The following is a 60,948-nucleotide window of genomic DNA, read 5'->3' on the forward strand; positions in this document are numbered from 1 at the left end:
GAAAGCTATCCCTCTAAGAACAGGAAGCAGACAAGGATGCCCACTGTCACCACTCCTGTTTAACACGATATTGGAAGTCCTAGCCAGAGCAATCACGCAAGAAAAAGAAATAAAAGGGATCCAAATTGGAAAGGAAGAAGTGAAACTGTCACTATTTGCAGATGACATGATTTTATATATAGAAAATCCTAAAGTATCCACCAAAAAACTTTTAGAAGTAATAAACGAATACAGTAAAGCTGCAGGATACAAAATCAACATACAAAAATCAGTTGCATTTCTATACACTAACAACGAAGTAGAAGAAAGAGAAATTAAGAATACAATCCCACTTACAATTGCAACAAAAAGAATAAAATACCTAGGAATAAACTTAACCAAAGAGGTGAAAGACGTGTACACTGAAAACTATAAAACATGGCCGAAAGAAATTGAAGAAGACAAAAAGAAATGCAAAAGATATTCCATGCTCTTGGATTGGAAGAATTAACATAGTTAAGATGTTCATACTTCCTAAAGCAATCTATAGATTCAATGCAATCCCTATCAAAGTTCCAACAACATTTTTCATAGAAATAGAACAAAGAATCCTAAAATTTATATGGAACAAGAAAAGACCTGAAATAGCTAAAGAAATCCTGAGAAAAAAGAGCAAAGCTGGAGATATCACACTCCCTGATTTCAAAATATACTACAAAGCTATAGTAACCAAAACAGCAAGGTACTGGCACAAAAACAGACGCACAGATCAATGGAATAGAATTGGAAGACCAGAAATAAACCCACACATCTATGGACAGCTAATCTTTGACAAAGGAGCCAAGAACATACAATGGAGAAAGGAAAGTCTCTTAAATAAATGGTGTTGGTAAAACTGGACAGCCACATGCAAAAAAATGAAAGTAGACCATTATCTTACACCATACACAAAAATTAACTCAAAACGGATTAAAGACTTGAATGTAAGACCTGAAACCATGAAACTTCTAGAAGAAAACAAAGGCAATACACTCTTTGACATTGGTCTTAGCAACGTATTTTCAAGCACTATGTCTGACAAGGCAAGAGAAACAATAGAAAAAATAAACAGATGGGACTACATCAAACTAAAAAGCTTCTGCACAGCAAAGGAAACCATCAACAAAACGAAAAGACAGCCTAACAATTGGGAGAAGATATTTGCAAACCACACGTCTGATAAGGGGTTAATCTCCAAAATATATAAAGAACTCATACATCTCAACAACAAAAAAAAACTAACAACCCAGTTAAAAAATGGGCAAAAGACCTGAACAGACATTTCTCCAAAGAAGATATACAGATGGCCAACAGGCACATGAAAAGATGTTCAACATCATTAACTATCAGGGAAATGCAAATCAAAACTACAATAAGATATCACCTCACACCCGTCAGTATGGCTATAATTAGCAAGACAGGAAACAACAAGTGTTGGAGAGGATGTGGAGAGAAGGGAATTCTCATACACTGTTGGTGGGAGTGCAAACTGGTGCAGCCACTATGGGAAAGAGTATGGAGATTCCTCAAAAATTAAGGATAGAACTACCATACAATCCAGCAATTCCACTGCTGGGTATTTATCCAAAAAAGGTGAAAACACCAATGCATAAAGATAAACGCACCCCCTGTGTTCATCACAGCGTTATTCACAATAGCCAAGACTTGGAAGCAACCTAAGTGCCCATCAAGGGACAAATGGATAAAGAAGATGTGGTATATATACACAATGGAATACTACTCAGCCGTAAGAAACGATGAAATCCAGCCATTTGTGACAACGTGGATGGACATTGAGGGTATTATGCAAAGTGAAATAAGTCAGAGGGAGAGGGTCAAATACCGTATTATCTCACTCATTAAGTAGTAGATAATAACAACAAACAAACACATAGAGACAGAGATTGGTTTGGTGGTTACCAGAGAGGAAGGGGGGAGGGAGGAGGGCAAAAGAGATAATTAGGGACATGTGTGTGGTGTTGGGTTGTAATTAGTATTGAATGGTAAACATGAGAACATGATGTAATCCATGCAAAAATAGAAGTATAATGATGTACACCTGAAATTTATACAATGTTATAAACCAATGTTACCACAATAAACAAAAAATTTAAGAAAAAATTTTTTAATTAAAAAAAAAAAAGTGTGCTCCCCCTTCAGGGGACTGTCTCACCACAAACCACTTTCTCTTTACACCAAACCAGGCTTCCCCCCATCCAGCCCTCCGCTCCCTCTCCCCTCATCACCTCTGTGGCAGAGACAATGCTGTGTGTTCACCAAACTCTTTCATTTTCTTCCTGGGCTGTGATTCCTCCTGGGTTAATTTCATGTGTCAACTTGACTAGGCCACAGAGGTGCCCAAGCATTTGGTCAAACATTATTCTGGGTATGTCTCTGAGGGTGTTTCTGGGTGACATTAACATTTAAGTCAGTAGACTGAATAAAGCAGATTACCCTCTCCAATGTGGGTGAGCCTCATCCAATTAGTTGAAGGCCTGAATAGAACAAAAAGGCTCACCCTTTCACAAGTATGGAGGAAGTCCTCCTGCTTGGCTGCCTTCAAGCTGGGACATTTGGTTTCTCCCACCTTTCGACTTGAACTGGAACTACACCATCAGCTCTCCTGGGTCTCTAGTTTGCTGACTCAGATTTTGGGACTTACAAGCCTCCATAATTGTGTGAGATAATAAATCTCTTTAAATATGTGTATGTGTATATGTGTGTGTCTGTGTATTTTGTATGCGTGTGTATCTCCCATCAATTCTATTTCTCTGGAGAACCCTGACTAATACATAGGCCAATAGAAAAGCTCCTTTTCCCAGCTCCCCTTTCATCTAGCTTGGGACCATATACCTGGTTTTAGCCAATAGAAAGTAGGTGGAATTGATGTGATAGGAAGTGAGGGACTCAGGAGTGGAGCTACATGTTGCAAGAAGCCTGGGTTCAAGCCATTGCTTGGAAAGCAACTGACTAGTCTGCGTTGGCCATGCATGGTATGAAAGTTTGGGTTTTGTTTTCTACCACAAGATAGCCTGGGCTCCCTGAGACACACACTCTCCCCCTCAGCCCACCCTGCAGTTCCATCCCAACCTCATCTCTGATCGGCTTGCATCCTCCAATCAGACCATCTAGATCTCACTTCTGTATGCAGTGTCCTTCCTTTTTCCCTCACTTTTTCTGGCAGAAGAGGAGGTTTTCTTGGGGGTAATATATATGTACTCACTTTGAGTCTCACTGAACTCCCATACACTGTGGATTCTGTACTCATGGGGTACCATGAATGCTATCTACATGTGAATGAGGTGATGATGAACAGTGATGGACATGCATACTGCATGCATCTCCATTGTCCCAACGAACTTCACTTAAAAAACACAAGTTGAAAGATAAAATTATTAAGAATTTCAAGATGGTGACAGCAGAACACTAAACCAAGTGCAGCAACCTTCTGAGCATAGGGCCCTGTTTGACTGCACAGGTCACATGCCCGTGAAGCTGGGATTGCCTCGAGGACAACTGATACCCTATGCCAAGACAATCACTTCTCTGGGAGTTCTAGTACAGGGACCAAGCCTGATTCTCATGTATTCCCCAGCCTCTCGTGTTTCTATACATAAAAACATAATAAAGTGATTATCAATGAACTCAAGCCATTTGTCTTTGTGCAAAGAAGATTTTCCAGCATTTGCCCAAATTTCTCACCATGAATAGCCTTATGTGAACTGAAATTTCAGGACAAGTTGTCTCACGTCCCTCAGTCAGCTCTGGAGAGCTCTGCATCACTGCCCTCTGCTGGCTCCATTGCAGCAAGTTTAAGTAAAACTTAAAGCCTTGGATCAGTGCTTCTCACATTTTCACTTTAACAACAGCAAATCACTTGGGGATCTTGTTAAAATGCAGATTGTAAATCAGTTGGTCTGGAGTGGGGACTGAGATTCTGCATTTCTAACAAGATCCCAGGAGATGCCGATATTACTGTTCATGCACAACTTTTAGAGCAGCAAGACACAAGATGTCTCCAAGCTTCCTTGCTGTTCTGATTGTTAGCTTCATGGTTCTAGGCCTGTCCATGGGGCTTGGTTCTCTCCTCCACTTCTTGTCCTGCTCTGCTCCTGGATACCACACTCCTTACCTTCTCAAGTTAAAATTTCCTGTGGTCCATCCTAGGTCCCCATGGTCCCCAGGTGCATTGGCTATGCAGCCAGGGACCAGCTTGTCGCAACAGGCAGCACAAGGTGACACATGTAAGGTTTGCAGGGCCCGGAGCGCCTGTGAACTGAGAGAATGCAGCCCTCATATATGGCTCTGTACCAACAGCTTGGATTGGGTCCTGGTGGTGGGGCCAGGTAGGGGCACACAAAAATTGGACCTGGACCCTTGGATCAACAAGTTCATTCATTCCCCGTCCATATTTATCAAGTGCCTGGCCATGCTGGGCACTGAGGTCCTGTGCTGGGAGCTGCTTAATGAGAGCTAACGTTGACTGGGCTCATCTATGTCCAATAGACGCTGTGCCAAACCCTTTACCTGAATGCTCTCCTTTAAGGAAAGCTGCTGGGGTATTGGGAGAAATCTTTCCAAAACTCTTCACTGGAGATTTGGACTTTAAGTGGTTTCCTTGACCATGTTAATTCTACACAACTCTTACTGAGACCAAAGCAGTCTTAGAAAGCTTCCATTTTTCATCCTCACTCCTTGTCCAGGAATAACAGGGTCAACCTCCTCCAGTGCCTTTGGACTATGTTCAAGTGCATTTGTTAAAGTGGCAGGCCCTACACCTGGAGAGGTGTGCTCTCCCCTCACCCCACCTTCTGCTGTTCTCCCACCTCCCCTGTCCCTACCTCCGCAGAAGACTGCATGGTGAGGGAGGGGACAGATTTAGCCCAGAGCCACCTGCACCAGCTGGAAAGTGGTAACCACAGGCCCTTATTCTCTTTCACCAGCTGCTCTGCCCATCCCCCTGAGTTGCGCTGCGCAAGCTGTAGCCCAACCCCTTTGCCCAGTCCCTCCCCCTGACCCCAGCCTCTCAGTCTCTCCTCCTCTCTCCTGCACCACCTTCTCCCTTTCTAAATTTCTGTCACCCTCATTTTCTATTCCTATCATCTTCTCATCTCTTATTTTTTCATTTCACTTCATCTTGCTGATAGTTTCTTTCATCACTTCTGCTTTTTACCCAGCCATTTCTGCCTCCGATGTTCCATTTACCCATGAGGGTCTACACAGCCCCCGATAGGTGGTGCCTTTGTTGGTTTCTTTCCTCCCTTAGTGAACTAGGAAATGTAGTCCCTCCAATAAATGCCTCCCAGCCCAGTGACCTCAGTGCCTGGGAGCCCAGTTTGGGCAGGGGCTCCCTGTGGAACAGACAGCACAACAAACCCATTGCTTCGTTCTCTCAATAGATATTTGTAGTAGGATTCTTGATGGGACTTCTCCTAATGCCTCAAATTTAGAGCTAAGAGAAACAGACTCACATTCTAAAGACAGCTACAAATAAGTCAGGGATAGCACCACCTGTAGGCTTAGTAAGAGGTGACTGAACTGATTTTGCTACCCTAGCCATCATCCCAGGACTTTTCACTCCCACTCTATATGAACAGAAGCCTAGAGAGAGAATAAAGAAAGGGAATCATCAGGATAAAAATTATTGTAGTTGGGGGATACCTGTGGCTTTTCCCTCTCCTCCCCATGAATGAGGCCCCCTTCCCATAATGCCAACTGAAAGAGGCCTCCTCCGAAAGCACCACTTGAGAGATTCAAGGTACACCAAACGAGGAGACAAATGTCTCGCTTCCTGGTCAGGCAGTGGATCCATTGTCCTTCCCGAAGGTAGAAACATGGCATTGGAGTGAGAGGGGAGCAGCCTACATACTCACTGCTTGGCATGGCAATGGTGTAGGAGTTTCCATGGAGGACACTGCAGATGATAGCCAGGCTTCAGTTGTCTTGACACCCTGGCCACCAGGTAGGCAGATCCCAGTAGCAAGAGGTTATATGGTACAGTGGGAGCTGATACAGTGGGAGGAGGGCTGGAAGAGGCCAAGCCAGAGAACATCTCCCACGTCAGCGCTCTTCAGTAGAGAGCTCCCCACCCCACGAACCTTGCAGTGGACCCTAAAGAACTCATTCTTGTGCTCCACAAAAGAGCCAATACTCAGATGTCTGTCAGAGAAGGCATTTGCAGTGGATCAGTATTAGCCAGAGAAACAGATAACCAACAGCAGGCCAGATAACTAAGAAATAGTTTGGCCCTCTCCTCCCTGCGCTAAACCACTTGAGAAGTTGGAACAAGATGACGTAAAATAGGAGGGGGGAAGATTAGAGCATACTTCCCTCCCTATTATAGATTTCTGGACCATGAGACAAGCCTGAGCTGGAGTGACAGGAAGAGGTTAAAGGGGAGTTTTACATTGAACTGTACTGTTAAATTACAAGAAGTGATAAAAATGAAACTGAGGGATTTTCCCAAAACATCCTTAAGAAATGGAAGGCAGATTTGACAGAGTCCTGATGTGAATAGAGGGAAAAAGCATTCTTTCATATTAGCTCCCAGCCAATCAGGGTCAGACTATTAAAAAAACCTAGTTATAGGGGCAGGCCCAGTGGCATAGTGCTTAAGCTCACGCACTCTGCTTCTGCGGTCCAGTGTTCGCAGGTTCGAATCCCAGGTGCGGACAGACTCATCCCACATACGAAATAGAGGAAGGTGAGCACAGATGTTAGCTCAGAGCCAATCTTCCTCACAAAAAAAAAAAAAAACCTGGTTATATCTTTTATGGTTATACGTATTTATGTATTTAAGCAGCTACTATCAGTCAAACACCATTCTAGATTTAGCAGTGAGAAAGACAGACTCAAGACTTGCCTTCATGCAGATTACATTCTAGTCTGGAAGACAGCTCTAAGGAAAATCAGTAATTTAATTTCAATTATGACAATGCTCCAGATGTCAAATATGACAAGTGCTACATAGAAGAGCTAGTGAGGACTGAGTGAATGAGAATCAGGAAGATCAGATCTAGTTTGAGGGTCAGAGAGAACTTCCCTTTGGAACTAGAGACTGAAAGATAAGCAGGCGTTAGATAGGTCAGGGGAGTGTGTGTGGAGAAGCCTTCAAGAAAGAGGAAAGGAGAATGAGGCAGGAATGCTCTGGAAGAAAAAAGCAACCTGGTTTCTGGAGAGGTTTGAATCAAAAAGTATCTAAAGAAAGCTATTGCTACATTTCTAGATGGCAATTAGAGGGCCATCTTGGGTTGTGTCTCTTGAAAAATAAACCAGTTGTCAAAGAATCGAATGTTCCTTAGCATAGTAATTCTGGCTTTAATTTCACAAGAGTCAGGGTCAGGTCAATGAGAAAAATCTTTTTCCTAATATGACTGAGGCCTGCTTATTTCTTAAGAAAATTACTAAAAAATCAGCCGCAAAACTTCACTAGTTGGGTGACTCAATTAGAATGGAGTGGACCCATTGTCTCTCTCATCCTTTAGGTTACAGTGTAGCTTTCACCACTCCGAAATCGGCTTGGATTGAGCAAAGGAGAATTTCAATCAGCATCATGTCAAAGTCAGGATGTTTTTATTTACAAAAGATGAGAAAGGATTGAAAGGGTAGAAACTGTGCCTCCTGTATCAGCTGATTGTACACAAGGTACTCAAACAAAAAAGGTGGAGCGAATTTTACTGAAGGGTTTTGGAGTGACTTGAAGAATCAAGAGAAGAGCTAAAAATACTGACATCTAGGTAGCAAGATTGAAGGGGCAAATTTTTAGGGTTCCCGATGAAGATGAATCAGCTCCAATTGTTTTCCAGACTTGTGACACTATGCTTCTTATGCAAACTCCTATAACCATTGTTTCTTTTAAAGTTCCCTGAGTGTTTGAGATGTACTGGACAATTCAGTAAAGAAATTTATATACATCCCTGGTAGAGTTGGGTGTTTTTTTTCTGAGAAAAAGACAGAAGGCAAGTCAGGGGTCACTCTGAAAAGGGCCAAGAATCCCTCTCAATCTCTTGTGAGGGCTCTAGAAAGGTAAGTCTGGGAAGAATTGGCCCCACCCTCGTATGAATTTCCAAGTAGAGTTAAAGATAGTTATTGGTAGCATCAGTCAGATCCGTAGGCCAGCACCTACAGAGACACTGCCCTAATTCCCATCTCCCATCTGATCCTGCCTTGTACCAGTACCAAGGATATAAAACTGAATTCAGAAAAAGGAGGAAAAGCTTGCCACTTCTGAGATTCAGACTGAGAGAAGACCAGTGTGGCTGGGAAAGCTAGAAAAAAGCACGGCAAGAGATGAGACTGGTGGGGTAGCAGGGGCCATATCATGCAGGGTCTTGGGAATTTTATTCTAAGAACATTGGCAAGCCATCGATGGGCTTTCAGCAGGGAAGGTACATTTGTGTTTTGAAAGATCACTCTCACTGATGTGTGGAAACTTTCAAGGACGTTCCAAGTATTGATAGGAGTGGTTCTATGTGTACTTTCTGTAAGATGAAGAGGCAAGTTAGCAAACTGAAATTTGAAATATTTCTTTGAAAAACTCTGGATATTAACTTGGTTTTATTTTATGAATTTTTTTCTAGATATTGGATAATTAATGTAATGCAATACCAAGTCTTTAGATGTAGATTTATGAGCCTCAGAAATGATCATGGTAAATATATATACTTATATAAATTTATTATGTATTTATATATGATAACAGAATAATAAATATATTTATATATTAAATAATTGTATATTTCTATATAAAGGGAAGAGAAAATAGGTTCAAAGTGTTGTGGCTCAAATGCAGAAAACTCCATTTGAGGATTTGAAACAAAACCTTAAAAGCCAGTATTCTCTCACAGCCGCCTTTTATCATTTCCTTTATGGGAATATTACATATGTACTGAGAAGTGTATGGTAAATTTCTACAATGTAAACGTACCTCTGTAATTAGCATGTAGATCAAGAAACTTATGATTAACTTTTAATAAATGTGAGGGATAAATTCTACTGTGACACTGTTCTAAGAGAAAAGAAGATGAGCTCATATGTTGGTAGATGTCCTCCTCATTCTCCTTGACTGCCAAGCACATGTGCCTGCCAGCACATATACATTCACCTTCTTCCCATACACCTGGTTACAAAGATGACCCCTCTTACATGATCAAACCATTCTCTGGGTGGCAGAGGCTCCTAATTGCTTATTAAATAAATATTTATCTTCCCTTTTTTCTCAAATTAACAAGCCCTGATATGCAGCTAGACATGTTGCTATTCATCTAAAGGCTGCATTTCCCAACTCCTTTACATGTAGCGAAGTTTTAGGCATCACTATACAAGCAGGACTTGTGTGGGATTTCTGGGAATGGATGGGAAGGTATTTTCCATTTCTTCCTTCTTTCTGCTGCCTGGGACAAAAATGGATGGATGGAGCTTCAATAGCCATTTTGGACTGACCCTGAGGACAAAAGTCACAACCTAAGGTTGATAGAGCCACCATATCCTAGAGATATCCCAGATATCCTAAAGATAGCTGAGGAATCACCATACCAAACTAAACTTCTACCTCTTGTCTTCTTTTAGTTGAGACAATAACAAACATGTATCTTGTTTAAGGCACTCTTTTTCAGGTCTCTTAAACTCATCTAATCCTAATCATAACTGATTTACCATGTATAGCCTCAAATGGATTTACCTAATCCCCAACAGGAGCCAACTAAAAGTTATAGCCAGTTCTTGCACATAGGAGTCAGGCTATGGATACAGTCTTCTCTGAGTTCTGTTTCCAAATGATGGCTAGCTACTCTTCTTTTAGTTCTCTGTATTATAGGCCGATCTCACTTGTGAATAGAACTTCTAAATAAGATATTACCAAACTGAATTCATTTACATAATAAGATAGATCATAGGGTTTATCCCAGGAATTCAAAGATGGTTTAACTTTTAAAAATATATTTACATAATTAATCATATTGGCTAACTAAAGGAGGAAAAGCATACAATCACTTCAATAAATGAAGAAAGATGTAAAAAATTTATGACAATTTTTAAATCAACCTAGTATATGAGAATTTCCTTAACCTGATAAAGAGAATTTCATCAAAAAACCCCAATAGTAGATGTTAACAAAAATGGCAGAGTAAAGACCTCCAAAAATTGTCTTATCCATAAAAGCAATGATAAAACTGGAAAAAAAATCATCAGAATCAAATTTTTCAGAATTCTGAAAATTAACCAAAAGCTTACAGCAATTCAGGGAATGCTTATTCAAGAAATATGGCTGGATCCCAGTAAGAGCAGTGGGCTTTGTGGCATTTTAACTTGTCCTATTCCCATCTCACTCTCTCCAGCCTCTCTCTTGCCTTTAAAACCAACATCCCACAATCACGGTAAAAATCAACAGCCTGGCAGCCACTAGAGAGGCAGAAAAGGGTTATAGCTCCTTCAAAATCTTATTCCAAGAGAACTGTCATTATTTGGTCTATCTGGTGGTCTCTTGAAAGACCCCACTTGCAAGGCTGTCTTTATTGGACCTGACTGGGAAATCACACAGTGATGCCTTTTCCCTGGAGGTGTTTATCAAAAACAATTAGATGCAATTGATTAACTTTGCAGCTCTCTGAGGTGGTGGATAACAGTTCTCTTCTTATTATTTTTCTGTTGAATCAATCAAGAAGAGAAGAAAGCTTCCAGGAGTAAGAGATAGGTAGGGACTACAGGTTGGCTGTGGCTCTGCAGGGTTCTGACCCATAAATATCTTTCCATTCCAGTTCCCAGGCAACAGGAGCAGCTCCTTTCTCTGTTGTGCTATTCTCTGGCAGAGGGTAGGAATACAGTACAGAAAGGTCTTTTTAAAACACAAGTTTGACTCTGACATTTCCATGTTTAGAATCTTAAGCATAGGCTCTTTAGAGGGCCTAAAGGCTACTACTGATCCATATGTAACGTGGCTTCTGTGGATTTCTCCTGTCTAATTTCCAGCCTGGCCCCTCCCTTGCACCAAATGCTGCAACTTCACTGAACTACTTGCAGTTCCCCAAACTCACCCAGCGCCTTTGCTCAAGCTTTTGCGCTTCCTGAAATCTTCCCTCCCCCTCCTTGTTTGCCTAACAAACTCCTACTTATTTGTCAAGATTCAAACTAATTGTTACTTCTCCAAAGCCCCAAAACCACTTCTTAGGGATGAGACTCTCTCTCTCCCCCGTACATCACCTCTTTCCGTTCCCTGTGTAATGGAGATAATTATTAGAGAAGACTTGGAAATCATCAGGAGGGAAGCCCATAAAATTTGCATTTCCCCATATTTTCTTCGATCTTGGAAGACAGAAAGAGGGAAGTAGCATGGCCACGTAACAAGTTACTAGCAGAGTTGAAGCTGGAAGTCAAAGATGCTTTCTCCTTTGTTTGGGATTTGCTGATGCCTACTGGACACTCCCTGGGGCTTAACTCATTACCCATTTTATGTTTATAAGGATCTTCTGGAATCTGTCAAACTGAGACCACTTAGGACCTGCTAATATGGCAACATTGGAGGGCTTGTTGGCACCTAGAGAAAGCACTGGAATGAGCATATTTGGTCTCCAGGCTTAAACTTAACACCGGGAACCACAACAAAAGACTCTGGAAGGCTGCATGATATAAGGGAAAGAGCATAAGCTTTGGACCCAGACAGTCTTGAGCTTGAGTCCCAAATCCACCGATTACCAGTTTTAGAACCTCAGGAAAAGTAAACTTTCTAGTCTCAATTTCCTCATGTGAAAAAAATGGATGATCTTTTCATCAGGATTAAATGAGATAACCTCAGTAAAACATCCAGCACAAAGTCTGGCATACAGTAAGTTCTCAATAAGTATCAGTTGCCGCCTTCTGTCTCATACTGCTCCCTGTTCTCTCCTAGGCTCAAAAAGTTTCATTTGACTGAATCAAGACAAGATCTCAGCCTAAGTTTCTCCAAGTGTAAAATAAGAGGAAATTGATTACATGATCTCTGTGCCCAAAATAATACTTTCTTTCTATTCTTGCTTTTATCAGTCTTCCCGTTCAGATCTGTGGACTCAAAACAAAGCCTACCCACCGGTGTGACCTGCACAACAGAGGTTTTGCTCTCAGAGGAAGTGAGAGGAGTTGGGAAATGCAAATCTGGTGACTAAATAGGACTTCCCTGGGTCTGATGATTTCCAAGATGCTGCTGAGATATAATTCCAGTGATGATGTGGAGAGGAGAGACCAACCCTACCTCAAAGAATGGTTGTAATTAGTATGTTCATTCCACAAACACTCATAACACCTACTATATATCGGGCATTGTTAGATTGGGGAAATGTGAATATAAATAGAGCAAAATGAAACTCAGTCAGGGGATAGGTACCCTGACCTAGACCCGAGAGACGTGGTTTCTGCTCATAGCTTTGTAAAAACTGGCCATGTGCCCTCTGGCAAGTCCCTTAGAGGTGTTAACCTCTAAGTCTCGACTTTCTGAAGGTGAGATGAGGGAGTTGGAAAAGTGGCTTCTAAGGTTTCTTGTTGTTTTTTTTCCCTCCAAATTATACCATTCCTCTGAAATTCACCTTTATGTATTCAAGTACTCCCTGGAAATCTCCACCTGGATGAACCATAAATACTTCCACTGAACTTATTCCAAGCCAACAAACTAATCTTATACCCTTGTTCCCAATTTTTTCCCCTAGTTATCTCCACCTCCTATACTTCCTTAGAAAGCGGCATTGCTAACTGCCTGGAGATACACCATAAGTCAAAAGGCCATTGTATACAGGTCTCTCTCCTTCACACCCCACATCCAGTCAGTCACCAAACTCTATCAAATCCACCTATGAAATAAGTCTCCAACCGAACTTCTTCTCTCCCACCTCATTGCCGCTTCCTTAGTGGAGACCATTAGTTCCTCTAATCATCTCCCAGTCTCTAGTTTTACCTAAATCTCTCCCACACTATGGCCCAAGTAATCTTCCTAAAGTAAAAATATGATCAAGTCACTTACCTGCTTAAAATTTTTGGTGGCTCCCATCAACAGGATGAAGGACTTTCCAAGAATGTGTTTTACTATTTGTATGTGAAAAGGAGTTTTGATCAGGTGGGAGGAGGGACATTGCCTCCTGTTGGAAGGCTTAGGTTCACAATGTCAAATGTCCTTAGGAATAAATGAAAGACAAAACAACCAGGACCAGAAGGGAACTAGCAAATATTGAGTGCCCGTGCTATATCCAATACTGTAATTTATATACACTACATTATTTTCACACTCAAAAAATATATGAGATATCTTAGGTGGGGTTTCCTCAAATATAGATTCAGACGGAGACTTGTGGCAGGAAGTTTATTGAGGAGTACTTGTGGAATCAACACCTGTGAGAAGTGAAGGATGTAGGAGTGCGCAGAGGGAGAATTTGAACTCTGGTTGCAGCTAAGTCTATGAGGAGCTCGGGACCTGGGATGCCCCTTAGGGGCTGTTCCAAATTGAGGCAAGGGGACTGGACTTTTATATCCTTTCATTGGCCAACTGATCAGTTGTTAGATGTGAGTGGCCCATAGGGAAGGAACTGGCTGAGGGCAGTTCTCCAAGAGGGACTCAGCTGAGAGCTGTCAGCCACCAATGCTTCCAGCAACTGGAAAATGATTACTTTGCTTCTCTGAGATCTAAGCAGCACATCACAGCATTCGTTACATGAGATAACATGTAGTGCACTACTTTATCATTAAGAAAACTGAGTTTCTCCCACAGTGTGACTTCTCCTGGGTCATACAAGTAAGTGAGTGAAATCCCTGTAGTCCTAATTCATATTTTTCTGACTTCATGCCCCTTTGGCTACATATACCCCTGCAATTAGAAAAAAATTCATTAACATAAGGTCAAACTTGAACCCTCAGATACTTTGGGTGGCAGTATAAGCTGTCATACACCTCAGTCCTTAAAGGAAGAATTAGAGCTGAGCAATAGCAGGGCCAAGTATTTAAGATCCTAGATAGAGATTTCTGCAAGTCTCAGGTCCTGTGGGGCCTCAGTGTGAAATTCAAGACAAAGAGAGCAGGACCTTGCTTATGGCAGACCTGGGATGATTCTTTATATAAGGCTAGCAGGGCCGGCTCCGTGGCTTAGCGGTTAAGTGCGCGCGCTCTGATGCTGGCGGCCCGGGTTTGGATCCCGGGCGCGCCCCGAGGCACCACTTCTCCGTCCAACGCGAGGCCGAGTCCCACGTACAGCAACTAGAAGGATGTGAACCTATGACATACAACTATCTACTGGGGCTTTGGGGGGAAAAACTGAATAAATAAAATCTTTAAAAAAAAAAAAAAAAAAAAAGGCTAGCAGCTGGAAAATCCAGCAAGGCAGCCACCACAGACCTGGGCCAGTGGCCAGATAATGGCCTGGGAGCTAGAGAGCTCAAAGGGCTGACACAGAAGGAGGAGGAAAAAGACAGAGCCTAAAGTCAAAATGAAGGCAGTTCATGAGAAGAGGACAGGAAATACTAAAGAAGTCAAGAGTCATAGATACTTAATGATAAGTAGATTAGGACATGGGGTGCAGAGCCCAGAAAGAATGTGATAGAACAAGCACATAGGGCCACAGCTGTTCTCTGCCCCTGGTCTCTCCTTACATGGTCTTCTTGCCCCGGGACGTTAAGGGCTCTGATAACGGCTTTGCTAGGCAGCGTGTATCCCAGGCCAGTGTGGCAGGAGGTAGTAGAGCTTATATTCAAGTGCTGCCCCTGCTACTTATTTACGGTGTGACCTCAGACAAGTTATTTAGCTCTCTAAGCCTCAGTTTCCTCACCTGTAAATTCAGAATAATAATATTAAGGTCTAGATCTCATGCAGAGTGCACCTGAAAGATAAGCTATGTATGTTGTAGAATTCTCATATTCTTCCACACCCATGTGTTGACCTAACACATCTGTGTGGACCAACCAAATTTAGAACCCAGGCTCTTCAAGTAGATTCTTGCATTTTAAAGAGTTTAGAAATCAACACAATTGCCTGTCTTTCTTCTAGCCCTCTATCCTAGCGTGGAGGTCTCTCCCAGGAGAAATAGTGGATGCTCTGGGATGGAGGGGGAATGTCTGCTGGAGGATCTGGCTGAAGGGAAGGCTGAGAAGGACAACTGGGTCTCAAGGTGCCATCTGACCATGCAGGATTTAATATCCCAGCCACTTGAGGCCCAGACGAGACCAAAGTTCAGCATTTTCATGGCCTTTATCCTGGTTCTGTCATCAGAACTGGGAGTTGTGAGCCATCCTTCTTAAAGACAATGCAACAGAAATAGAGGCCTCCTCTCAATTGACTATTCACTCCTAGAAAATGTCTCAGGATGGGACCTACACATTAGTATTTTAACTCTGTTATCTTGCTTAACAAAGCAAAGTTCAGAAACAGCAAAACTGAAGAAGGAAGCCTCTGTCTCTGGGTACGGTCTACTCTTCTTTTATCCCATAGTCTGCCTTGTAAAACTTAACATTATAAACAATCTTGTGGTCTTCCTTTGCTCTCTTTTTATGGCAAGATAATTAACACAATATTCTTTAAGAAATCCCTGTTCTTAAAACCAGACAACAGCACATAATAATACATTTTATGTATTATGTTAAATTTAAAAAGAACACAAAACTGTGTGCACACCAGTCATTTTAGTTATAAATGTGCTTATGGAATGAGTACCCCACTAAGGCAAGAATAAACTTCACTGCAGCCACTGCTCGGTGAGGAGCTTTGCTTGCACAGTCTCCACCCTGGGCACCAGCATCTTGACTGTAATTATTATTTGGAATTAGCCCAACTATCAGATGTTTACTTATGATGATACCCAGAGGCATTTTTTGACTTGAAATATCATAATATAGCAAAATAACAAATTGAAGTGACCAAAGCCACCCTACAAAATAAGAACACTACAGGTATTTTTATACCGTTACAGTTAAAATAAATAGTAACTACAATATTGTGTGATTTTGATCTTGACTTCAAATCCCTCCACGGGTGGATTTTGCGAAACTAAATCACATGTGGCTAGGGGTTCTGTTCATATTTTCATTCTGTTTCACATTTTCTGTTCTGATTCATATTTAATTTTATTGTTCCTGTTCTGTTTTATACACTATTTTTCTTTATGAAATGCGATAATCTATGCTGAGAATTTTCCATTCCTTTATAACAGGGCTTTAAAATACTTATTGCAGAAGATCTACCTCTCTGTCTTCAATTGCTAAAAGTTCTTAATGGCCCATAAGGTGCTTCGTTTCTAATTTATGCTGCAAAATTACTGTTGCCTCTTGTGGAGAAGCCCAGGAATGATGTTCATTTCTAGGGTGCCTTAAGCATTCTGTTCCAGGTTTCTGAGGATTGTCTCTGTTCTTGACCACAAGGCAGTACTTCCTGTGCATCACCAGCTGCAGCTACACGATGTTCATCATTTAATCACTGATGCTCACCTTCAGGAACCAATGAAAATGGTAGACACCAAAGCAAAATGGCTACCACACACCAGGCACTGCACTGAACACCTTACTTGCATTGATGTCATTTAGTTCTCCCAACAACACTTTGAGATGGTTCCTCGTCTTAACTATGTTACTGATGAGGAAAGAAAGGCTTGGAGAGATTAAATAACTTGCCCAAGGTCCCATGATTTATAAATAACAGACTGGGGACTCCGAGCGCAGGTCTCTCTGGCCACAGAGCCAGACATCTGAACCAGTCTACTCTGGTGCCTTATAAACAGAGATGTGGAGGGGATTTGCAAACTTGAAAGCAGTTGTGACAAGGTTAGAAAACTATGGAAGATTTTCTTTTCTTTCTTCTTTCTGAATATTCTTCAATGCTGTATTACATTTGCAATTTTAAAAAGAGGGGACAGAATCCTAATATTTAAAAATCTGGTTTCCTAAATATCGTGCTCTTAACTGGAAATGTTATCTGATAAAGTCATTCAGGTGGTTGATAATTAAATGTGTTAGTCCTCGTATGATAACATCATTAGAGGATGTTTAGAGTCATGATATTTTAACCCAATGGAATAGTTTTCTCATGGTTAGTGCTGAGGCAGGCAAGTGAATGGACAAGAGAAAGCTATTGGACTTCTTCCATCATGCTTCCTCTGGGGATATTCCCACAATTCATTGCTCTCTCCAGTAATCCTAGCTAGAGCCCTTCATTGAAGCTTTCTAGTCTATAGCTCAGTTTTCCAAACTGCTCAAATATCCTAGCTTATCCCTCTTCCCGGGACTCACTTCAGGTCAGCCCACTTCCGTGGAGTGATAACACAGGATTCCCTGTTCTGGCCTGCATACACAGCCCATGAGCATCTCAGAGGATTATTGAATGACCTCATGGAGCATGCAGCTCCCACTTCCCCAACTGTCTCTGTCTCTCAGAGAAGCCACCATTTGTTAGGGACTGGAACTATTCAGAGAGAAAGGAATGAATCCTGTTCCTCACCAGCCTTTGCAGGAAGAGTGCTTAGTGGACTTGCCAAAGAGCCTTTTAGAACTGCTGAAGAGGAGGCCTTAGTTTGAGCTTTGTATGGAGGGAAGGATAAGGCTGATAGCGGTTATCCAGGGTTTCTAGGGTACTTTGCAAATTATCATCATATTTACCACTCTGTCTAAGAAGGTTGATCGGAGTTACGGGAGGCAGTTTTTGGTGCACAGGAAAGGTCTGCGGCTGGTGACTCAATAGCCACTGTTACTGGTTCCTAAACCCTGTTCCTTCCTAAAAGGAGTGGAATGGCACGGGCATTTCCCTCTTTCTAGCAACTTATGCCGGTAGGAAGCAGATTAACACATTAAATGACTGCCATGTAGGGTAATTTGAGAGATACTAGGAAGCACCCCAACCCTACTAAGAATGCTTCTCAAAGAGCTGTGGAGACTGCAGAGACATGAGAAATTCAGGGCTAGTCCAAAGAAGGCCCCAGAAGGGGAGAGATCTCCACACATTGGCTCTGGAGTCTGGAAGGATGGCAGGAGCATCAGTGGAAGTGACAAGAGTTGGGGGAGGAAATCCTCAGGTTACAGATGCCCATGGATATCTCTCCGCAACCTCCAGACTCCAGTGCTCTGAACTGGATCTGAATCCTGGAGGAGGAACTGATGTGGGAAACCTGGAGAAGGCCTTGGAGTGGGCAATCTCGGTACCACAGACCGTGTAAGGGCCAAAGACACTGCCAGTGGGCAACTTCACAGGCCACACTGGGCCATGTTCCCAGCTCCCCTCCCTGGTCCTGGGTCACTCAGCACATCCATCTGCTCAGGAAGGTGACTGGCTGGCATGAACACTACAAATAAAGATGTTGAGTGGAACCTGGGCCTAGGTCTGGACTAGAGCCACGTCGTAGCCTAGTTTCTCCCCTGTCTCCCCTTAGCCCCTATAACCCCAGCCCATAGTAGAGCTGTCCAGTCTACTGGTCTGCTCAGCTCCCATATCAGACACCTGTCCCCATGGGCTTCCTCATCTCACCCAGCAGGGCTGACCCCTGGGTGTTTTTCCCAGTGCTTTCCCCAGGCTAGTTTTAGACTATGCAACTAGGTCTCCTAGGAGATGTTTCAGAGTTTGGGGGAATTTTGTATTTTCATTTTGTTTTTGTGGGTTTTTTTGTTTTTTTTTTTTTTTTTTTACTTATCCAGATAAATGTGCTCATTATGGGCTCCAAGCAGCCAAGTGGTCTAGCCTGCCCCTCAGTGACCCATCTCCGTGGGGCTGCCTCATGTTATAAGGACCTCTGGTCAGAGGCTGTGATGAAGAGGGTCACTGGTTGGGAAGCCAGGATGCTCAGGGGCAGCCGAGTCCTAGGTAGCTTCAGGCAAGTCACTTTGCCACCCTTAGCCATAAAGTGTCAGGAGAGAGAGTAGCAAGTCTTAGGGGGATGTTACACCCCCCTGTTTAGCCTCATTGTGCAACCCACCTAAGATTGCTTGGGGACAGCTGTTTTCCACATACATATGGTCCTCCTCACTCTCAGGGTGGGGATCCACATAGGTAAGGGGAAGGAAGTGGTGTTTTGTCACAGGTGATAGAGCGGAGGGGCAGAAAACAGTGCTAACCCAGGATTCTTCTGTTGCTCATGTCTTCATCTGTGCCAGAGGGAATGTCCCACAGATAATGGGCTATTGGCCACCATAAGCCTGAAGACTGGCTAAGTTTCTTGCCCAGTGTAATGCAAGTGGTGAGTAGATAGAGCACAGACTCCAGAGTTAGATATTGCAGAATTTGAATCCAATGCTCTCACATTTTGGCTCTGAGCCGTTAGACAAGTTATTTAGCAGCTCTGTTCCTCAATTTGTAAAATTGTGATAATTATGCCTGCTTTTTACTATTATGAAGATTAATGGAATAATGTCCTTGGAAGCCCCAGACATTTAGGGAATTCAGTTAGTGGGATTTCCTCCTTCTTACCCTCTTGAGTGTTCATGGGGATAATGAGTACACTCCAGGGAGAAAGAGGTCTTGACCCAGAGTCAGGTTCCCAAGTTTGGTCTGGGCCCGGCCTTACACCACCACCAGCTCTGCCTCCTTCATAGGGCTGTTGTAAATGTCAAATAAGGCAGCGAAGGTGAAGACTTTTGACAATGGCTTTGTAACTACAAGGCATCATCTTTTGTTGTTGGTCTGTCAAAGTCTGTTCTCTACAGTTTCATAGGTGATGGAAGCAGCTTCGTGTACCAAGTTTAATAACTGTAAACCTCTGGTTAGTTACGTTGCCCTTCAGGTCCTGTATTAGGCTTCCTTAACAAAGCCAGGTCCTATGGCTTCCTTAAAAAATTACCACAAACTTGATGGCTTAACTGTAGGTTTTTGTAGACATTCTTTGAAGTTGAGGAAGTTCTCTCCTATTCCTAGTTGACTGGGAGTTTTTATCATGAATGGGTGTTTAATTTTGTCAAATGCTTTTTCTGCATCTATTGATATGATCACGTTATCCTTCTTCCTTAGCCAGTTGATATGATGGGTTAATTTATTTTAGTCTTCATACCCGGGATAAATCCTGCTTGGTCATAGTGTATAATTATTTTTATACATTGTTGGATTCAAATGAGGATTTTTGTAACTATGTTCATGAGAGATATTGGTCTGTGATTTTCTTTTCTTGTAATGTCTTTGTCTGGTTTCTATATTAGAGTGAGTTAGAATATAGAATAGAATGAGTTAGGAAGAATTCTCTCTACTTCTATCTTTTGAAAGAGATTGTGGAGAATTACTATAATTTCTTCCTTAAATGTTTAGTAGAATTCACCAGTAAGCCCATCTGGAACTGGTGCTTTCTGTTTTGGAAATTTCTTAATTATTGATTCAATTTCTTTAATAAACGTAGGCCTATTCACATTGTCTGTAACATCTTGTGTGAGTTTTGGCAGATTGTATCTTTCAAGGAATTGGTCCATTTCATCTAGGTTATCAAATTTGTAGGCATAGAGTTGTTCAAAGTATTCCTTTATTATACTTTTAATGTCGATGGGGTTGGTAGTGATGGTCCTCTTTCATTTCTGATATCAGTAACTTGTGTCCTTTGTCTTTTTTTCTTATCTGGCCTGGCTAGAAGTTTATCAATTTTGCTGATCTTTTCAAAGAACTAGCTTTTGGTTTTGTTGATTTTTTCTATTGATTTCTTGTTTTCAATTTCACTGCTTTCTGGGCTAATGTTTATTATTTCTCTTTTTCTGCTTATTTCAAATTTAATTTTCTCTTCTTTTTCTAGTTTACTAAAATGGAAGCTTAGATTATTGATTTTATGTCTTTATTCTTTTCTAATATATGCATTCAATGCTATAAATTTCCCTCTAAGCCTTATTTTTGCTGCATCTTGCAAATTTTGATACATTGTGTTTTCATTTTCATTTTGTTTAAAATTTCTCTTAAGATTTCTTTTTTGACCTATGTGTTATTTAGAAGTGTGTTGTTTAATCTCCACATATTTTGGGGTTTTCCAGTTATTTTTCTATTATTGATTTTTAGTTTAATTCTATTGTGGTCTGGGATCAGATATTGTATAATTTCTATCCTTTTAAATTTGTTAAGGTGTGTTTTATGGCCCAGAAGGTGGACTATCTTGGTGAATTTTCCATGTGAGCTTGAGAAGAATGTGTATTCTGCTGTTGTTAGATGAAGTCATCTATAGACGTCCATTATATCCAGTTGATTGGTGGTGCTGTTGAGTTCAATGATGTCCTAACTGATTGTCTGCCTGTTGGGTATGTTTATGCCTAAGAAGGGTATTGAAGTCTCCAACTATAATAGTGGATTAATCTATTTCTACTTGCAGTTCTATCAGTTTTTCCTTATGTATTTGAAGCTGTGTTGTGAGGCACGTACATGTTAAGGATTGTTATGTCTTCTAGGAGAATTTACCCCTTTGTCATTAGGTAACATCTCTCTTTATCTCTGATGAATTTTGTTGCTTTGATTTCTGTTCTGTCTGGAATTAATATAGCTACTTCCACTTTCTTTTGATTAGTGTTAGCACATTTTCTCTTTCTCCATCCGTTTACTTTTAATCTATATATGCCTTTATATTTAAAGTGGGTTTCTTGTAGACAACACATAGTTGGGTCTTGTTTTTTGATCTATTCTGACAATCTCTGTCTTTTAAGTCATTCATTTAGACCATTGACGCTCAAAGTGATTATTGATATCTATCATATTTGTTATTATTTTCTATTTGTTGCCTTTGTTGGATTAATATCTATCATATTTGTTACTATTTTCTATTTGCTGCTCTTGTTCTTTGTTGCTATTATTACCTTCCATTCTTTTTCTGCCTTTTGTGGTTTTAATTGAACATTTTGTATGATTCCATTTTCTCTCCTTTCTTAATATATCAGTTATAACTTTTTTTTTCTTCTTTTAGTGGTTGCCCTAGATTTTGCAATATACATTTGCAACTAATCCAAACACACTTTCCATAACACTACACTACTTAATGGGTAGTGTAAGTACTTTATAATAACAAAATAATCCTAATTCCTCCCTCCTATCTTTGTATCATTGCTGTCATTTACTTCACTTATATATAAGCATACATAAGCATATATATGTACATAAGATATATACATAAGCACACATAATTGAATACAACGTTGCTATTATTATTTTGAACAATGTGTTATCTGTTAGATCAAAACTAAGAGTAAGAAAAATAAATATTTTTATTTTACCATCACTTATTCCTTCTCTGATGTTCCTCCTTTATTTATGTAGATCTCAGTTTCTGACCTATATTTTCCTTCTTTCTACAGAACGTCTTTTAACATTTCTAGCAAAGCAAAACTACTGACAACAAATCCCCTCAATTTTTGTTCATCTGAGAAAGTCTTTATTTCTTCTTCATTTTTGAAGACTAATTTTACAGGAAACCTAATTCTAGGTCAGTGGGATTTTTTCCTTCAACACTTTAAATATTTCACACCGTTCTCTTCTTGCTTGCAGTCAATTTTTTTAAGTTAAAGAATTGTGAAACATCAAAGACATATATTGTAATCTCACTTGCTTGTCAGTGACACTAGTGACTTTTTGCTGAATAAGATGATAGTTTTGAATGCTGGAAAAATATTTCCTCAAATTTTTTATGCTCCTTACAACTTAAAGGCTACAGTCATGACATATTTTTAAGTTTAATGTGCATCATTACTGTTTCTCCACCACTTTCTTACATCTAGATAATCGACAAAACAATATATCAAAGCTCTGATTTATATCAATTGCCAATTTTCATGGTATATATTCTCCCACCCTGGCTGATTTCAAGCTACCAACATGACGTCACTGAATGCAGAGCTGGGAAGAGAAGTGCAGCAGCACATGATCTGGTATTTTATTTCCACCACAGAGATGTAATTGATGTAAATGTCCTCAAGAGCGTAGATAATAGTAAAATGTCATACAATAATTAGGAAGTAACAAGCTTTCAGTTTTCATTCCTTTTTTAAATATAATTTGTTAATTGTACATTTCTATAATTCAAATTTTAATAATGGTAATGTTACCAACCAACCAGCTCACAAGAGTCCTGAAAATTTGACAGCTGGCTCTCACAAGTTGAGAGGCTCCAGCACACCACTGGGCAGTGTTGTGGGGAGGATGGATGAGTGTCAGGTGAGGTAGGGGGGAAAACAGTGAGCATAAAGAGCAAATTCACATATACCACCAACTCTTATTGCCCTGATCCCCTCAGGAAGGCCCATTGGAGAGTGCCTTTGACCTGTTAAAATGGACTTCAAAAACATTAGCCTAGCCTTTCAAAGTCTCCTTGTGAGCGTCAGTAATGGCAACTTTCCAGTGTTTTATTTTTATAACTTAACTCATGGAAAAGCATAGGGTCTTTCTTCTGTCAATTCTAGTCCCTTATCCTCAACAAAAAGTTGAGCCAGCCCTGATGGCCTAGTGGTGAAAGTTCGGCACACTCTGCTTCGGCAGCCCAGGTTCAGTTCCCAGGTGCTGAACCACACCACTCGTCTGTCAGTAGCCATGCTGTGGTGGCAGCTCACATAGAAGAACTAGAAGGACCTACAACTAGAATATACAACTATGTACTAGGGCTTTGGGGAGGTAAAAAATAAAAGAGAGAGGAAGATTGGCAACAGACGTTACCTCGGGGCAAATAAAAAAAAAAAGTTAGACACAAGCTCTAAAATAAAGGTGACCCATCCCAACACAGCACAGGGCTCACTAAATTCTACCACATTGTACCCAGCAGGAAAATTGAGTTTCTGTCAATGATCCACCCTTGCCCACCCCATCTCTCTGTAACTTTGGCACCAGGACCTGACTGCATATCGAGGTGTCCTCTGAAATTATGGAACAAGTCAAAAGTAAGAAGTCTACCAGCTCCTTAAAGTTCAGTCATCCAAGTTCAGCTTTGAACTAACTGACCCAAATGTGGAGGTGGTCTGGCAAAGCTCCATTTTTCTTTGCATTCAAAGAAGAAAAGTTACCAGAGAAAAACTGCTCAGAGAAGCTCAGCACCCCTTTCCTGGAAACAGCTAAGAAGAGGAAGAGGGGGGAGCAAATTCCTGCCCAAAGTCGGGGTTTGACCGAGGTGACTACACAGCTCCCTTCCCGGCTCTAGTAGTCTCAGCACCTGACTCGGACTTCTCGAGAAGACAAAGTGATTTAAAGCCTGAAAAGAGATGAGCAATCCTCGAGACCATAGGCAGAAAAAGTCCCCATGAGACAGGAAGCCTGCTGGTTCCTGATGCTTAAACTAGACAGTAGAGGCAGCACTGCCTAATACAGAGCTTGCTTCTGCTGTGGCATCTGCGACCAGCTGCCAGGCTCCTCGCCAGTCTCCCTTTCCTCTCCTCACTGGCTGATGGATCCCAAGGGGTCCCTCTCCTTGAACCTCCTGCTGTTTCTCTCCCTGGCTTTTGAGCTGAGCTGCGGATCAGGTGAGTGTTTATCTGCTAGAGGGTTTGAGTCCCGCGATCACCTGCCAGGAATCAGCTAGCCCCATGGGTGGAGAGAAGACGCAGGGGCTAGAGGCTGTGGTTCACTTGCCTCTTCCTTAGGGGCTGGCTCTGAGTTTCACCTGCTTCTTTCAAAGAGGAAGGAACATTGTGAGTTCCTGGGCCCCTGGGTTCCGAGGCTCAGCCCCACGAATCCTAGTTTCCAAGGAAACCAGGAGCTCTAAGCCAAAGGCAACAGTCACATTCAAAACCAGCCTCTCACCATGAAAGGCTCAGGTCAAAGTCCTGATTGAGTGATTGCTTTTGCATAAGTATCATTCTGGCAAGGATCCAGACTAAGGGACCGAGCTGGAGGGATGCAGCTCTGGGAGAATATTACTCCTACACCCCTGCCCTGGGAGGGAATCCTCACACACAGAATGAGCAGACAAACCAGAAAGATGGTCCAACAACAAGGAAGGGCTGTAGTGAGAAGAGAGGGTAGAAGTGAAAACCCCAGGCGTTTGGTTGAGAACAGACAGTGGCCACAGTGTGGTCATACTGGTGGCTACTTTCCTGGAAGAGAAGGTTCCAAGGCAGCAAGAGGGGGAGAGGCCAGGATTTCTGGAGCCCAAGGCTGATTACAGTAAGGGGGAAATGCAAATCGGGAACCCTCCATGTCAGGGCTGCTCCAGCATACACACAACAGAGCGTTTGGAGCAGGGCTCTTGTCTTTCTGGTTTGTCTTCCTCCAAAGGTAAGCTGGTGTTCTGTGTTTAGTAGTATCAGGGCTACGAGAAAAGGTATTTGGGAAAGAAAAATCCAAGCAAGTGTACTTTGGGCTCACTGTGGAGTGGGATGAGCATCTCCTTTCTGCTTAAATGCCTTGGGACTTTGGTTAGACTGTGGGAGGCAGCCTGGAGCAGAAGCAGCTTTAGGGAGGGGGGGAAATCCTGAGGCTCTGGTTGTTTTGCACTTGGGGTTTTCAAGACCGCAAATCCATTATGGACTTTTCCAGGAAAAGCCCAGAGATATGCTAGGGATGTTGGAGGGGCTGCATGTGGGATCTATCTTTTGCCAGACTCCCAGATGAAGAGGCCCTTCCTTAGCCCCACTTTTCCTCAGAATCAGGCAGACCGTGGCTCTTGCTTCACGAGGTCTAGGAGAGGAATAATTGAGCTTAGGGCTTAAAAAGCCAAACTGAACCACTTTAAGCCCTCACAGGGAGAGCCAAGCCTTCCTGGATGAACCCCATCTATGACTCTGCCATTTTTGGAATACTTCTTAGTGACTGTCAGGAGTGATGGGGTGGAACAGTGGGCTGGACTTTTCCATCTCTGTGCTTACTTGCCTCCTGGCCAGCCTGGCAGATGGTGTCTCTGGTGCTGCTGACAACTCCTCCACTGAAGGCTCTAGAGGTCACTGGTTGGTGAGAAACAGCCCAGCCCCATAGGGCGTGTTTACCCAATCATCAGCAGCTCCCTTCCTTGCGTAACATCTTCTCTGAAATATGTACAAAATTTTTACAGTGTTTTTATTTTTAAATATGCACTCTTTTGTGAAACCCCAATAAAACCCAGACGGAAATGCTTTGCAAGTGAGACAGGTCAGCCATGACAGATTTAGCCAACCAAGAAGTCAGATTCTTGTAAAATCGTCTCTACTCAGCTCACCTTCCAATTCCGTCAGAGTTGTAAAAGTCAAAAAGTCCACGCGTCCCTTCCCCTAATAAAGTGAATTTTTCATTTCCCCCAATAGTATTTTTTTAATAGACTTTATTTTTAGAGCAGTTTTGGGTTCACAGCAAAACTTAGCGGAAGGTACAGAGATTTCCCCCTACCCCCACACATGCATAGCCTCACCTATTATCAACATCCCCCGCCAGAGTGGTACATTTGTTACAACTGATGAATCTACCCCAATGGAATTTTTTATGCCTCCATACAGGTTCTCCCCACCTCCTTCACACACATGAGGGGAGAGATGAGGAACAAGTGCGTGGGTTCCAGACTTGGCCCAACCATATGTGTTCACTGGTCCATTCTATCCCGTGCTGTAGATCTAGGCACTTCTATTTCTCAAAAGCTTTAATACTGTGATATAATGCCATCACCTTCACAGTCTCCAGTGCTGGACTGGAAATCAGAACATCAGGGCTATTTTGTTTTATCCATAGATTGACTTTGGATAATCCCATTCAGCAACTATCTATTAAGGACTTATGATGTGGCAGGTACTGTGTGAGGTGTGGGGAAAAGAAAATGAACAACAAACCCTCTGGCCAGCACCTGACATGGTGTCTGGTACATGAGAGCCTCTCCACAAATGCTTGTTGAATGAATAATAATAGTATGTACAGCATGCTTGATATATACCAGGCACTGTTTTAAGTGCTTTACGTGTATTATTCATTTAATTCTCACTCCAACCCCATGAAATATGAGTTATTACTGTTAGCATTACAGTTTTATAAAAGAAGAAAGAGAGGCACAGAATAGTTTAGCAATTTCTCTGTGGTCACACAGCCTGACTCCAGAAGCCTCAGAGAATGAAACTGGATAAGCTTATGTTTAGGGAAGGAAAGAATGCTAAAATTTGTATCCAGGTGCCATGGTAAAAATTAGAATGTGCTATCTATAATTAGAAGCAGATGAATTGATTTTAATTTTATGGAAATGAATTCAAGTATAGGAATTTTCAAAAGGTGAGAGAAGTTGATATAATTATAGAGGCAGTAGAATTCATATGGAGGTATCTGATCTGGAATTTGGAAAGTGAATAGAAACTTCTTTCATCATGTAAGTTTTCATTTAATTTTTTTGCTATCTAAATAGTTTATTGAAAATATGTTTATATAAACTATGTCTATAAAACTTCAACAGTAGGAAAAGGTATTGAATGGAGACAAATCTCCCTTCCATACCCCTCGCTGGAGGCAACTACTGTTACCAGTTTCTCGTGTGTCCTTCCAAATATAAATGTCTGGTAGGTTAGATTTTTATAGGACTTGAAGAATGTTCTAGATGAAGGCACAAATACAGAGGTGAAGTGTTGCGAGTACTCAGGGGGAATGGTAAGTGGTCTATTAGACCTGAAACGTAAGGTTCACAGCTAAGGCACTTCCATCTCCTCACCTGGCAAGTGGGGAGAAGGGTCCCCATCATTTCCCTCCATACTCTACCTCTTAGGGATGTTATAAAGGTAAAGCAGAGCACATTCCAACTTTGGAGAGAGGAGAACTTAGACTCCATGTTGTCATTTTTCCACTTCTTCATTCTTTCATCTCATGCAATTTTTTCATTCTCTTGGGCAACAAGGATTTATTGAGTTTCTACTATGTCTCAGGTGGGTGTTGATTACAGCAGTGGGCAAAACAGACACAGTCCCCGAACTCTTGGAAGCTTATAATTGAGGATTATAAGGATGGCAGAAAATGAACCAGAGTTAAAAGCGTGATGAGTGATATAAAGGAGAGATGCAAAGTGCACTAGAAGCACATGGCTGGGAAACCTAATCCACACTAGGGGTCAGAGGCAGAGACCTGAAGGACACAAGGAATTAGCCAGGCACTTAAAGGGCCATAATAGGCTTTCAGGCTGGGGGACGGAAAGTGTAAATACTCTAAGATAGAAAGACCCAGCAGCGTCAAGGAATGGGAATAGGAGGACGGCTGGTGGGACTACCGTTTAAAAAGCAGCCTTATGGGCCGGCCCCATGGCTTAGCAGTTAAGTGCGCGCGCTCCACTACTGGCGGCCCAGATTTGGATCCCGGGCACATACCAAGGCACCGCTTGTCCAGCCATGCTGAGGCCGCGTCCCACATACAGCAACTAGAAGGATGTGCAACTATGACTTACAACTATCTACCGGGGCTTTGGGGAAAAAAAGGAGGAGAATCGGCAATAGATGTTAGCTCAGAGCCGGTCTTCCTCAGCAAAAAGAGGAGGATTAGCATGGATGTTAGCTCAGGGCTGATCCTCCTCACAAAAAAAATAAATAAATTTTAAAAAAAGCAGACTTAGACAAGTTATCTTTTCTTCCTGGGCCTAGATTTGCTATGAGAACTGTGAAGTCTGTAAGTCCTGCCTCTTCTCTACCTGAAAGAAACGTAGCAGATGCGACAAGCGCATGTGAAAGGATCAGGGCTGGGCAAAAAAAAAAACGGGGCTGACGGGAGTGTCATCAGGGAGAATCCCTCTTGTGAAAGGGTTGGCTACATGTTACTGATTTCAAGAAAATATCCATGGGCCCATGTGAATCATTCTACTTTCTAAGTAGAATTACCCCTGAAGGGAAGTGAGTTGGTGTTAACAGCTACAAATTGTTCCTCCAGACTCTTTTAGTAAACAGGGGCTGACTGAATCACATCCCCACTGGAAAACACTCATCAGGTAGTCGGATGTTTCAGGAGCAGGGACTCCACTTGCAGGGTTTTATGAAGCACTTTCAAGTCCCCACTTATTTTTCCACTAGTGCTTAGGTGGCAATGATTTCAAGTCCCCCCTCCGGACCCAGCCACTCACACACGCTCAGTTGTTACATCATTGCTCTTTATGTGGGTTGCGGGCTGTGAGGATCTCTTCTTGACGAAGCTTTAATTCCACTCCTCGTGACTGAGTGTGCATGAACCACTCAGCCTGTCCTGCTCATCTGACCCCACTTTTCTTTTCCTCTTTCTCCTCATATTTTCTTTATTTTATTTTTTCTTTAATTTTTTTTTTTTTTTGGCTACTCCCTACCTCATCCTATATCCCTTCTTCCTCCCACTCCCCACCAATTCCAAGTTCTGAAAGCAGACCTGGTGCAAAGAGTCTCTTGGGTTAGGTGGGGGAGGGGCACTTGGAAGACAAATGGGAGGGTGGAGGATTATGGTCTGAGGATGGGGATAATTTCCATTTCTTTTTTCTCCATATCAAAATTGGTCTAAAAAATCAATAGTATGATAATGATTCTTCATCTGGTTTTGAACCTCAGACCCTTTGAGAGACGACATTTATGTATGTGCTCCCCAAAAAAGTACATATGCTTATCTATACAACTTTTTATACACAGTTTCAGGGGGCTTGTGCACCACATGACATTTCTACTTGCACATATGGCTCTAATTTTCTGTCGTCACTTTATATATAGAAGTTTAAGTTCAAGATTCAAGAGGTTACTCTTTTGGGTACCATACCTACCATATTATCTGGACAGTCAGACATTCATAAATGTGACTGGAAGAAAGTCCAACATGCTTCCCACTTTAGCCTTGTAAAAACACCACCACCAACAACAACAGTGTTCCTCATCTAATCAATTAAGCAACAAGGGAGAGCACTCTGTTTTAAGAGTTGATATGTTAGTGATATTTAAAAGAACAAATGCCTAATTGCCTTTCTCTCTTTTCCTTAATAGTTATGAGTCTCAACCATTTTAATCCTGGTTTTACCCCAAGTAGTCTACTTTTCTTTTGTTCCCAGTCTCTGAATCTCTAGTCTGATGTTAGCTGGACCCTTCACAGGACAGTGTTGGGATTTCAGGGCATTTTGGTATTAAAAATATTTTGACCAGTTGGCCCAATTTTCCAACAACCCATCTTAACCACAAGTTAATTGTGTCTTTTCTAGGTGGCTGTATTACTTAAGCAGACAGTTTTATTTACCCTTCTGACTTTCTTATCGACCAGAACAATCTATGCTCTCTCTGAGTCATAGACTCCTTCTTTTATGAACATTAACTTATGGTTAAGTTCAGTTATTAAGTTCAGTTACACATTGGGCAAAGCTAAATAAGAGAGATTTTAGTTAGATAATATGGCTTTCAGTGTTCATAAATTGGACAGGTATTTATTAAAAGCTTCCTATACGTCAACCACTGTTGAAGGTTCTAGGGACAAAACAGCGAACAAAATGAAATTCTTCTTCTTGAGGAGTTTGCATTCTAGTAGGGGAGACAAAAATAAAATAAACAAATATACAATATAATATCAGACAGTGATAAGTGCAATAGGAAGGGATGCTATTTTAGTTAGGATAGTCAGAGCAGGTCTCTCAGAGGAGATAATTTTTTTGAGCAGGAACCTAAAGTAAAGTGAGGGAATGAGCTATCCAGATATGTAAGGGAAGAGATTTCCAGAGAGAGAGAAAACAGCAACACAAAAGCTCTGAGATAAGAATGTTCTTGACGAGTTAAGGAAGAGCTGGTGCCAGTGTGGCCATAGTGCAGTGAGTGAAGGAAAGAGGGCAGGAAATGGAGTTGGAGAGGTACCAGGGACTGGGTTATTCAGTCTTTGAAGCCATTAAGAGGACTATGGATTTTTACTCTATGGGCACTAGAAAGCCCTGAAAATTAAAAGTAGGAAAGAGACAAAATCTGACCCGGCCCTGCAGCCAAATTGTTCAAGTTCTGCATGCTCCACTTCAGCGGCCTGGGTTCGCGGATTCAGATCCCAGGCGCGGACCTACTCCACTCATCAGACATGCTGTGGTGGTGTCCCACATACAAAAAAAAATAGAGGAAGATTGGCACAGTTGTTAGCTCAGGGCAAATCTTCCTTAGCAAAAAAAAAAAAAATAAATCTGACATAGTTAAGAGATTACTCTGTCCATTGTATGGATGCAGGAAGATACTTGGAAGACAATGGCAGTGTCCAGGCCTGTGATGGTAGAAATGAAGGAGGTTCGAAGTGCTCGAGTGTCAGATATATTTTGAAGACAGAGCCAACAGGATTTGCTGATAGACTGAGTGAGGAGTATGAGAGAAAGAAAGCAGTCAAGGATGATTCCAATGTTTTGCTTTGAGAACTTGGGGGAATTGTAATGTTTGCGGAAGGGGCTATGGAATCAAGAGTTCATTTGCTATGTTTGAGATGCCCTTTAGACCTCCAAATACTGATCTATGTAGGCAGGTTGGAGTACAGTGAAAGGTTTGGGCAGGATATATATCTCTGTAAGCATTCCAGAAATATGTCAAACTATGTAACTGGATGAGTGTGGCTGGGAAAGAGAAGAGGTCTGAATACTGAGTCATGGGAAGACTCAGTCCTGGGAAGAGCAGAAGGTTCCAGTGAAAGAGACTGAGAAGGGACAGTCAATGAAATAAGAGGAAAACCAGGAGAGTATGGTGTTCCAGGGGCCAAATGAAGATGGTGTTTCAAAGAGTGAGTGATGACTATGTAAAGGGCTCTTGAGAAAGCAAGATGAGGATGGAGAATTGACTTGGCATCATGGAATATATGTGACCTTGACAAGTGACCATCAAGTGACCTTGACAAGAGTGGTTCCACTGACTAGTAGGGAAGAATGTCTGTTTGGAGTGGGTACAAGGAAAAATGGGTCAGGAAATGGGGACAGAACGTATAAACACACATAAAGGACTTTATGATAAAGGAAAACAGAGAAATGAGTATGCGTCTGGGGATGGACCTGGGATCGGGGGAGGGATTTTTAAGATGAGGGAAATTGCTTGTTGGTATGTTGTGTGTTGATAGAAATAACCCACAACATACTATGCCAGTAATAAAGCTAATGATGCAAGACGTGGGGACAATTGCAGGAGAAAAGACTTAAAGTAGGTGAGTTCTCCATGAAGGGAGAGGCTAGCCTTAAATGGGAGCATAGATCCAAGTAGGCAGGTTGATTTGGTGGTGGTAACAAATGGAAGGGTTTTTCATGTCTTTTCTACATTTTCAGTGAAATGAGAAGCAAGGTCATCAGCTAAGGTTGTGGGTTTGAGGACAGAGGAGGTGTTAAATTGTCAGCAGTAGGATTTCTTACATTGGTTTGAAAGGTTTTTGGGTTTTTTTTTTTTTTCATTGTTGTTGGCTCAGCTTTTTAGAAAAACAGACCTAAAATAATTTCTCACGCTCGTCATTATTACACCGTCTTACAGTTTTTTGGAGAGCTAGGATTCCATAGTCTGAACACTGGGTTTACCACCTTCTTAACCACATCTCTCAGACTTTTCTCTTTCCTCATCTTCTAAAATGATTCTTCTGAAACCTTAGTCCTCTGGATTCATGAGCTCAGAGACACTTTTGGTTGCTCTCCATCTTCATACTATATTCCCAATGGTGGTGAGAAGTCTGGTAGAGGAATTAACAGACCCAGATTCTAGTCTAGATACTAGTTATGTGACTTTAAGTCATTTAACTTCTCTATGTCTTTGGTGCCTTAACTATAAATCTGAGTTGATGGAATTCCTTCCCAGATCAAAGAGACCCAGTGTCCTAGTTAGTCTACACAGTTCTATCATAAGTAATTTTAAAATTCCATTGAGGGGCCAGCCTGATGGCGTAGTGGTTAAGTTGGCGCACTCTGCTTTGGCAGCCCAGGGATTGTGGGTTTGGATCTAGGGCGCAGACCTACACACCGCTCATCAAGCCATGCTGTGGTGGTGTCCCACTTACAAAATAGTGGAAGATTGACACATATATTAGCTCAGGGCCAATCTTCCTCACCAAAGGAAAAAAGTTTCCATGGGGATTTTTGAAATGTTGAGAATATAGTAGGACCCTCATGACAGACCTTATAAAATACTGAGGATCTGACAACCCCAGGAATAGTCCAAGAGGAAGAGGGAGAGCCTTGAGTCTACCATTCCTGATCCATAGACAGGATGTGATTCTCAAAGGGCTCCATAATAAGGGGTTTTCTTCTCCTTCCTCCTGCAGGTGAGGGCTTGATGAATTGCCCAAAAATCCTCGGGCAATTGGGAAGCAGTGTGCTGCTGCCCCTGACATCTCAAGGGATAAGTAAGAGCATGAACAAGAGCATCCATATCCTTGTCGCAAAGGCAGAATCACAGGGAAGCAGCGTCAAGAAGAAAATAGTGTCTCTTAGTCTGCCGGAGGGAGGCTCTCCACGCTATCTGGAGGATGGTTACAAGTTTCATCTGGACAACCTTAGCTTGTGGATCCTGGAAAGTAGGAAGAAGGATGAGGGCTGGTACTTCATGACCCTGGAGGGAAACATTTCAGTCCAGCACTTCTGCCTGCAGCTGAAGCTCTATGGTAATAATGGTGGCTTCCCCCATCCACACTGGAGGGCCAAGATGGTCCATTGCCTAAGAAATTAGGCCTCTGTCAGAAGCAAAGGGTATTCAGAATTGGAAGCAACCTGAAAGATCATCTAGTCCAGGGGTATTTAAACTGTGCTTCAGGAAGAAATTTTAGAGTTTCACAAAGAGTGAAAGTTTTAGAGAAAGAAGTTTTAGAGTTTCTTTTTTGTCCAAATTGTGCATTGGTGGTAGCTGATGAGGACTAGGGACCCTTACCCCATTTCCCAAAGGAAAGGGGCCCAGCTGCCTGTGGGCTAAAGGGCCTGGAGCCCCAAGAGTCTCAATTTGCAGATAAGATTTTGTTTGAAAAAAGTTTTTTTTTCTGATTTTTAAAAAGTTTGAATACCACTGATCAAGCCCAACCTCTCTTTCATAGATGAGGACACTGAAATCCAGAAAGAAGTGGTTTGCACATGCTTACACACATCTGTGTAGGTGGTTCACTGCACTAGGGGTCCTCAGGAAAGGAGAGCTGAAACTCAGCCCACGCACCACTCACCAAGCCCTGCACCCTGGTGGAAGAGGCACCTTTCTCTCATTTAAACAAAGGTTCTGGTTATAAAGTTGCATAGTTGCAGAACTTAAACTAGAACCTAGGTCCACCTGAATCTAAGGCCAGTGCTCTGTTGAGACACTTGAACTCCCAACCCCTCTGGAATGTACCCAGGGGCTCCCTTGAATTCCCAGGAATCCTGACAGCCATGTGGGACTGTCCTGCTTCTTCACAGAGACTTCCTTATCTCTGAGGATGGAACACGGAGCCCCACCCACCCAGCATTTCTTTGAAATCCTCAGGTATCTACTGGAGAGACAGCAATACCCTCCCCACCCTTCACCTGCCCCTAGCGTTCCCTTTCTCCAAACAGTGTATGCAGAATCCCCACAGCCTTCCACCAGGTACCAGGGAGTCCTGATCACTCCAGCAGTGGCCCTGGGGGCAGGCTGCCATTAGCACAGAGACTACACATCATACATTTTCCAGAACAATTCACTGCCTTGTGATTAAACTCTTACCTTGGAAAATATGGTCTCTGCAACCAAGATATTCTTCTCAAGTCAAAGAAAGAAGCTGCATTTTTGGAGTCAGACTGACCTAGGTTCAGATCTCAGCTTGGCTGCTTAGAAGCTGAGTGACATTATGTAAGATACTCCATCTCTCTGAGACTCAGTTTCCTCATCTATAAAATGGAAATAATTATAACTAGTATTATAATTGTTGAGAAAGTTGTTGAGAAGATTAAAGAATATGATGAATGTGAAATTCCAGAGTTGTGCCTGTCCTATAGCAGTTGCTAAATAAATAAAATTTTCCCCTTTACCTTGTCTATTTCATGACATTAGAGTGAGATAGGTTACTGAGGCCTTCTGGCTATCCCTACCTCAGACACACTAAAGCACTTGCCACACAGACACAGACACACACACACACTACAGATAAAATCCCACCACTAAAACTCATCATTTTAGGTCTAGGAGGTAATACTTTAGCCAATGACAATTAAAACCCATGGAGGATTAGTTAACAACAAACTCCACAGACAGAATACAGGAGGTCAGAAGTACCAGGAAGGGCAAGTGGAGATATTTATAGGAGAAGACTGAAAGGCAAATTTTTCTTCTCTATTTCATCCCAAGGTGGTACTTGGAAAGGAGCATAGGGGGAGAGAGGGATGGTGCAAAGCTTTAGGTTCCCACCAGAAATAAATCACACTGCAGACCCACAGGGAGGGAAAAACACCATTAGGCTGCATTTTCTTCTAACAAAAAGGTTGTCAGAATTCCAGGGGGTTCATTTCAGTGATGGCTTCCTTCCTTTCCCTCCTGACAGAGCAGGTCTCCACTCCAGAAATTAAAGTGTTGAATCGGACACAGGAGAACGGGAACTGCAGCTTGATGCTGGCCTGTGTGGTGGAAAAGGGGGACCATGTGGCTTACAGCTGGAGTAAGGAGACAGTCACTCAGCCACTGAGCCCGGCCAATGGCTCCCACCTCCTGTACCTCACCCTCGGCCCTCAGCATGCCAACAATATCTACATCTGCACCGTAAGCAACCCCATCAGCAACAGCTCCCAGACCTTCATCCCGTGGTCTGGATGCAGGCCAGATCCCCCAGGTGAGTGCCCTGATGGCGGCTAGTGTGCCACGTTAATGATGTGGGCTCAGTCCCCACCTGGACCAATTGCTCTGCTTCCACCACCGTGGCCTTCACCTTGGTAAAAACACTTTACATTTTCTCTATGGTTCATAAAAGCTTCCCATGTGCATTCAGTGAGTGCCCTCTGCTCCTAATGACCAAGGTGGCATTATTGCACTCAGTTCACAGCTGAGGAAACCAGTATGAAATGATGGAGCCATACACAGAGCCCAGGGCTCCAGGTTGTGACCCTTTCTCTCCCCTCCTGCTTTGGCTCCAACGCGCAAGGGTGGCTGGGTGAAGGAGTGCAGGTGGCGGGTCCTGACTCCCAAGTCCATGTTCCACTAATGGTGGAACAGTTCTACGCCAGTAATAAGTATTTGTCAATCACTATGCTGTAGGAAATTGGGAATAGATACAACACATGAGCTCTGCTCTCTAGCAACATTGTAAAGATAAGACATGAAACATTTGCTCAATAATGAAAAGCAGGACATAATGAAGGGCCACATTTTATGGAATAGACTGTGACTCCTATAGCAGGTCAGAGGGCCAGGAGGGTCAGCTCTCTAAGACTTGGCCTGTGAAGTTGGGAATACTGATAAAGCATATAGCACTTTATTATCGGCAAAACACTTTCAACTGTGTAATCTCTTTTGATCCTCACAATAACCTTACCAGATAAGTGTTATCAGCATCTTCATTTTATAGATGAGGAACTTGAAGCTCACAGCATTTAAGTACCCTCCTCAAGTTTGTTCAACTTATAAATGGTAGAGTCAGCCCCTAACCCTAGATCTTCTGACTGCTCTTTCCCTAGAAAGAAAAGCATCATTATACTGTTAACAGAAAGAATGGAGGGCTGATTAAGTAAGCCCCCCTCACCACTTGAGGTTGGAAACAAGATAGACCACTGAATCTTTTCACCAACAGATCTTGTGTCCGTGCCTCAGGTATATTCAGGGACAAAAGGACCAGTGTGCTGGCCCTGCAATGTATTACTTATGCCCTGACATTTTATTCTCTGAGTCCACTGTGGGAAACAGGAGTCATTCCAAGGAGACTCCTGTGCACTGTAATCTATGAGAAGGGCTTTCCCAGATGACCAGGGATGAGAAGACAGGGGAATCCAGCCAGGTTTTGCCCTTCAGCATAGCACTTCCATTCAGAGACTCCCTGGAGGTGTTCCCAGACGGACTGCTGGAAAAATCCCACCTGGCCTCCAGTCTGCGTCTGAGAGTTCTTTGGTGAAACTAACCCACTGTATGCTGCCTTTCCCAGCCATTCATAGCAGAGTCAATCACCCGTCCACCTACTAGATGTGACTGGCTGCTTGCTCACCTTGCATGCAAACCGCATTCAGAGGCTATCTCCAAGTTCAGACCTCTCTCTGTGCCCACAGCCATTCAGAACATGCTACCAGGACCACGACAGCAGTGTCACGTGGTTTAGAGTTTACAGAATGTTGTCCTAGATCCAGTTCTAGCCTTTCTACTTACAAGGATAAGTCACTTAACCTGTCTAAGACTTAGATTCTTTATCTAAAATAATAACTGACAGGTCTTCATTGTTTACTATGTCCCAGTTACGTGGCATCTCATTTAATCCTCACAGCAACCAAATAGTGCTAATTAATATCCCCACCTTATAGGTGAGGAAACAAAGATATAAAAAGGTCACACACAGAGCAAGTGGCAGAGCTGAGCTGTCTGATCCTGGAATCCTTATAGGTACTGGTAGAAGAGATAATTTGCTTTAAATGCTTTATAAATCCTAATAAAAATGTGGTTTTTATTCTTGGGGCTGAGGAAGTAGTAGCCCCTACCCCTGCACAGGCCTCTCTGTTTATAGCAACCCTCTTAGAGTAAAGACGGGGCACCAAATGTTTAACCTAGCCTATCTCAAAAAAGAGGGAGAACTCTTCATGCTCCTCGGTGTGGTTTAACAAGAATTTAATTAGTGCATTCCAAAGTCTTGGTAGGCCGTAAAGGTTACGCTCAGGGCACTTTGCTCAAGACATTCTAAAGAAACATGTAAAGATGCTCTTACTCATCTAAGCTACTTTCGAGAACTAAGCATGCACTAGCTTGACCAGATTTACTGAGTATGGAGCAGGCTCTTGTGAGATGTGGAGAGACAAGAAGAAGCAGAAACATGGTGCCATGGGAAAGCCCTGTCAGGATCTCAGCTCAGTCATTAAGAGAACTACCCGTCATGGGGCGAGATTTCGCTTTCCTGGGCCTCTGTTTTATCGTCTGTAAAATGAAAAGGATGAACTAGTGAAGTCCTTTCTAGAGTTGATATTCTATGATTCAGTTTGTGTGTACGTTAACAAGAAGTGCTAATAAAGGGTTACCAAAGTGTATTGGTTTGCTAGGGCTGCTGTAACAAAGTACCACAAACTGAGTGGCTTAAACAATCAAAATTTATTATCTCGCAGTTCTGGAGGCTAGAAGTCCAAAATCAAACTATCAGCAGGACTGGTTTCTTCTGAGGGCTGTGAGTGAAGGATTTGTTCCAGACTTCTCTCCTGAGCTTGTAGATGGCTGTTTTCTCCTGTCTCTCTTCATATTGTCTTCCCTCTATGCATATCTCTGTCCAAATTTCCCCTTCTTATAAGGACACCAGTCATATTGGATTAGGGCCTATGTGTAATTAGTTTGCTAGGGCTAACATCAGCCCTGGTGGTCTAGTGGTTAAGATTCTGAGCCCTCACTGCCACAGCCTGGGTTTGTTTCCTCATCAGGAAACCACACCACCCATCTGTCAGTTGTCCTACTGTGGCAGCTGCATGTTGCTGTGATGCTGAAAGCTACACCACTGGTACTTCAAATACCAGCAGGGTCATCCACGGTGAACAGGTTTCACCAGAGCCTCCAGACTCAGAGAGACTAGGAAGAAGGACCTGGCCTCCCACTTCCAAAAAATTGGCCCTGAAAACCCCATGAATAGCAATGGATCATTGTTTGATACAGCACAGGAAGATGCAAGGATGGCGCAAAAAGACCGGGCAGAGTTTCCGTTCAACTCTGCTGTACACAAGGTCACTAGGAGTCAGAATTGACTCAATGGCACTAACAACAATAAGGGCTGTCATAACAAACTACTTCAGGCTAGGTGGCTTAAATAACAAAAATTTATTTTCTCACAATTCTAGGGGCTAGAAGTCCAAGATCGAAGCATCGGCAGGGTTGGTTTTTTCTGAAGTCTCTCTCCTTGGCTTGTAGATGGCTGCCTTCTTGCTGAGTCTTCACATGGTCTTTCTTCTGTGCGTGTCCATCCGTCATGTCTCTTTCCATGTTCAGATTTCCTCTTCTTATAAGGACATCATTAAAGTTGATTTGGGCCCACGCTAATGGCCTCATTTTAACTTAATCACATCTTTTAACACCCTATCTCCAATACAGTCACATTCTAAGGTACCGGGGGTTAGGGCTTCAACATATGAATTTGGGGGGTATGCAAGTCAGCCCATAACACCACACTAATGACCTCATTTTAATGTGATTACCTCTGTAAAGACCTTCTCTCCAAATAAGGTCACATTCTAAGGACTTCACCATATGGATTTTGGGGGAAACACAATTTAACACATAACACAAGTAGAGATCCCCTCACCTGTCTCCAGGTATGGGGGACCACAGCACGTCAGAAGCAGATCACACAGCTGGTTTGTGGCATGCCATTCTCAGTACACCAGGTTGCCTAAATACAGAAAACAGAGTTTTATTAATTCATTGATTTGTGTTTGCAAATGAATATTACTAATTCTTAAAATACTGTGCTTAGTTCAACAAAACATTTATTGAGGTTCTACCATGTTTCTCCATTGTGCTAGGTGCTGAGTACACAAAAACAAAAAAATACATGATCCTTGCCATTAAGGAAAGACATAGTTCTATAAATAACTAATTATCTTTGATTGGGTAGTGTGATAGGTGCAAGACAGATGTTCAAGGTAACAAAGAGAAGGGAATGATCGAGACTGTCTCAGGGAATCAGAGAGAGCATCACAGAGAATGTGACATAAATCAGATTTTGAAGAATAAATAGAAATTACCTAGGCAGATAACAGAAAGACATTCCACACAGAGGGAAAAGCAGATCCAGCTGGATCTTGTTCTGTATTATCCTGTAAGTGATGAGAACTAATAAAGAGTTTTAGATAGAGGAGTAACATGGTCAGCTTCACATTTCAGAGAGAAAATTCAGTGGTGGGGAGAACAGACTGGGGCAGAGAAGAGGCAGAAGAAAGAGAAACTAGTTGTGAGGAGGGGCCATTATTGCAGTCATCCATCAAGAGATGATGTGGCTTGAGACAAAGCAGTGACTGTTAGCTAAGAAAGACTTCATACAAGGGAAATCCCAGCCTTGGAGTAGAGTATTGGAGTCCGAGGGTTTATTGGAGGTCACTTCACCATCTGCAATGAGGACGATGATTTTAAGACATTTTTCACTTTCATTAAGGAAAAACTCAAAATGGTTGATGATGTGATGAGACCAGTGGTGATGTGATGTCAGTACTGTCTCTTGTCAGGACTTACTTCAATTAAACTGCACAAGAACATATTTGTCCCTCAAAATCATCTTTTCTAATGACATTTGGACAGGCTCTTGGTCATATATTCATCCTTATTTCAATTGTCATTTCAGTGTTTTACAGTAAGAAACACCTTAATGTCTATTGTTAGCATCTTTATTGCAAAGTCCAAAACCTAGGGTGCTACAAAGCACTCTCGTTAGGTCATTCAAAGTGTGTTGATGTGGGTCAGCACTGGACAGTCTGTGACTCACTGCTGTCCTTCATGACCATGTTCTGAGACAGTTATGTCTATGCTAGAATGAGTAATACAAAACCTTAACTAAGTCAACTAAAAGGGAATGCCCCTGAAAGCTCATCTTGAAAAGAGGACCCTTTTCAGTAGATTAGCAAAAAGCTGGCTCAGCAAGTCTGGGTTAGCTCAGTAGAAGAAAAAGCTGACACTTGTCAGTGAGCCCCAGGGGCTCCCCCTTTCTGACAAGGCCATTTCGTCAAACATTGAGCTCCCATTGTTAGAGTCACCTAGATGTTCCATGTACAGAGGCAGGTCCCTCTCCATGGCACTCCCAATCCAGCAAGCATGACAACAATGGTAGAAGGATGGAATTTGGGTACCTCTCATGGACCAGAGCCTTGTAACATGGCCACAACTGCTACAAGAGAAGCTGAGAAATGTAGTCCTTAGCTGGGCTGCCATGTGATTGGATGAGACTTGCATTGCCATGGAAGGATGGGGGAAATGGTGCTGGAGGCACAGCTGGTAGCCTCTGCAACACAATGCTGGGTGGGATAGGCAGGAATAAGGAATTTTTCTGAAACTGAGAACTCTGTAAAAAGTTTTGCTTGCATGGTCCCAGATCTTAAATTAGTACATGGTTTGTGAGCATCCTTCCCCCACCCCCAATTATGAGTGGAAACTGCCACCAACAAGAAGGTATGTCTTGAAGATGGTTGACTTCTTGAAGTAGATGTGCGCCGTGTAGGCAGCCTTGCTGACAGAACCACATGAAAGGCAGGAAAGAGATCTGGCATTCTCAGACCGTTACATTTAGCATCTCAGTATCTCCTTGGGCGGACTACATTTGTTTCTCAGATTCTCTTTTGTTTTCTTCTTTATCTCCCTTAAAGAATAAGGTTTGGAGACTTGAGGAGACAGAGAAGCTTTTGTGTTTCTGTGGCAGCAGACTTTCAGAGATACAAAAGGCCCTTCAGCATTTTCCTTGGAGGCATGGCTATATGTCAAGTTATCATGTTTAAACCACAGCCAAAGTAGAGGACCAAAGCGTGGAGACTCATGCAAAGTACTTTTCATAAATGGCACTGGAGTTCTCAACCAGCCTGCTCAGTTCCCTCTAAGAGGCTCTGGGGAGTGGGGGAAACGTCCCAAACCTCCTGTTTAACAATGTTCAGATATGGCTTCTTTGTGAATGAAGAATGGGGTCTGTGGACCCCAGAACAACGCTGGTCTGATTTCTCAGCATTGCCATCCTGATGGGCCTTACTACACAACTGAGCAGAAAGAGGGAGAGCTGGAGTTTCTGCCACAGGAAATGGTGGTTTGAAAATGGAGGAAAAAAAAAGAAAGAAAGAAAATGAGATCACAGGTGGTGCTAAGAGCACAGACATGCACTTTCTTCCTCGTTACACACTGTTATTATAAAGCATATGCCAAGTAGGTCATTGCTTATTCCCTTCTACTCCTGCCTTGGGCCATTCGGAAGGTGACCCTGCACTCCTTCTGAGACCTTCTTATATTTAGCACTGTGATAATTCTTAACAAAAGAGTACGTGACAGTCTTCTCCCAGCTTCATTCTATAGCCTCTAATTTAATTTAACTTAGTTCATCACATGTATATTCAATGCCCCCCTGCCCTACGTTGTATCAGGTGGAATGGGGGATGAAAATAAAGCATAAGATACAGGGTCTACCTTCAAGGAATTTACAATCTAGGTAGGACTACTATACCTTACTAGGTGGAAAAATATTATCATATTAAAGAAACCACTACTAGAAATCCTCTCTAGAAGGGAAGTGTTTGTTTAGGACAGTACCTTAATAAATGCTAGAGGGCAGAATGTGAGACCTCCCCCCAAAGAATCCAGCTGTGGGTTAGATGGCTCTGTATGAGAAAAAGGGAAGACATTTCTTGTACAGATATAGGAAGACAAAGAGAGGATCTGAGCCTGTCAGATGGTGGAGAGCTGCGTGGTTCACGATGGAATCTGCTCCCTGTGACTCTTCAAATCTGCAGTAGAATATTCAAACCCACAAAATTTTTAGTGTAGGTTTTTAGTTTTGGTTTTGCTTTTTGTGAAAACTGATGAAGACACTGAACCTTGCACCCAGGATGGCTCAAACTAGAGCAAGTGAAGCTACAGGAGCAAACACTTAGAGGACAACAATGAAGTTATTGCCAGAAATTACAGAAATCATAGGCAGCCTGACCCCAATAAGCCATAAAAGTAGCATTTTGTCCATATTTACCCGAATTCCTGAGAGCATAGAGTCCCTGACATTTAGTTTCCATATAAATATCATCATTAGATAATAACACCACATAGATGAGGACCAAGTACAAAAATACTTGGGCCTGCCAGACAGATAGGGAAACTAAGTCATAAGCAAACAACAGAATGGGGCTGAAGCATTTCCGAACATCAGTGATGGGACTCCCTAGGACTTGAGATCAAACCTGTCTCCTTGTCCTTCCAATCAACTAACAAGAATTTACCAAGGATCTATTATGTGCCAAGTGCTAAGAGAGCTGCAAAAGAAGTAGAGAGTCTCTGGCCTCCAAGAACCTAACAGCTAGTTAGGGAATTGAGGCTAGTGGAAGGAGTTGATGTTTGTTCACCACATGCTGGATTCCAGGCATTGCTCTGGGCACTTTCCATACATTCTTTCACTGATTCATTAGGACAACTCTGTGAACTGAATATTCCTGTGCTTATTTTGAAGATGAGGAAATTGAGGTGCCAGATGCTATGAGCAGCCTATCTGAGGTCACAGATCTATCAAGCGGTAGACTCAGAATTTGAATCAACCTGTCTGGCACCAAATGCCCTCACTGAAAATGGTCTCCACAGCAAAGATAAAGTTGCCACAACTCAGGTTCTAAGATGCATGACATAAACCAAGGTGCTGCAGAGTCCATGGGAGAGGGAAGTATGGGAGCTGGAACAGTCAGGAAAAGTGACACAGTGGAAGTACGATTGGCCTGGGGGTCAAGGCTGGGCAGGCCTGGTGGACAGCTGAATGTGCAGCGAGAGGAAGAGTAGGGGGGCGGAGCATGGGGGCCGGAATGGGCAGGTGTTCGATGGAGGATGACGAAGGGATGAGTCAGCACCTCAGAGAGCATTTGACTCATTTGGTCCCCCAAGCATCCCAGCCTGCCGCTGCTCTCCTTGTGGGGATCCCACCTCCACCAGCTAAAACACAAACTGTAAATTCCACAGTTCTCATCGCACCAGCTGCCATCAACTTCTTCTGTGACTCTAGGTACACTTTTCTTAGTCTCAGTTTCCTCAACATAAAATTAGTGAGTTGGGTGAGATAAGTGCTGTGGCTCCTTTAGGGTTAAAAAAAGTCTATGGTTTTGTAACTTAAATCCTCCAATAGATTCACATTGCTTTGCATCCAAAGACTAGGAGAAAAACTAGGGCTTATGAATTATCTTTCAGGGCTATGGCCAGGTTGCCTCTCAGATCTGGCTGGACTGGTCATTTATGTCATAAGACACAGCTAGCAGATGGTTTTCATTCTCTTGAGACCCTGGAAAAGAGAGGGCTCGTGTTACCGTGTCCTCTGGACCTCAGTAATATGCAACAGTCATTTTTAGTTTGTGTGAGTAGGTAGGTGGCAGAGCTGTTGCAACAGGCACCCAGGGACAGAAGAAAGGCTCACCTGGCAGGTGTTACTAATGGAGTTTTGTCATCTGCTATTTTCCAGTTTTAGAGGGACCACCTTGTTTGTTGGTTTTACTTTATTTTTTATCTCAAATGAATTTTGAAAGAAATATTACCTCTTAAAATGACTTTAATGGTTGGAGGGTTTGTTCTTAAATTAACTGTTTTTTTAGAAGGTCCCAAAATACGTCAGGGAAGAAGAAAGAGGAAATAGTCTCAAAATAGTTAGTGCTACTACAACAATCTTCTGGGTCAGTTCCATGGGCTGATAAAACATAGTGGTGCTTAGGCTGGTGGCTCTGCTTCTTGTCTTAGGATTTGGGAGGTTTTTCCATGGGTCTCTGGTGTTGGCAACATAAACCCTGAATAATTACTCTCTCTCTCTTTCTCTCTCTCTCTCTCTCTCTCTCACACACACACACACACACACACACACACATACACACAGAGAGAGAGACACAGACACACACACCTACGCAGAGGGTTCTCAGGAACCATAAGCCATTCAGAATGGTCTTTCAGAGTGGAGCTGCTCACAGGGCAGAGAATCTATAATCAAGATGCTCACAAAGCCAGTTCAGTGAGATTTCTTGGGATGACTTGATGTGTGAAAGGCCTAGGAAGAAAAAAAGAACCTTTTCAAACTCCGGAGGCAACTCTGGTTAGCTATCAGGCTGAAGGCCCACGTGGATCTTGGTGGGATGCCTTTTATCAATTCATTGAGACTTCAGTCTGCATCTTTGGTCAGACTCTGTAAACATCTGAATTGTGTTTGCCAGCACTCTGCTTCTTTGTAACTCACCTATTTCTTCCTTTTAACTTCTTCCCAATAAATCCATTGCAGGTTCAACAGCAAGCAGGCTGATTCCACAAGCATCTTTATGAGTTACTCTTACACATTAATGTTAACACCTGGTAGTATACTATTTGGAACCCTAATGCTATTACTTTACCTAGAACTCTAGTGCTTCAGGTTGACCCTCACTGTTCATTACCCTGGTGTAACTTACCCCAAGCTCATAAGTCTCTCTGACTCCAAGAAGCCTGTCTTCAGTATTTAGCCATGTTTCTACTCCTAGACCAAGCTCTAGTTCTTGAGGCCCTCCACACCTGCTTCCTTATCCATAAAATGAGAGTACTAACCTCATAGGATTTTTGTGAGGATTAAATATATGAGTTAATACAATGATGCACTAAAAGAACTACCTGGCCCATTGTAAATGCTCAATAACTGGCTGTTATTATCTTATTCAGCTAAATGTCTTATTTACTGAGGCAATAGGTTTTATTCACTGTTTTCCAAAGTGCTGCTCCTGGTTCCGAAGGATTTGGCAAAGTGGGTAAAGGAGAAAAAGCAATAAAAATTGGTTCTCTGATTTTGAGCCCTGGGGGATTGGTACTTTAGGGCAAATATTAAACATGAGAATCATTGAGAGGATAAAATACATGCTTTTTCTTTCAGTTCAGGTCTAGTGGGTTCAATACAGTTATTTGCATGGAAGGACAATAATAGCACTATTGCGTTTATTTAAAAAAAGCAAAAGTAGATCTCTCTTCCTCCCAGTGTCTCATGAGAATGGTATGGAAGTATGGGCACAGCACATGGAGCCATCATATTCTTTTTAAGAAAATGGATACAGAACACATTAGAGATTTAAAAATAGAGAAACTGGACAGAGAGGTTGACTTAGGAGAGGCAAGGATAAATTTAAATTTAGAAAGGTGGCCGTTGAGATGAAAATAAAGCATTTAAGTAGAAAAATCTTTACAGAAATTAGGAATATGAACAAGTATTGTGAGAGAAATTAAGATAAGAAAACAGAAATGGAAATCTTCAGTGGTCTAAAGCTGATCTGTAAAACCATCAGAACAAATGTCTTCCTTGAGAAAGAATGTAGAAAGAGAACATGAGGCTCAGTATCTCCACTTCCATGTAGGGTGTTTATAAACTCACAGTACTTTTGAGATTGCCCTTTGACTTTTCTTTCAGTATCAAGACAATGGGGACTGTATGCTGGGCTGTTCTTAGGGGGCATCGTTGGTGTCATCATGATTCTCGAAGTGGTAATACTACTGTTGAGAAGAAGAGGTAGGTGTCTGACAACAAAGAGATTCTTATCAGACTCTCTGTGGTAAGCAGGGGACCTCTCTCTACAAGTACAGTCTGCTTTCACCACTTTGGCTTTCTGCAGGGAGCACCTTTGCAAAAACACTAAGTAAACATATCCTGGGACCCAGCTCAATTCAGTCTGATTCAACATGTCCTGATCCCCTACACTAGGCTATGGGGATAAAAAGAGACATGAGCCACGGGCTTCTAGCATGGGAGACACTACACAGATAATTTATATTCAATATAACTAGCACTGCAGTAGAGGCATGTACAGGGTGCTGAAGAAGTTCCGATAAGAAGCTTAACAACATTCACTATTAACTAAAAGCAGAATTCAGGGGACTCTCAGATCTCGTTCAAGAGAAGTTATAATTACTGACTAATAAAAGATGTTTTCACCCAAGGGTTGAAACCTTTCTATAATTTCTTTTTATCCTTATGCTAATCCTCTGAGAGAAGTAGAGTAGTTTTTTTTATGTGACTTAGCAATGGAATAACAGAGGCAAAGAGAGGGTAAGTGACTCATGCAAGGTCAACCAGCCAGTTGGTGAGGGAGCCAGAATTGTAATTGTGTCTCCCAACTACCAGGGTGTGTTCCACTGGAAAGGCCCATAGATTATCAGAAGACAGCTGAGAGAATACTCTTTACTAAGATTTTAGCGCAGATTCTGACTCACCTTGGGAAAGTATGTGATTCATGAGGACGCCTAAAGCCAAACTAAATAGTATGGAAAATTGCCCAGGGCAGACTGAAACCATTGAGGACCAATTATTCCCTTGCAGTTTAAGTGCCTAGAGGTAGTATCTCCTGGCCTCTGCTCCAGATTGTCCTAGGATTCAATATCTCAGGGCAATGTGCTCCCCTTGGCCACACTATCCACCACCCACCCACACTAAGTCAGAAGGTCCTACCCCACAGCCAGGACAGATCCCTGGGCTGGTCTTCCCACGGTGAGGATGGAACTTGCTCCTCACACCACAAAGGTGATGGCCCATCTCATTCTCAAGTAGATCAATGTTCTCCACCTGTAGCCTTATCGGAAAAGCCCTTACCTCAGCACTCTGATATTGGTTTTGCTTATATAAGAAAATCTAGATCATGGCACAGCCGCCTACTTTTGTCTCATTTCCTCCATCTAAGAGTTAGCTGGGGAGGAGATGAGGGGGTGGGGAGATTCAGACAGAAATCATGATGAGAGCCTAAGGGGATGGGGCAGAGCACCATTCAGCTTGGATAATAAGGAACAGTGAGATACCAGGGATGAGAAAACGGAGATGAACATTACCTCACGTTAACCTAGTTAGTGAATCTGCTGAGATCCTAACCCACACTCTTTCCTCAGCTACATTCTGCTCATCATGTGATTGTGCTCTGAAGGGAATAGTGCTCCCCATACCACCACAATTCCCTACCACCTTCCCCAACACACATACCCACCCTTGTTTCTAATCATCGTGTGCTCCTTATAAGCCAGGAACACACAAAACCCTGGCTCAAATCTGTGGAGAAATCTAGACTTAATTGCTCTACCCTCCACAAGACTTTGCTCAGGAGATTCTGTTGGCAACTTGTAACAATGTCATCTCCAGAATGCAGCCTGAATCTGAAGGTTTTCAAATGGACTCTCTGGTAATTTTGTGTCCAGGAGAATACACTGGTTAAGAACATAGGCTTTGGCATTAGACAAACTTACATTCAAATGCAGACTTTGTCACTGACAAGCTGTGTGAACAAACCAACAATTTAACCTCTCCTCTGCAAAATGGAGATAATACTATGTACTTCACGGTATTATTGTGGGGATCCATGAGTCAATACACAGAAAGCACTGAACACGGTGGCTTCCATGGATAGATGATGGATGAAAGATAGACAGATACATACAGACATACAAACATACATGCATACATAGACAGAAAGACAAATCTCTCAATGTAGACTAGTTAAAACAACAATGTTTAAGTCCTATGGCCAGAAGAGGGCAGCACTGGAAGCATCTGGGATCTGTACTTAGAGCAGATTTAAAGTACCTGAAGTCATGGTAGCATAAGACAACTTTATGCCTCAGGTGAGAGCTAAAAAGGACATTAGACAGTCTACCCCTTCATTTTACAGTTATGGTAAGAGAAGAGATCCACTGAGATGACATGTTTTGTCAATGCCACACAGCTCATGAGGGGTAGAACGTAGATGCCCTAATTTTAAGGCCAAGATCTTTTTCATTAGATCCTAAGCCCTCACTGACTTTAAGTTAAGTTGAGTGGGCTCCTGAAAATCTGTTCTTGCACTGGGAAAAAAGTGTGAGGCTAGGTTATCTTGATCCTTGGTCTTTTTGAGAAGCAACATTTAGCCTTACGTTTTTATCTGTCTGACTGTTTAGGACTGTCCTCGCAATTCTAAATTTCAGCCTGAGCTGAACTGAAAGGCTGAAAGTCCTTAAGAACTGGTTCTCTACACTATTTGTTTCCCCTACAGCACCTAGGACAGTGCTGGGCGGGGACTTCTAACTTTGCAAACTCTAGTGGATTTGAACCGAAAGGATATATTTCACAGAACTAACTTGCACCCCCTCTGTTACCTCTTCTGATCACTACAATCCCTATCCTCCATTCTACACACACACACACACACACACACACACACACACACACATACTCCTCAACCAGTATCAACCCTGACCAAAAAAGTGAAGTGGGAACCACCAGGCACTCCATGCCCACATCCACACAAGAAAGTCATCTGTTGACATTCTTTGAATTCTTTCAGCTTTCCCAGTAGTTGCCCATCATTTCCTCCCCAAGGATCACACACTCACATGGCACATTCCACCACCTTTACCACATATATACATCTAGGCCTTTCCCTTCCAAATAAAAATATACCTCTCCTAAGTGCTATTCCCCCAGAGACATGCTCCCAGTTTTTAAAGAGGATAAATTAATTGGTGTTAAAATAAGTCTACCCTAAAGACTTAGTGTGATTTCCTCTGGGTCAAGCCTCCACTGTGTCCACCTGGACTTTGCAATAGTTCCAAAATAGGCCTCCATTCTTCAGTCTGTTACTTTCCTTCCATCCTTCCAACTGATACAGGATGCGTGCAAAGAATATTATGAAACATGAGAAAGAATGAGTGGGGTCTACTGCACTAGCATAGAAATTGTCCTCAACATAGTGGAAGTGAATAGGCCAAGTTACAGAGAAGTGTGTATAGAATGACCCTATTTGCATAAAAAGTATCTGTATAGCAAATGTCCAGAACTGCACTGTCTAATATGGTGGTCACTAGCCACATATGGCTGTTTACATTTAAATTAATTGGAATTAAATAAAATTTAAAATTCAGTTCCTAGTTGCGTTAGCCACAGTTCAAGTGCTCAGTAGCCACCTGTGGTTTGCAGCTATCATATGAGACTACAGATATGGAACATTTCCATCATCACAGAAAGTTCTGTTGCACAGAGCTAGTCTGGAAGGATAGACATCAAACTGTTAAAAGTGATTACTTCTGAGAATGAAATTGTGTTGGTTAACCACGGGGGAAGATGGACATACTTTTTACTCTATATAATTTTAATTTTTTTAATGAGAATGGATTATTTCTATAATTTAAAAACTGGTTAAAAATTAAAATGTTCTGCAAGTTATTAATTTCCAGAGACCCTAGGCTCTGAGCAAAATTTCCAGATGGAAGGCATTAGAATGACATTGTAGCTTTATTTTCCAAATAGTGTTAGGTGGATCATTCCTCTTACACCCCCACACACACGCACATCAAGTCCCCCAGAAACAGGGAGGTGAGAAAGCTGTGAGCGAAGCAACACACTATGAGCTGGGGAATGCAAACAAGATGTAAATAACTTGCCATGCCCTTAAAGAATTTGGAATCCTCTTAGGAGACCAGATATGCACATCGAACAATAGAGATGAAAATAATTGAATGACATACCAATTACACCTAACACATATTGGGAATTTGCTATGTGCCGGGCATTGTTCTAAACACTTTTACAGTAATGTTTCATGTAATCATCACAACAGCCGGGTGAGGCAGGTATTTCAATCCCATTTCACAGAGAGAAAAATAGCCCCAGCGAGATCAAGTAACTAACCTACTGTCATATGACATATATGCAGGGGGATTGGGACTCAGTGCATTGTTCCTTTGGTACTCTTGGAGAAGGTGGGTATACAATGGGGGGTAAAGACCAGACAGGTCTGAGCAGAGAGTTCATGCTGGGGACCAGAAGGAGATAACCACTATGGTTTCTTTTCTCCAGGTAAAGCAGACCATTACCGGCCAACAAAGGAAGCAAAAAGCCTTACTATCTATGCCCAAGTCCAGAAATCAGGTGTAAGTTCTATATTTTCTTTGTCTGGGGTGGACCTGCCATTGTTCCCATGGGATTCCTGGCTAATCCACCTTGCATGTCTGACATTAATGGTTCTGCATGGGTTTGGGAACAGAGGAAATTGGGGAAGCAGAAGTCAAGAACAAGAGCTCTCTAAAGTGACATTAAACTTCAGTGTCAGATGGAACTATTTATTATTTGACATAATGGAAAACACTGGGTGATCTTCTGGTCATCTATTTCTTCATAGGAAAAAAAATGAGGAAGCTAGAAACATGACATATGACGTCTTCCAGCCCTGGCATTCTGGTAGTCTGTGGTTTGATGTTATCAAACTCTCTCTTTTTCTAGGGAAAAGGGGCTGGCTTGAGGAGAGTGGGAAAAGTTTAGAAAGGCTATTGTGTGACATGTTGATCTGATCCAAGCTTAGGAGTTTGCAAAGTGCCAAAGAGACGAGGAAGGAAGATTTGGAGGATTCTGGCTAGAGAGTAGGTGAAGAGATGGAAGATGATATGTAGGCTGGAGATGAAAGAAAGCAAAACTGTGATGGAGTGATGATTCACCTGAGACAGAAGGGAGGGATAAAAAAACTAGAGTCGTGGTGAAGTTGAGGAGCAGATATGTTAGAAGTAAGAGGAAGGCTAAAGGGGTTATGGTTAGATATGAAGATATTATAGTTTTTAAGACATAAAGGCAATTCCAGATGATGAATATGGCCATTCAGGGTGTAGGGGAAGGCAAATTCTGGAGTAAAGGATGTGAAGGTAAAGACAGCTTTGATTAGCCCCTTGGAAAATTGCATCAGATGACAATAAATGCATTTTTGATAACCAGAAACAGACTCTTGGACCAAGCTCTTATTTCTGCTGTCCCCTAGTGGCCTTGAGGGTTTATTACACAGGCCATGACCATTGCTGAGAGCCAAGCTCCATTTAAATATATGCGAGTCCCAAGAGCAACTTCCACCCTTGCATTTACACATTTAGGTAACCAGGTTCACCTTTACCATGGTGCCTTCCCTATCTTCTCTATCCCATCCCTCTTTTTACTGTAATGACATATATACCAAAAAATGCACAATGGATAAATGTCAGCTCAATGAATTACCCCATCTTGGTATCTAGTAAAGCAGATCTTCCCATCTAGTTTTTCTTCAAGAGTTTTTGACTATTCTTATCCCTTTGTACTTTCATATGTACTTTAGAATCAGCTTAAGTTTCACACAAAGGAAAAAAAAATTCCTATTAGGATTGCACTGAATCTACAGATCTGTTTGAGGAGAAATTAAATCTTTCAGTATGGCGTCTTCTGATACCATAAAACTACCACCCAGATCAAGGAACAGAACATTGCCATCACCCCCAGCAGACCTCCTTGTGCCCCTCCCAATCACTATCTTCTCTCTTCTACCCAAAGATATCACTATCCTGACTTCCAAAAATATAATTTAGTTTTCTCTCTCTTTTTTTTTTTTTTTTTGGACTTGATAAAAATGGAATCCTATAGTATTTTTCTTCTTGTATCTGGTTTCTTTTGCTCAATATTACTTTTTTATGAGATTCATACATGTCCTTGAGCTTAGATAAAATGCATTCATTTTTATTGCTTTCTAGAATGTCAGTGTATGAATATACTAGAGTTTATTTATCCAGTTGACTATTGATGGACATTTGGGTTATTTCCAATTTGAGGCTATTATGAAAAATGCAACTATGAACATTCATATGTACGTATCTTGCTGGATATGTGCACGTATTTTTGTTGGGTATATACCTAGAAGTAGAATTGTTGAGTCATAGAGTATGCATATCCTCAAATTGACTAGATAAGGCAAAACTATTTTTTAAAATGAGTGTATCAATTTACTTTTCTACCAGCTACATACAAGAGTTTCAGTTGCTACACCTTCTAATCAAAACTTGGTATTATCAGTCTTTTTAATTTTAGTCATTCTATTGGATGTGTCTTTCTATAGCTCTATTTTGCATTCCCCTAATTATTAAGGAAGTTGAACAACTTTTCATATGTTTATTGGCCATACTAACATTCTCTTTCTTAAATTGCCTGTTAAATCTCTTGTCCATTTTCCTTTGAGTTTCAGGCTTTTTTTATGGATTAGTATAAGGTCTTTAAATATTTTTAGCTTGTTGGCAGTTGTATGTTAGCAAATACCTTGACCCATTCTGTGGTTTGACTTTTCAATTTCTCAGAGATACCTTTTGATAAAGAAAATTTCTTAATTTTAGTATAGAACAATTTAGTAATCTATTTCTTCATAGATAACACTTTTTGTGTCCTGTTTGAAAAATCTTTCTCTACTCTCAGGTGGAAAAGATATGCTTCTACCATCTTCTAAAAGCTGGATGGTGTATCTTTCACATTTATATCTGTTATGTACTTGAAAATGATTTTTGGAGTATGGTGTGAGATGGGTCGTTTCATTTTTTTTGAGACGGATAGCCTATTGACCATTTATTGAAAAGATCCTTCTTGGCCACCACAGTGCCACCTTCATCATAAATCAGGGATCCATACACGTAAGAACCTATTTTGAGGTTCTCTTTTCTGCTCCATTGGTCTATTTGTTTATATTCGCATCAGTACCTTACTGTGTTTACAAATCTGTGATTACAGATTTATTATAAGTTTGATATCTGGTAAAATGAGTCTTCTCATTGGTTCTTGTTCTTCTTCAAGAGTTCTTGGCCCTTTTTTGTCCTTTGCATTTTCATACATATTTTAGATTCAATTTGTCTAGTTCCATCTAAAAGTCCTGCTGGAATTTTAATTAGAACTGCATTGATCAATTCAAGTAGACATACATATTTATAGTATTGAGTCTTTCAATTCACGAAATGATATATCTTTTCCTTTATTTAGATCTTCTTTACGTTTTATAGTTTTCTGCATAAGAGGACTTGTACATCCTTCATAATTTATTACCTGGCATTTTAGCATTTCATATTTTGGGATACCATGATCAACGTTATCTTTTTAAAAATTTTTAGTTTCTGTTTATTATTGATATACAGAAATACAATTAATTTTTGTATCTTATATCTGTAACATTGCTAAACTCATTTATAAACTCCATTTATTTATCTATAGATGATTTGGATTTTCTCTGTACCCAATTATATCATCTGTAAAAATCACAGTGTTATTTCTTCATTTTCAATTCACATAATTTCTCTTCCTTTTTCTTGCCCTATTGTACTGGCTGAGATGTTCCACACAATGCTGAATGGAAATGGTAGTAGTGGCATCCTTGCATAGTTCCAAACTCAAAGGGAAAACTGTCAATATCTTACCATTAAATATGATTTTTGCTGAAGGTTTTTTGTAGCTGCCTTCTTATCTGATTAAGAATATTCTCTTCTATTCCTGCTTTGCTAAGACATTTTATCATGAGCTGATGTTGAATACACTTCAACAGAAAGAGATGCACTCTTTCTGCATCTATTGATATAATCTTACAAATTTTTTCTTTTCTTAAATTTATCTTTTTTATTTATCTGCTGAACTACACTGATTTGTGAAGATTAAACCAACTTTGCATTCCTAGAATAGATACAATTTAGTCTAGTCCTTTTTAAATATTGCTGGATTTTATGCTGACATTTTGCTAAGGTGTTTTTTCTGTTTATGTTTCTGAGTGAAATGGGCCTGTAATCTTCCTTTCTTGTAATGCCCTTCTGAGGTTTTGATACCAACCTTCCAAAATGAGCTGGGGTGTGTGTTAGTTTCTTGGTGCTACTGTAACAAATTACTACAAACTTGGTGCCTTAAAACACCAAAAATTTATTCTCTAACAGTTCTGGAGGCCAGAAGTCCAAAATGAAGATGTTGGCAGCGCCGTGCTCCCTTTGAAGGCTCTAAGGGAGAATTTTCTTTGCCTCTTCCAACTTGTGGTGACTCCAGACACTCTGGTATTTGTGGCTTGTAGCTACGTAACTCCAATTTCTGCCTCCTTCTTCACATAACTTTCCTCTCTCTGTGTCTCTGTATCTTTTCCTTTTCTGTCTCTTGTAAGGACACTCATCACTGGATTTAGGATCCACCCTAATTCAGCATGACCTCAGTTTGAAATCCTTACTTTAATTACATCTGCAAAGACCCTATTCCAAATAAGGTCACATTTTGAGATTCTGGGTGGACCTATCTTTTGTGGGCCACAATTCAACTCACTACAGGGTGAATTTCCTTTCTGTTATTCTCTGGAAGTGTTTGGGCAGGATTTATGTTATTTTTCCCCTTTAATATTTGGCAAAATTCACCAGTGAAGCTATCTGAGCAAGGAGTTTCGCTCTCTGAGCAAGGGGTTTTTTTGAGGGAGGATTTTTTTAAATTAATTTTTATTACCCCATCTTTCTCTCTATTAGATTAGTAAACAAATAACTTTTTTCTATTCTTTTAGTGGCTACGCTAGAAATTATAAAGTGCACCCTTGACTTATCAAAGTCTAAGATTTATTCCCTTTGTCGACAATACTTTAACTTCACCTCCTGATTTATGTGCCCTTTCTGTCATTATTTTAATTTGAGATATATTTTTTAAACACACAAAACATAAGTATTATTGTTTTATATATCAATATGCATTTAGACTTAGCCACATCCTTACAATTTTCTTTGTTAGTATTTGTAATGCCTATGTTATACCATATAAAGACTATAATGGACAATTCAAAAATTAACATTTCCTTTGTTCTTACTTGTAATGATTATCAATACCATTAAAGACTATAATAACATGGAAAATTATTTAACAGATATTTAGGGAACTCTTCTAGGTGTTATCAGGGCTTCTACCTTGCATGATTCCCGGGGACCATTAACAAAGAATATGTGAGAATAATGCCCCTGGAGTTTCTGGTAAATAATGCTCCCTGGAGTTGTGTCCTAACTGAAGACACCAAGATACAAAAATCTGCTAAATTATTTAAATAATTTAAATATATATAAAAAATATATTTAAATAATTCCCTATGCTTAGATAAAAATCCTGAAGGGGGCCGGCCCCGTGGCTTAGCGGTTAAGTGCTCGCACTCCACTACTGGCAGCCTGGGTTCAGATCCCGGGCGCGCACTGACGCACCGCTTCTCCGGCCATGCTGAGGCCGCGTCCCACATACAGCAACTAGAAGGATGTGCAGCTATGACATACAGCTATCTACTGGGGCTTTGGGGAAGAAAAAAAGGAGGAAGATTGGCAATAGATGTTAGCTCAGAGCCGGTCTTCCTCAGCAAAAGGAGGAGGATTAGCATGGATGTTAGCTCAGGGCTGATCTTCCTCACAAAAAAAATAAATAAATAAAAATAAAAAAATCCTGAAGGGAAATCTAGCAACAGACTAACCATATTGTATTGAAGTGATAGAACTGTGAGTGATTTCCTTTATTCTTTTTTCTCCTTTCTAAAACTTCTTAATTAAATGTTAAAAAAAAAAGTTACTTACCTTCTCCCCCATGCCTCTAAGTCAGGTCATACTAAAGTCCTCCCAGGCAGGAAGACAGGCAGTGCTTGCATCTGTTGATAAATGTCTCAATTAAATTCTTTTAATTTTAATTGTTTCATCCATCTCATTATTGCAAATACTTCTTCCTTAAATTCAAGTTTTCTTGAAAATGTGGTATCTACGAGTTGTATGGGATCTTGAAAGTCATCTATTTGAATCACCCAATTGTCACTTGAATTATCCTCTACAATATTACTTCCAAAGTATTGGGTAGCTCCTTTTTACTCAAATATAGACTGTGAACAAGGAGCATCAGCATCACCTAGGACCTTATTAGAAATGCAGACTCTCAGGCCCCACCCCGGATCTGAGCCAGAGCCAGCTTTCTACCAAGATCTCCAGGTAATTCAAATGCACATCAAAGTATGAGAAGCCCTGATCTGCCCCAAGCACTTCCAGGAATGGGGAATTCACTGCCTCCCAAGGCAATTTATCCCACATTTGAGCACATTTTACTATTAGAAAGATCTTCATCATATTGAACCAAAATATTTCCCTAAAATTCCAAACTTGGTTGAAACCTAAAGAACTCTATGGAAAAAATCTAATTCCTCTTCGACACAACAATCCATCAAATATATGAAGAGAAGGGTCATATCCCACCTTGAATCTTCTTTCCTCCAGTAAACTTTTCCAATTCCTTACCTCTTCCATCAGATGACAAGATTCCAAGTTCTCTCCCATTAAAACCCATGTGCTTCAGTTTCAAGTCTTGCTCCTTATCCAGGAAAAGTGGAGAGTAGCATTATCCTACGCCAGTACTCTCAAAGCGTGTTGAAAGAATGACTTTCCTGGCACAAGTTATGTCATCTCCATCTTACAGGGATGTGGTCTCAGTTTACCCCTACACTGACTTTGTCCTAGTATTGTGGATTTTAATTCATTCAAAGTAACATCAACAAACATCAACTGGAGGTTTATTATGTACCCAGCACTTTTTTGTGGGGAATGCAAAGAAATATAGGCTATTTCTCAAGGAATTGATAGTCTTTTTGGAGAAACAGTGTATAAATATAGCAGAGTGTTTTAAATACAGCGTACTGTATAGAGTTAAAAGACCTTGATGGGACTCCTGGCTTTGATACTTCTTGCATGTGCACAGTAGGAAAGTACTAAATCTTTCTGAGTTTTAGCTTCTTCATCTGTAAGGTGTGAGTAACAACAATATTTAACATAGAGTGGTTGTGAAATAAATGAGAAGACATATGTGAAGAACTTTGTAAATGTTAACACACTTACATATGTGTTGTTATTATTAAGTTCAATATTTGGGCAAGAAAGAGAAGTAACGAGAAACCATGTTAGAGTGAGGAAAAGCGGGAACAACAGTGTGGGAATGGAATGAACTCTGCATGTTGTGGGTGATATGAATGAGACTAAAATACTATAAAAATCCAATTCCCTTCAATTGCCCAGGTAAGAGTCACATCAATTTCAGTTCACTGTGAGGAGGACGTTTAAAACATCTGGGAAGTACTAAGATGAATTAGCCTGCCTCACGAGGTTGTGAGCTCTAAGATGTCACTTGGGGAGTCCAAGCAAAGCCAGGAGCATTGACTTCCAAGGAATTTGGGGGAGAATTTTCACCTGGGAAGGAAGTTGGACCAAATGACTCTAAGGAGCTTTCTAACTCAAAGCTTCTTGATTCTGTGCTTTTCCCTGGGGAGAGTTGGATGGTAAATAACTCTCTGCCCAGCTAATCTCCTGTTTTCTTTGCTTCTCTTATAGTCTGTTCAGAAGAAATCTGATCCCCCACCAGCTCAGGATCCCTGCACCACCATTTACGTTGCCGCCACAGAGCCTGTTCCAGAGCCTGTCCAGGTGAGGCATCTCTCTGTGCCTTGCCTCTTTTCTGTAGAGAGGGAATAGGTGGAGGAGGGGAAAGAGTGACACTGTGTAGGGCTGAAATGAAACAGTCCTGAAATGGAGAAGGCAGGCCATAGCAAGCAGAAAGCAAGGAGCATCTGCAGCCTTGGCTGCAGGACTTCCAGGAAACTCATCAGGGCTGCTAACATGGGGTTACAGCTTGCTCTCTGCTCACTAGTGTTTCTCTGAGAGTTGTCCAAGGACCACATCAGAATCAGCTGGCATATTTGCTAAAAATAAAGATTCCTGGGGCCGGCCCGGTGGCATAGTGGTTAAGTTCACGTGCTCTGCTTCTGCGGCCCGGGGTTCGCAGGTTCAAATCCCAGGCGCAGATCGATGCACCACTTGTCAAGCCATGCTGTGGTGGCGACCCATGTAAAGTAGAGGAAGATGGGTGCAGGGCCAATCTTCCTCAGCAAAAATGAGGAGGATTGGCAACAGATGTTAGCTCAGGGCTGATCTTCCTCACACACAAAAATAAATAAATAATAAACATTCCTGGGGCCTTCCACCTAAAATTTACTCAAGTAGAATGTCTATGGCAAGTAACCAGGCATCTACGCGTTAAAAAACAACATCCCCCAGGTGATCCTAATGCACATTGAAGTTTGGGAATTGCATCTTGAGTCTAGGACTTCTCAAGTCCAGCTGCACAACAGAATCACCAGGGGAGCTTTGTAAAAATACTCATACCTAGGCTCCATCCAGCCCTATTTAATCAGAATATTTAGGAATGGAGCTCTGGATAGGTGTGAAGCCTAGAACAGAATATGACATACAGCCCAGAATGAGCCTCATCTATTCTACCCCATTGCAAGATCGCATGGATTAAGTTTACGTGACAGGAATCTTTCCTTTTAATAAATGAACAGAAATAAATTCTGTGCTGAAATCTTGGCTCCGGTTGTGCTATATTATATAAAGCATTTTAGGAGACAATTGAGGATTAAATGGCCACAGAAATACCTACATTTACCCCTCTTCCTCACAGCTCCTACTGTACGCACACCCAGAAATGCCTAGGAGGATGCTCTGTCTTCATCTTGAAGTCTATTCTCAGGACACTGTCCTATCCAAGGGGGAGGCAAAAACATAAATATGATTTCAAAAGCTTTAAAAAGTAATGTAGATTCTTAATGAAGTTTTCTTGGGGAAGAAAAACCAGTATGTTATATTTCACATTTTACAGCACATTTTACACATTTTAGAGCAAAACCTATTCCTGTCTCTTTCTTTCTCTGACTCTTGAATCTCCTCTAAGAGGCCTTTGCCCACAATCCTTATCTCCTCTCCCTTCCTCTATCCTGTCTGAACCATTTCTTCCTTCTCCTTTGGGTCTCACTAGCTCTTTATAAAGCTCAGTAATTTAGAACTCTCTTGGCTTCTTCAAACTGTGCCCCCAGGCTAACAGCAAAACCAGTGATTTTCCTTACAAAGTAAGGGAAGGGAAGAGAGCAAAGAGGGAGTGGGGGCACTGAGTGCCGGTCCTCAGACCACTGGGACAGGTCTCCCCATCTCCCTGATGGCATGCATATGATTAGAAGGGAGCTATAGCTCATCTTGCAGGCAGAGCAGGCAGAATGGGGACCTGAATGCTGCTTCCAGCAATGCCCGACTGTGACAGACCTTGAACAAGTAAGTCGCTATGCGACATGATTTCTGAGAACCTTTCCTTTTCCTAAGCAGCCCTGTTTGCATTTGTAGCCTATAAAGCCAGTGCCAGTCCCTCCACTCACAGACTTCTTCTGTTTTGCTCCCAGGAACCAAACTCCATCACAGTCTATGCCAGCGTGACACTTCCAGAGAGCTGACACCACAGACTCAGTGAAGGGACTTTCTGAAGGAATATAGAGGAGCCAAAATAAACACTGAACTTGGCCCCAGGTCCCAAGTTCCCCACAACACTCCACACATCTGTACTCTTCTTGGATCAACTCCCTGGTGATGTTTCTTCCACATCCACCTGTGAAATGGACATGGAAGTGAGGTTTCCCAGGCCCTTAGCCTGCTCTGCAGGGCACAGGCCCAGAACAGAGAGCTACTTGATAGAGCTTTCTTCTCTGTGGTGTAGCAGACCAAGTGGATAATGCGGGTCCCGTGGGTCCAGACCTTCAAGTGTCTTGCTGTTTGCTGGGAATGGATAATAAAAGCCAAAGGAAGAAAGCCAGGACATCTAATACCTATCTCAGACAGCTGACCACCAGCCACAGAGTCTGGAATGGTTCACACTTTGGCTGCCTGTACTTGGTTCTGAGAGCTGATCCCGATCGCCATGATCAAGACTCTGTGCCTCAGTTTCTCTCTCTGGATGGCCATTGAAGGGTGAATTCCTTATTATATGTAAAACACTCTGAGATTATTCTATAAAAGAAGCTAATAGAGTCAGTATTTTATTTGCAAAACCCAGAAGCTAAAGAGTCAATAAACTGAAAACATGACTTTGAGGTCTCTGAGCTTTGAATAATAAAATGAAAATCATCTAAGATTCTTAAAAGTATAGTTCTCTGCAAATGGCGTTCAGATTGAAAGAAAAGTGGCAAGTGTTTGGTGATGCTGTTACGAGGGAACTTGTATAACTCGTCCCAGGGTGATTTTTCACTTCCCAAAATGATATTTAAATCCTAGTTCTCTGTTTACTCCATTGAACAATCCTGGAGCCTCAGCTAAGACTCTCCAACCCGATTCTGAACCCATTTACATCCACGGCCTCACATCATCAGTGTGTCTGCCAGGCCCTTCCTAATCCCTGCATACCTCTCCTCACACTAAATTTATCCTGAAGTAGAAAATTAACATATTTTAGCCAATAGCTTCAGTTAATGGAATGCTTAACAACTTAAATTGCAGTCTGCAGACAGAAAGATCCTCCTTTAGCAGTATTTTTTGCTTTCAGACAGTCCCTCTTCTCCTTTCTGAGAGGTTCTTACATGACCTTCGTGAACACTTTCAGAAATCACCAACTATCTCACAACTGTATAACAACGGTCACCAACTTTTCCGGCTCAAAGCTCTGAGGTCCTTATTGCCTTGTACCTTACCCCCTCTATTCAATCAGTTCACATTTTGCTTCTGTTGCTTGGTGCATCCCATTTCCTGG

The 60,948-nt window shown here is 41.7% G+C and overlaps 1 protein-coding gene across 1 annotated transcript; it reads left to right on the forward strand.

Annotated features, from left to right (window-relative positions):
- The first annotated feature begins 24,260 nt into the window (after nucleotides 1-24,260).
- On the forward strand, nucleotides 24,261-60,293 carry SLAMF1 (signaling lymphocytic activation molecule family member 1). Its single transcript, XM_004442800.3, has 7 exons — nucleotides 24,261-24,389; nucleotides 33,040-33,378; nucleotides 35,254-35,538; nucleotides 45,997-46,095; nucleotides 50,398-50,471; nucleotides 57,714-57,806; nucleotides 59,612-60,293. Exons 1-7 carry the CDS (start codon nucleotides 24,314-24,316, stop codon nucleotides 59,660-59,662), a joined length of 1,017 nt encoding a protein of 338 aa, XP_004442857.1. The 5' UTR covers nucleotides 24,261-24,313; the 3' UTR covers nucleotides 59,663-60,293.
- The last annotated feature ends 655 nt before the right edge of the window (nucleotides 60,294-60,948 follow it).

The sequence above is a fragment of the Ceratotherium simum genome, chromosome 2 (assembly GCF_057802395.1).
Source record: "Ceratotherium simum simum isolate JZ-2026a chromosome 2, ASM5780239v1, whole genome shotgun sequence".
Lineage (NCBI taxonomy): Eukaryota > Metazoa > Chordata > Mammalia > Perissodactyla > Rhinocerotidae > Ceratotherium > Ceratotherium simum.

Coding starts and splice junctions, on each gene's coding strand:
- SLAMF1 (XM_004442800.3), top strand. CDS start 24,314: ATGGATCCCAAGGGGTCCCTCTCCTTGAACCTCCTGCTGTTTCTCTCC. Junction 35,539..45,996: donor ATGCAGGCCAGATCCCCCAG/GTGAGTGCCCTG, acceptor CTTTTCTTTCAG/TATCAAGACAATGGGGACTG. Junction 46,096..50,397: donor ACTACTGTTGAGAAGAAGAG/GTAGGTGTCTGA, acceptor TCTTTTCTCCAG/GTAAAGCAGACCATTACCGG.